The sequence below is a fragment of the Lagopus muta genome, chromosome 5 (assembly GCF_023343835.1).
Source record: "Lagopus muta isolate bLagMut1 chromosome 5, bLagMut1 primary, whole genome shotgun sequence".
NCBI lineage: Eukaryota > Metazoa > Chordata > Aves > Galliformes > Phasianidae > Lagopus > Lagopus muta.
In genome coordinates, this window is record NC_064437.1 from 63875379 (window position 1) to 63947467 (window position 72089).

General features: G+C 42.6%; 2 long non-coding RNA genes across 3 annotated transcripts in view; both read left to right on the forward strand.

Annotated features, from left to right (window-relative positions):
• The first annotated feature begins 1216 nt into the window (after positions 1–1216).
• LOC125693809 (uncharacterized) lies at positions 1217–37061 on the forward strand. Of its 2 annotated transcripts, XR_007377254.1 has the most exons (8): positions 1217–1316; positions 1685–1788; positions 2272–2375; positions 11292–11398; positions 24166–24304; positions 25704–25881; positions 35696–35784; positions 36894–37061. It is a non-coding gene; the product is annotated as an uncharacterized LOC125693809 (long non-coding RNA). The 2 variants fall into 2 exon arrangements; XR_007377255.1 differs by lacking the exons at positions 25704–25881; positions 35696–35784; positions 36894–37061 and adding an exon at positions 25302–25411.
• Positions 37062–58428: 21367 nt separating this feature from the next.
• The window catches only part of LOC125693808 (uncharacterized), a 52656-nt gene continuing 38995 nt past the window's right edge, over positions 58429–72089 (forward strand). Inside the window, exon 1 of the long non-coding RNA XR_007377253.1 lies at positions 58429–58616. This is a non-coding gene — a long non-coding RNA (uncharacterized LOC125693808). The remainder of the gene's footprint in view (positions 58617–72089) is intronic.

Sequence of the window (72089 nt, forward strand, 5' to 3'; positions counted from 1 at the left end):
ACGTCTCTGAGCTGGCTGCTCACAGAGAAGACAACACCCTGAGGAACACTGCCTCTCCTTCGGGTGTTCACCATGGCAGTGTCACAGAGGAGAGTGCTGTTGACCCGAAATGGGGGAGAAATCCACTTTCTGGTGTTTTCACCGGTAGGAGGCAGGGAATGCATTGCAACTTTGGGACAGCTGCTTCTCCCCTGGATTTGTTTGTTGTGGAAGTAAGCAGTGTTGAAAAAGGAAAGTACTTTCTGTCCATTTCTTAATTTCAATATGTATTTCCTTAACTAGCAACTCTCAGAAATGAGGAAAGTGCCGAAAGTTCCGAAAAGGACTCTTTAATTTCAATAGCTTTTGTATCGTGGAAAAAGCATTTCGGTTGAGCTCTGTGTGGCCAACTCCAGTCCTGCCCGTGGTGGGGCTGATTTAGGAGCTGGTGCTGTCATGTGCTGAGTGCTCAGCGTGTTCCCCTACATGCTTCTCTCTGTTCTCCCGCATGCATTTGGTACCACCTCATATCAGATGCAGCCTGGCTCATCCACGCTCAGTTTCAGGATTGAATCATGACCCTACAAATATTAAATCACCACGTTTGGTAAGAGCAACATGAAACGCCGGGCCTCGTCTCCTTCTTGATTGTTTGCAGATGTTGGGGTTGTCCTGAAGAAGCAGACTCATCCTAAAAAATGGTCAACATCTGTGCAAGAGCTTTAAAACGTGATGTATATCAGGTAATTAGCACCACATGCCTCCCCCTTCCCGTTCATATTAATTGATTTATTTATATTTGCTCGCTCTCTAAGATAGCATAAGAATTAGGCTGTTTAGCATCTGAAGCTTTATGCTTTTCCGCCTGTGTAATGCGCTCTGGCTTCTGCCAGTTGTGGGCTTTCTCTGTTGGTGTTGTTTCACCTTTTGTTCCAAGCAGTTGTTTCCCTCACAAAAACGGCTCCGCTGTCTGTGCGTTTTGCCTGTTTGCCGTAATGAAGACAACTGGATTCGTAATAGTCCATTAAATGGTCTATTAAATAATGTAGTTGCTGGAGGGACCCTGGTAACACTGTACGGAGCAGCAGGGTAATAACTCTGTGATTCAGAGGCCGCATGGATTTCCTTTCTGTTACAGCTGTTTGAAAGGTTTTCTTGAGCGTTTTCATAAATCTTTCAGCTGGCCCACAGCCAGGGTGGATCCACTCATTTAGCTGGAACCTGAGTTTCTTGGCAAGTTCCTGACCGCTGGAAGCGTTAGCCCCTTATCAGGCCTGATGGCTGCTGCTGAGGTGCAGAAGTACGCTCCTTGTTCAGGACCCGCCACCTGGCTGAAGGTAAAGCCCCATTGCAGGAGATGCACATCTGGGTTAACTTCAGTGAACAAAGGTGTGTATTTGCTCTCCTGGATGTGGTCACAGGCCTGCTGATCTTGCTCTGGGGTCATCTGCGAGCAGCTCTGTAGTGCAGTCTCAGCCAATGAGAGTTTTCCATGGTTAAGGTGCCTTACAAACCTACCGAGAGACCATCTCAGTGATTAGGAGGTTTTATCCTTGAATACAGAAGCAGTGAGCTGCTTTATGTGGCTGTGATGCACAGAGTGCCAAAGTACTTGCTCGGGACATAGATTGAAGCAGAGCCTGAAAAGTATTGGTTTTGATTCATACTCCAGTGCTTTATGATCAAGATTTAACTTCCCTTTCAGAACTCCGTCCCAAAGGATGCAGATGGTCTTTTCGAGGTGGTGGTGTAGGTGTTTGAACTGAGGACTCACTCACTGCCTTGCCATCTGCAGAGGGGCGTCATTAGGTGCTGTACTTCAAATGTGGATTCTACTACAATTCTTTGAAACCCTTTTTTTAAGTTTCCCCACAAAGAGATTCATTTTCCTTTTTCCTTCTTCTATTCTTCAGTTTTTCTCCCCCAACCGCTGGAATATAGAAATTTACATTCTGATTTATGCATTATTACCCCGAACCTTTATCACGATATAACATCTCATGATGCAGTTTCAGTGCAATGAATGTCTTTGGGACAAGTGTTGGTCTTCATTAGAAGACAGGCCGTCATTCTGACGTGATCTATTCTGAGTGGCTTTAAATCACAGCTCTCCTTCTCTTTCCTGTTCTGCTGAAGTAACTATTGCATGTTAAAAACACTTGAGATGAAACGACAGCAATGTTAGAGGCAACTTTGTGCTTCTGTTGGGAAGAGTTTTTGTTGATGTGACCGTGGTTCATATCACTAACACTTGGCCAGTTATTCTACTCTCTGCCCTTTGAACTCGAACAGGAGGAACAAGGGAGTCATTTCTGCTTTGGTCCATGTAAAGCTCGGTGGGATGCTGCCTTTCTGTCTTGCAGACTTTCTGCTCAGAAGCCCAGTGTATTTTCAGGGTAAGAACTTGTTTCCGTGCAGATTTCAGCATGCTGTAAGCCTCTCTTTTCTCTCTCTTTGGGGAAGGGGGATGATGGGGTATCTGACTTTTTTGGCCTTTCCCACCTTTGGAAGCATCTGACAGCATGATTTCCTTTTGTCATCGGGGTTGATTCTCTGCTGCTGTATTTCAGAGAGGAGTGGGTCCCAGAAGAGATGTGATATTTCTCTTCTTGATGTACACTGCCAATTTTGTGCTATTAGTTCTTGCTTTTGTGGTATCCCTCACCCAGGAAGAATGGTGCTGCTGGCTGGAGGAGCTGACACTCCATGGATGGCCATAATCTGCTCTTTACATTTATTGATGGGACTTTGTCTTCTGTTTGTCATTTTGCTCACGAGCTGCGTCAGTGCATCTTTTCAAGTACTGCATTTCTTTTCTCTCCTTTCTCTTGCCCTAAGAAATTCCTGAGTGTTTCTGCAAGAGTTCCATCTACTAAGATTTTGTTCCTGTTTACGCTTTGTAGTGCTGTTTCAACACTTAACTTGCTTTAGTACTTTCACTTTGGCACCTCAGTATGTTCCTTTTAGTCTGCAGTATCCGTTCTTCTGTGTGCTCAACAATTCTGCTGGACTTAAATCCAAACTGCTGCTGACTCTGGGGACCAGAAATATTCAAAGGCCTCACAGTTCCAGCTTGTCCTGGGAGAGCACTCGTTTGCTAATGGAGTTGTATCTTAAGATAGAAACTCAAAAATGAAAACCTTTGAGTGGTATTTTCAGAATTCCAGGCCAAAGTTTTTTCTTGCTAACCGCATATGAATCCTTCTTCTGCACAGTCTGTGCCTTTTTAGTGATGTGGTTCACACTGGACATTGGTGGTAAGCCTGACGTCGTCCTTCTGGTGGCAATTTAATGGTTACTCATTTTAGGCATGGTGCTCACAAAAATCCAGCGCAGAGAATGCAGTTCCACTTTGGAGCCAGGAAATGATTTTATTCTGTGGTTATCATACGGTGGGATTTAATCCTGAAAAAATGTTGGCTTTGCTTAAATTGGTTACCTGCGATTCAATTTGCAGTACTGTTTCAGTTGGCAACCGCGTTCCCCCGTGTTATCCACCACATGTAGTCATCGTGTGGAGCTGGATGGCAGGTGCTCCAGTTACCTCCTGAACCTCCTGGCTATCTGTGAATGAGTGATTTGGCATCGCTCAGTGCAGCTGGTGCAGCTCTCAGGAAGGGTGGCTTTCCAAGGGCTGCTTCAAGATGGTTGCGATAAATCCCAAAGTTGGAGAGGTTTGGTTTGTTTCCCATAGAAAAGCTATAAAATAGCAGACCGCTCATATGCTGTAAGAGGAATTTCTTTACCCTGCTGAGAGGTGGCAGATGGGAAAACAAGAATCTTACGTTTCATTGATACCCAGCATGTTGTACATGTTAATGTTCTGCTTCCGATCTTCAACAAATCTCTAAGTTTAGAGAGCAAACAGCGCTACATTAAAACCTGTAGCAAGAATCTGTGCCAGTGGTTGTTGCTTCCCATTCTTCTGTATGTGTGCAGACATTACCCAGGCTCAGTGGAGCATTCTTGCTGCCATTTTTGGTGCCAGTTGGACACGAGTGAAGTGTTGGACTTCCAGTTTTGTGTCTCTGAGGCGCTCTGTAGGCAGGCACTGGTGTGGCTTTGAGCTGTAGGTGACCGAACTCCTTCAACATGGTGGCTGAAGGTGTGGAGTGCTTGTCCAGAGACCTTTTGGGAGGCAACGGTTGTTATGTGCCCTACCCTGACAGGGGCAGAAGCTGCTGTTTGTTCCTGGAGGGTTTTCTGCTCTGGACAAGGGCTGTGGACAAGCTGAACGTAATGGACATCCTTGTTGCTTTTGCTGACATTCACAACCTGTCTTCTCTGATGTAACAGATAATTCTTGTATCAGTTAAGGAGATGAGATCCTTATTTCCCTGACTATCTCAAACAGATATGAACGTAACATTTTGCTTTGTCTGATTTATGACTATGTGCTGCCATTGCCAGTAGATTACCTGGACTGATAATGGATTTTTACTTGGCGTCGTGGAGACTTGTTACAGATGTGTGTTTCTTCCTTTTATCTTCATCCAGAAATTTGTTCATCCTGGAAGATGTGGGTTGGGAAGGGAACAGAACAGGCTTACGCTGCCATTTGTGTGAGCCACCAGAGCTGTTTCAGCTTTCCTGGGGGTTGCCACTTGTTTAGGATTTGCTTCCATCCTCCAGTCCCTGGGAGGGAGCTTTTATTGACACTGCAGATCACGAAATTGGATCACTTATTCCCTTACCAGGTTGCCTTACCCGCTCTTCTGGCATTTAGCAGAGCTGTACACACGCCTGAAAGCGCTGTTAGCTTGTTTTTAGCTCACGTTTGGCACCGAGGGCTGGCTGTAGGCATGCTGCACTTTGTTTTATTTATTTCTCCCTGCCAGTCTCTCATCCCAGCAGGTTTTCTGCTGCCCCAAAGCCATCTCAGCAGGTTCACCAGGGGACCCCTGCCGGGGCTCAGCGCTCCCCATCCCCACCCCGCAGCTGGGAATAGGCACTGGTTTGGTGAAGACAACGACTCATGTGGAGGTGATACGAGTCTCACTGCTGAACCCAGCTGCTCCAAGCACTCGGAGTTCACCGGTGTCAGTGTGTGGCTCTCTTGGGGTTGTCACGACATCGCGACAGGGCGGTTGATGGCAGCGCGGCGGCGTGCAGCGCGTCCCCGCGACCACCCGGTGGCAGCACCGCCACACGCCGCGGCTCCTTTCCTTGCTTTTTTTTCCTTTTTTATTTTTTTTTTCTTTTTCGTTTTTCCCCCCTCTTTCCTCCCTCATTTTTCTTTCTTTTTTCTCCCTTTAATTTTCTTTTTTTTTTTTTTTCTTTTCTCCCTGTGATATTGCCTGATGCTTTTGTTTAAATCCCCTGTTAAGACACACACGCAGTAAATAATCCTTAACACTTCAGGCTGATGGGAGAATGCTGCAGCAAGTGCAAACCAGACCTAAGAAATTCTCAGCATGTGGTCAGAAATATCCATTTTCTGAGCGGGTGGAGCGGGGCTTTGGAGTTTTGACTTGAGCCGGCGCAATGAAATTAAGACATGGAAGAGGATAATACAACGTACCATCATTTTGAAGTAATTTAATCACAAAAACTAAAAATTTGGAAGCAAACAGATATTTTACTTAATAGAAACCATCTGCACTGTACAGTAGGCAAATTGTACAAAAATGAATAAAACTGTCTCTGGAGGCAAATGACTCAGGCACCAGCTTATATAATGAAGATGTATATGTGCCTTTTAGCATTTGCATTGTCTATTAGACTAGGTAAATCGCAGCGCTGGTGTAAGCGAAACAGTTACAAATTTTATTACCATCATATGACTGATGACAAACGCGGTGTGAGAAGCAATGGAGGTGAGGCAGGGCTCCTTCCAGCCCCCAAACAGCGCTGCGCTGTGGATGGGGCGCAGCGAGTCCCGTAGCGTCAGGTGCTGCTTTTTGGGTCAGCCGCTGGCCTGGGCTCCAGGTGGGTTCATTTGTGCTGCTGGGACGGTGCCTCGTGTGCTGCTGCTGCCCATGGAGGATTTCCAGCTGGCACTGCTGGGCAGATGCTCCCCAACCCGCTCCTCCTCGCAGCACAGCGTGTTTGTCTGACGCAGGGATGCTTCTCTCCTTCCCTGCTGGCACATCTCTCTTCCCCTCTTGTTGAAGGACGGGTTTCAACACTTTTCAAAATATTTATTCATTGGCGCTCAGCAGCTTGCCTAAATGATGGCAAATAATATGAATTATTCAATTTTGGGGCTGCGATAGCCCGCGTCTGCGCTGCTTTTAAAATGAAGTTTGTAGGAGCCACGTTCGGCTGCTGAGATTTAACACTCGAAGGAAACACGCTCCGTGCTGAAAGCTTTGTGCTGTTTCTTCCGAAGCCACGACAATATCTGTTTAGAAAAGCAAAGTGCAGCAATGTTCTGACACAACATTTCTTACAACAAAGGAAAATCCCACCCTCCCGGTGACATTTGTGCTCGTACTTTCTCAGCTGGCAGTCTGAAGGATGGGTGGATGAGGGAAATCTGTGTGCTGTAAAGGCAGATTTATTCTCGTTTCAGGAAGAGTAAGGAGGTGAAGGCAGAATTGGTTTCCACTTGCATATTAAGCGTATTTGGCAACGAGAACATTTTGCATTAACAAATATGTAAAGTAAAAATATGTCCCAAAAGATTAAGGCTTCTGTGGATTTAAAACAAATTAGATGCAGTTTTCCACCCCGATATTCTCCATTTCCATTCTGCTCGGCGTCGTTGAAGCTCAGAGCAGGGAGGTGGGGAGCCGAGATTTCGGCCCCCGGGGATGCCCAGCTCTGAGGCTGGGTGCTGGGCTGAGCTGCTCCCAGTGCTGGGGCGGGGGTTGGATGTGGCACCACGGAGGCGTTGGGCCCCAGGAAAGTTTGGGTTCTGAGAGCAGAGGGGTGAGCAGGGAGGAGGCAGCACTCACCAAGTGACAGGGAAGAGAGGCCGGTGGGCACCTGCTGACCCACAGGAAGCATTTTGGGCAAAGTGCTGCATGCTTTCCTAAATGTATTTTGCTTTTTTTTCCCCTAAGGTGAGGCACAGAAGGTGGGATCGTGCCCAGGAGGTGGGCAGCAGGTGGACTGCTGTCCACATGGCGCTGCTTCTGTCTGCCCCCGAGACAAGGAGTTGTCTTTTTAGCAGCACCCCCCCCCCCCCACACACACACACTGTGTTTGAATTTGGAATTTCTCTGAGAAAGAAGGAAATACTTGGAATCCAGGGGCCGCTCTTGGCCAGAACGCAGTGGTTTTGTGGTAAGTCAACTACGGGGCCTGGCTGCTTAATAGTGGATCTGTAAGGACAGTGTGTTCTCCTGCCCCTCGGGGCAGCCTGAGGTACCAGAGTGACTTCAGTGGGACTGGATTCAACTCTCCCTGGCACAAAAACACAGATATTTATCCCAGACCTACTGAATAGAGAAGGAATTGGACCATTAAGTTTGGAGATGGATCAGTCCCATGCACGTCAATATCTTGTTAACAGTATTTCATTAATTAATAGCGGTCCCTCTGACAAAAGGAAAGGACTTTTGTGGACTTTGACTGTTCAAACCTGAAGGAGAAAAGGTCCTTCTGCTTCTTTTATATTTTTGTGCATGCATGGGCTGCTTTCACTAAAGAATGGAAATAACAAAGATTTCCTGAAGACGTATGGAATTTAAAGCCTCACAGATATCAGAAGTGTAATTGTTCGTACGTAGCGAAACTGAAGGCACTAATAGCAGTTTATCCTTTTATTTTCTAATCGGAACATGGAACTCTGTGGTGCAAAAGTAGTCCGAAAGCACAAAGGAAATGGCCTCAGAATGAAGGCGTTTATTTTCTTCTTGCTTCCCTGTAACGTGGTTTATTTCGTTTCATGTGATTTGTGCCAGGACAAAGTGTGTTCCATAAACAAAAAAGGGAAAAGGTTAAACTGGTAATGAAGTGTAATGACGATAAAAAATAATGATGGCCATACAGGAAAAAAAAAATAGTAAAAAGGAGTGAGGAGCATTACAAGTGGAGGAAGGGGGACTCAGTGGGACCCCAAAACAGGGCTCATTGGGGAATTAAGGACTGTGTTGTCTGATGGGGGAGGAGCGGGCTTGGGAACAGTTCTTAGTCCCTTAGGCCCAGCAGCTCCCTCAGAAATTGCTGCATTGGTTCTCCCAAATTGCTTTTTGCATTTTGGCAGATTGTGAGTACGCTCTGCTCCGATCCCTTCTGCTCCTTGGGGAGGTTTTGCTGGCACTCACATCCCTTCCTCCACAAGCTGCACGGCCTGGGGATGCCGGGAGGATCCTGGCAAGGGGTTTTGTCACACGTGGGATGACTGATGCTGGGGACCTGAGCTCAGCCTGGCAGTGCCAGGAGGGCTCTCACTGCTGCTCCCACAAACGGGGCTGGGGGTGAGCGCCCGGCCCTGCCAGCCTCCTATCCACACGATGGCACTCTTCAGCTTTCAAACAATTGCATTTAACTGCATTTAATGTGAAAGCTGGTGATTTTTTTTTTTTCCCTTGCCAAAAGCAAAGAAGGAGCTGGGCTGGGGGACGCGGCACGCAACGCGGAGTCCCCTCGGAGGGGACATGTCCTGTGCCGTCCCCAGAGCCCCTCATCCCAGCCTCACAGCTTCACATGGGGACACAGCCCTGGCATGGCTGAGAGGCGACTGGAACGTGAGTTTGGATGCGCTCAAAGAACTGGTAAAAACAAAAACACAAACACCCTTCTGTGTGGCAAAAGGGCCACAAATGCAGCAGCCCCAGAGCTGGCTGCTTTTTGGATGCTTATGGGGGAAAAAGGTCACACTGCCTGTGTCGCAGCTTGTTCTGCACTGCCTAAGCTGTACAAAAGTCAGAGCGTGGGCTGCTTTCTTGCACAGCTTTAGCTATGAAGTGTCTTTTAAAAACAAGAATCCATTGCTATCAATCTGGCAACTTCTCAGAGTGCTAAATTTGCTTCATATTAAAGTGTGTGTGGGAGGGAAGGGAGGTGGAGGGACGGTGGGGGCAGATCCTGTTCTGTGCTGCGCAGTTACCCTGATGGCTATATCACCCTGTCTGGGAGGTATGTGTGTGCCTGTCTGAAAAATCAGCACATCACTGCACACCAGCACAGCCGTGCAAGCAATTTCTGTTCCTTTCCCCCTGCCTGCCAGGTGGGTTTGGGGCTGTGGTCAGGGGCTGGAAGGATTTTCTGGATCTGCAGCCTCACGGTGCTTGCTCAGGGTTTGTGTACAGGTCACCGACCTGCTGCTTTTTCCTGGCAGGGAAAGCATGAGATCTTGCTCCTTTGTTCCATTCTTCACCTGAATGTATCATCTACCAACTGGATGCAGTACTCCAAACTTCTCCAGTAGGTCTTAACTGCCAGCACAGTGCCCCCATTCCTGCTGGGTTAGGCAACCCTGTTTTCAGAGGATGTGGCTTTCACTTTGCCATTTCTCTGATGGAGAAACCCACACTCAGAGGATGGTGAGGCCCTGGCACTTCTCCCAGAGCCATGCTGCCCCATCCATAGAGGTGCCCACAGCCATGGATGGGCCGTGGCCAGCCCGAGTTGGGGGGGCAGCCAGAAGGTGGCAGAGAATGGGGCTGGGTGGGGCTTTGGGTCCCTTCCAACCCAACCATTCAATGTTTCTGTTGTTCTATGTCTCTGTGGTTCTCTGATTCCATGAAATCAGTACCAGACAGGGCAGCAGCTGGACCAAGGGTGAAGCTGAGTGAGCTCTAACCACAGACCTTGTGTCCCCTGTCCCCATGTCAACCTTGTGCTCAGATTTCATCTCACCACGCTGTGTCCAACCCTTTATTAAGACCTACATAGCAATGGGTCACTGCTTCGCCAAATTAAGGGGCTGTGTAGCTGAATGGGAGACAGTGGCCTCTTTTGTGGAGATGTGGCACTGAGGGATGTGGTCAGTGGACACAGTGGGAATGGGTTGGGGTTGGACCTGGGGATCTCAGAGGTCTTTTTCAATCTTAAGGATTCTGCCACTCTGTGAATTTGGATCTTCAAACATCTGTGATTCTGTGAATAATTTGGATCTTCAAATGTCAAAGAGGGCCTGAATTTTGCATGGATGTGGGAGAGTTGTGCGTGTGTTGCCTGCAACCCTGCGTGCCTTGGGTGGCTTAATTCCTAAATTTGTCCATCTAAAGCCAATCAGTTTTTGCAGAAATTTATCCTCGTGCCAAATCAGCGTCTCATTTTTTAGAAGGATCACCCCCAACCTTTTCAAAATACTCTCTGGCATGCCAGAGGTTAAAAATAATTTGCTAGTTGAGTCCTCGGTGCTTAATTAGAAGAGATTATTTGTACAAAACGGGAAAGAACCATTCGGGCAGAGTTCACTCACATGGCATGCTCTGCCTCATTTTTACTAAAGAAATCCTTTTGTTATGATTTTTAAGCATGAGCAGGTCATGTGTTATCCCAAGCTTTTATTATTATCATTATTTTTTATGTGTTATAGTGCATTTAATAGAAGTATGATGGGGAGACCTGTGCTGCTGTGCTGCTGCGGGCAGACGTGATGTGCAAATAGTGGGTTAAGTCCATTCTTCACAAAAGAAGAATGGACTTTTTTTTTTGCCATAGAATAATACCTTGTTATATTTCCTTGTTACCTGGAGTAGGGAACGGTGCTGCTTGGCAAAAACCAGCAGCAGATACGCTTTAACTCATTGCAAAAAGCAATCGACGCTGTGCGCAAGAAGAAGTTAGCGCTGTATCAATACCAAGTTATTTACAGTGCTTTTATTTCCATATTAGTGAGGAAGGGGAATGCGGCAGGGACTCTTCACTGCAATTATGAGATATCTCTTGAGGTCACCTGCATTTTCAGTTACGCGCATTGCAAAGGGAGCATAATTTATTCCAGTTAATTTTGGATTTGAAGAGCAAAGAGGCACAGGCTATTAATCCAGTGAATGTAAGAGGTTTGGCATGGATGTTTGTCTTTGCAGTGCTTTCCTCTGCTCTGAAAGTCTCGGTTGAAGGGGGCAGTTCATCAGTTGGTTTGGGGGGCAGAACTCATCTTTCCTTTAGAAAACGCAGAATGCTCAATGAATGGCAAAAGTGCTTTTAAAAGGGGCTCGTGGAACACTTTGAAAATATTAATTAGTGTGTTGAAGCATTCTGCATAGCATATCATAGTAAAACTGCTCCAGGGGGTTGCTTGGAATGAATTATTAATATGAATCCCTCTCTCCCTTATGCTTCACACCCTGATTTTATGGGACTTGGCGTGGGTTGGGGTGTCTATTAGATTCACTTATTGCCTGTTTAGTGGGAGTACTTTGTAGACTGCATCCAAAGGTCACTATTTTTTCTTTTTTTTTTTTTAACAGAATCCCAAATTTCAATTGGCACGAAGCTGACACGGCCCCACATATGAAAGACGAGCTGTTGAAAAGAAGCAAGCTCACCAGAAAGACGTGATTAAATTTTGCAGAAGGTATGCAGTAGAGAAGGGGAACGTATCCAGGCCCCTCAATCCCCTATGGCACAGGGATGGAGCTCAGTGGGCGTCTCACCACCAGCTTGAGCAGAGCCAGGGCTATAGCACAGCACATGCAAATCTCACCCATGTTCTTGTCCTGATGAGTCCAAGAAGTGCTTTTTCACCACAGCTGTGTTGTAACACATTCACGCTTCTTTCACACGCATTTAGATGCCTTGTACCACAAGTGTCGGAGTCATTAAATTCACAGAGTACAGTTGTTTTTCCCTTCTTGGCTTGCAATATCTCAAAGTTGAACCTGTTAACCTAACACTGAAGGAGAAAAACTGTGCTTAAGAAAAAAATTGTTTTTCAGCTCTGGAGGTCTGTTTTGATGATGTCCCTGGTGTACAAATATAAATAAATCCATAAAGTAATTTGACTTTTAATTCTTACTTGGATTATGGAAATATTTGTATTGCATGGCTGCCAGGCTGAATTACAAAGGGTTTCGAAGGTCCAGTTTTCATTCTTATGAGCAAAAGAAATATAAAAATGATGGTTTACAAAAACATGGCACTTATCAGATGGCGATTTGCTCAGGACTGAGCAATATGCCAAAGCCCTGTTTGCCATCATGGCAGAGCAAGGCTGAGCTTTGGGCCTGGTGAGCTGTGGTTGAGCATTTGGAGCTCCCACTGTCCCCAGTACGGGCAGCAAACGAACAGTTGAGACAGCTGAGAAGGAGGGAAATGTCAAGTTGGGCTTTTTTTTCCCATAATATCTGCAAAGAAGAGGGACACGAATAAGGAAAGAGTTTATTTCTGTATCTGAAAATAGATGCTTAAAAATAGATCTGTGTGTCATATTTGAAAGTCTAAGAAGATGGTGGGTTTAAGTTCTCTCCGAAGGAAGAAAAAGGCCAGAAGAAAGGGAGGGTTCCCCACAAACAGCAAAGACATTCCTGAAGCAGAAAGGGTTAAGTTTATTCATAGTGTTAAATACTTTGGTTTCAGTCATCACGTTACAGAGGAAATCACGCCAAGGAGATTCTTAATATAAGCATTTTTTTTTTAAGAAAGGGAGAAAAAGGTGAAAGACAGCGCCTGGTATCGGAGTCTAATAGACAGCATAAATCTGCATCATCTGCAGAAGTTTGTCATGGAAGGATTTACTCTGTGCTGTACTGTCCAACGGTTCTGCCAACGCAGGCTCTGAGCTGCAAGCTCGTGTAGATGACAGATTGTGGCAATTATGGCAGAAACTCATCATTAGCATCAGCCGTTTCATGCTTTTAAGAAAATGAACAGCTCTTTCATTTGTTTGAAAATAGCAATCTTGAGAATGCGCTCCGCTTTAGGAGTTAAACTGGTGATGGATTTTTTCTGAGGAAAGGATCATCTTGCAGTTTCTCAAGTTGTGAGTGTTACTGGCTCGATGTAATGTGTCTTTTTTTCTTATTATTCCTCTTCTTTTCTTTTTTTTTTTGCCTCTTCCAGAGGAGAAAGGTTGCCAACTGATTAATATTTTAAACATGTAGACAACCTGCAGACCTTGCTCCCAGACTCGGATTTCTCCCTTATCCCTCCCGAAAAAATGGTTTCACTGCTAGAATTTTGTGCTCCCAGGTGAAACACGATTATTTATTCACTTTATTTCCCCAAAATGAAGCACAAATAATAATAGGCAGAGTTCGGCAAACAGTTAGAACAATATCGCATGTAATCTCTGTGGAGTTTGGTTAGGATTTCTGCTTCTCACTTAAAATTTTGTGGGTCAGCCTTATGATGTGGGCAATGAATGGGAAAATACACTGCATTTCAGGAACTGAATTTTATATGTCCTTAAAGAAGAGGCTGGCAACGCTTGGAGCAGCAAAGTGTGAGATGCCAATTTAAGAGGCCCCGCAGAGCAAGCCGTCATGCGCTGTTGTAGGCTCCTCCGGATGATTTATTGGGATTTATTTATATTTATTATTCAGATGAGGATTTAAATATTCCACGTTCTAATTTGAAAGCGTAAGTTGAGAAGCTGAAAGTTGGCTGTGAGATAAGGAAGATGAAGGAGCTGAACGAGGACCTCTTGGAGGCCCCTCGGTCCCAGCCAAGCCCCAGGTCCCAGTGGCAGTGGTGTGGGCAGGCTCTGCTGTGGGGCAGGCCTGGGTTGCCTCCCATGCAGCCTTCCTGCATGTCAAGAGCCCGCTTTAACACCTACTTACTCAACGCAAATCTGGAGCGCTCCATCTGCACCAGAATTGCACCGGCAAAACTGGGACCGTGAAGGTTTAGTGATAAAACATCTCGCTCTGAAAAAGCTGCTCTGTGTTCCTGCTCTCCATTGGGCCCCATTCTTCTCCAATCGTGTATTTTTTATAGTGGGGCTCCTTTTGCTTCATGCCTGCATGACCATTGCAAAAACCTTTGGACCACTTTAAATAAGAGTCAAAAACAACTCTAAATTTTGACCATTCAGTGTTACTTTCCTCCTCTCTCTCATCCCACATACCTTGTGAAATGCAGGATGGACTCTGATCTTGCATCTGTGACACAGGAAATAACACAGAATATGGCAGACATGGCAGATAGGGGCGTCCATTCGTTTCAAAGGCAGCAGAAAATTGAAAATGTGGGTTATTCCGAGTCCTGCCAGGGTGCAAGCAGCACCAGATACACTGCATGTGTGCCTTCAGGCTGGTTTATCCTCTACTGGTGAATGCCAGGTGGGTGTGTGGCACAGAAAAGCAAGCTGAAAGATGCTCTTCTCTGGAAAGAGTTAAACCTAAGCAGACTAGAAGGAGTTTGGTCTACAAAAACACGTTTGTGCAAAACTAGGAGCTTGTTGCTTGTTGAGAATTTCTCCATGGCTTTTGGCTTCTTGTGGCCTTTCCTTCTTGCTCCCCTGTGATACTGAGTTTTCACCTGTCAGCTTCAGTGAGATCAGGAATGTTTTAGAGGCCTTCAACCTGGGCCTACCTGAAACTGTAATCATGCTGTAATCATGCTAGATAAGTGCTCGTTTTACCAGTAAAATCTGCATCTTAAATATTTGCAGAGATGCACGCATCTGTTGTAAAACTGCAGATGTGTGTCTCTGCAGATATATATACTTCAGTGTGATATATTATGTTTTATAATTAAAATTTTATTGAATTTTAATATAAAAACAAATTCATACATTAAAAATTAAGTAGAGAACAAACATGTGTGGTGTCAGGAGGATACAAGCTGCGGTACGGTAGGACAACAACATCTGACCCATAAAAAACACCCTGCTTTAGTTATAAAATACCTTTGTGGCTAGGAGATTAGTGTGATATATTATTGAGATTCCAATATTTGGAGAAATAATACCGTTTTGTTACTTCCATTCGTGAGTAAAGAAGCAACTGTTAACGCCATTAAGCGTTCAAAAGCAAATGGGTTCAGGCAGAGCAGGCATGGTCTCCCCCCCAAAAAAAGTGATGTTATTTATGAGGCACAGTTAGTCCTGGTGAGAAGGCTAAGTACTTTTTTCATAGTACCACAGACTCGTTCATGTTGGAAAAGCTCTCTGAGACCCCCCAACCCCAGCTCACCTACACTGTGCCCACTGCCCACATACCTCAGTGCCACTTGATCATGATTCTGGAACACCTCCAGGGATGGGGAGCCTCCCAGCTCCTGGGCAGCCTGATGCAGTGCTTGATACAACCCTGTCCTTGGGATGCTGGAGTCACGTGAGTAGGTGAGTTTTGAATCTGGGAATAACGAAGCTGTGGCTTGCGATGCCACGAGGGGCTCTCGAGAATGTCAAGGTAGGTGCTGGTGTTGCAGAAAGCAATTTAATTCACTTTAGAACAGGTGACAAGTGTACCCTGAAGTGCTCAGAATTCTTTTCTATTGTGATTTATCGTTCTGGAGACAAATCTATGGTATGGAGAAAATGAACGACCCATCTCTTGGAGACAAGAGTCAGAACCAGATGACTCCTACCCACCAAGTCCAAGTGATTGGCAGCACGTTGCGTTCCCTTTTTTGAAAGGTGTGTAGCCCACTGATAAAAATGTATAGGACGCATGCAAATACAGGAGAGAAAATAGCACTGAGGTATTTGAATGCTGTTACATAAAGGGGTGATGTGCCTTTGCCTTGAACGCTGTCTTCATTTCCATTTCAAAAATGATACAGCTGAAATATAAAAGTTCATAGACAGTTGATGGAAATGATTAGACACAGAGCGAGATTCGTGCATGATGGGAGGCTGTCAGGATCGGAAGATGAGTTATGTGGCTAACAAGAATGAAAACGGTGAAGAGATATCAAATAATGAGTAGCACTCTGGAAATTGTTGAGGATGGCCTTTTTTCTCCCTTTTTGCCGATGCAAGAACACAGGAACGGCCAAAGGAAGTGACAGGGACCATGTCTCAGGCTGATAAAAGGAGAAAGATGCTTTAGGATGGATGTGAGATGCATTGCTACAAGATTTCCAGAAGTTTGGGGGTCAGGGGTTTAAAAGTGAGCCATTAGAGACTTGGCTAGCAATGCTTGCCTTTGATAAGCTAGGAGTGTACAATCTCATCATCCGTGAGCTGCCAGAACTGAGGAAGGTGTTTCCCAGGGTCTTTGCAGGATCACCTGGATCTTCCCCAATGCTATTTCTGTCTGTCTGACTTGGACCTGCCCCACACCACCAGCCCTTCCATCTCCTGCTCTGTCTTCAAAGGAGAAAACAGGTCCATTTCCACTTGAAAGCTACTTGACTTTCATTTATTTCACTTTTGAATCTGTTCCACGATCCTCTCAGCATCATTATTTTCCCTTCTCATCTGAGAAAGTTCTGCGAATAAATAAACAGCAATATTTGGGGTCCTCACAGATCAGCAGAGACGAGCGTGCCTTTACTGCAGAACTGAGGGCAAGAGCCTTTCTGAAGACCTCATGCAAGTACCATTGCTCACACAGATGTCTCTAAGTATAATGTGCACTGCAGGTGATGGGGCCTTCAACTTTTAACACACTTCTCTGCTTAAGCTATTCAGGGCTCACACCTAAAAAGTGATCCATAGCTGCTGCAAATTGATTTATCTCCTGATGACAGTCAGTTGCTGACTGAGTTGCTCGAGAGAAGGAGTTCCTTGGTTCAGGTATTCCTTTCCTTATTACTTTTTCATTTTTACCCTGGCTTTATTTTACTTGTGGCTTATGATTAATGCAAAATTGCAAGTTTAATGTTTATTACAATATGTATGTCACTTCCATTGGGCAAAACCAGTGTTTTTTTTCTTGTTTCCTAAATGGAGAGAAAAAGGACTTTGAAAGGGGATGCTGAGACATCCCAGTACTGTAGACATCTTTTTAGTGGCACCTTGTCATTTGTGCTCTTGCTGAAAAGGTGGTTTTCAGAATGGAAACAGCATATTTACTCAGCCTGTGGAAAGATGATGGCTTCTATCTGATGAGAATGCAGTATTTTCCTCCACTCATGCATTGACTTTGCTAATCTGCAGGCTCACCAATACATCTCCACACGCAGCTGAGCTATGTACCATTTACAGCTTGCATAAAGCGTTGTGGCCCATCCAGCATAAATCTGTGATGAAAGATTGCGTTATACCCAGAGAATCTGTAGCTCTCTCAAATGATCACCTTATGATTGTGTGTACAAAGATCATACTCCTTGCTTGTATTTGGTTTGGAAAAAAAAAATTCGCCTTCAGAAATGATTAATAGTGAGTGTCAGTGATTTGTTTCAGAGAGGGACTGTCTTCATGCTATCGCCTGTCCCCATAACTCAGCAGGAGGATATTGATTACACACACACTTAACTATACTAGCAATTATTTCACTAGAAAGGACAGACAAAAAGAAAGGAAAACCCATGTTTCAGAATCAGATATTTGTAGATATTTAAGAAACCTACAGCCAAAGAATATATAGACAAAGCAGACCAAAAAAAAACCTAATTTTTGTGCTGAATGTGCTTGAGATTGAATACTGTTAACACAGTTTTACCACCAAATTGTGCAAATTAACACAGAAATGTTGTGAACTCATGCAACTCAAGAAGTCTTTGTTCACATTCAGGAGCTTGAAGGCATAGAATGGACACCAAGGCCTGGGACATGACCATGGAGCAGCAGGCAGGGACTGTGTGTTTGCTGCCTCCTCACCATTTCATCCATCCTCTGCAATTTCTCATCTTTTTTTTTTTTTCCCATCTATCTTCCCATTTGGGTATTTATTTCTTTTTTTCTATATCCTGGTTGGACGCCACTATTTGTAGAAGATGCTACCAGCATTTTATTGCATTTTCTAAGTTGATCTAACATTGGGCAAACTGCTTTTTCCCGTGGGAGCTGCCACAGCCAGGGCCAGCTTCTTTGTGTCCTTGTGCTGTCTGACTGGGAATAGGGAAAGGGAAAACGATCGCCTGTGCCGTGCCTGTGCTCCTGCTCTGACCCAGGGGTTCCCTTGGCTTTCAGGAGATCTGCCTCGCTGGCTCGGGCTGAGCTCTGGCTGTCTTAAATCAGGTCTGAGAAAAACCCTGCTGAGCTAGTGAGAGCCCTAAAGAAAAAGAAGATTGTTAATAGAAAATAACAACCTTTATGCAGTGCTGTTATACCAGACTGTAAAATTTAATCGAGGGTTTTATCTTACTGTAGAAATTTTTTTTTTTCAATTGTTTTTTTTTTTATTATTATTTTTTAATACAGATTCCAGGTAAGATTATCATTTATATTCAGTTGGCTTGGTGTGGTTTCTTGTTTGTTTCTTTTAAAACAATGCCTATAGGAATTATCCATACTTTATTTAGATGCGTTAAGGAGTTGCATCTATTGAATGCTACAGGGCTCTTCCCAAGTCATTTTTTTTCTCAAAGGCTTTAGAAACAAAACATGACCCTGTGGGAAGTCGCTTTTCTCACATCTTACCTGACGATGTCTTGGAAAAGATATCCTGGGCCGTGTTTGTGTGTTGTTCCCTTCCTTAGAGATGGGGACCTGCACCCCTACCTGGTGCTTCCTTTGACTGAGCAGGTAGGGTCATCATGTCCATTGGCACTGAGTGCAGGTGATAAAGCTGGCTGTGAGTCCCAGGGGTTGGCCCAAGCACCTGTGTGCTTTGCAACACTTTGAGGCATTTTTGATGATTCTGAGGATGAGTGCAATCAGCTTTTCGACGGAAAATAAATAAAGATGGTGGATTTTGCCTTCCGCACATTTGTTTTCCCCTCTTTCATGAGGGACTGCATCCTGTTTATGATTTTCTCAGGAGTTGGAGCGTTCCTCACGCTTGGTGACAAATTCTCCCCTCTAGGCAGTACAAGAAGGAACAAAAGGAGAAAAGCAAAGATAGTGGGAACCTGGAAATGGGCAGTGAGTCTGCAGGGAAGGGAAAGCCCTCAGGATGCCCAGCGGTTTGGCTTGGTTTCTGACTGTTTATTTACACAATTAGAGCATGTAATTCCATAGCAAAATAAACAGTGGCAGCAAAGGGGAAATCACAGCAAAGCACTGCTGAACAGATTGGTTATTGAGGAAAAGAGGAAAGCCCTGGGAGCTGTCAGGGTTGTGAGGTCAGAATGGCCATTCTTCCCAAGTGGTCTTTAGGGGTATTCTTGAGTAGAGCCAGGCACCAGGGATGGAGGAGACCTGTGCACAGTTTCGAGAACATAATCCAATGATATGCAATACAAGCCATGCTCATTCCCTTTGTTTTAAACTCCATAGTTGCTCAATATTTGATGTCTTGTGCCCTTTCCCACATGGACGGTCTTGTCGTTTCAGTGCTTCAAATGATTCCAAGGGGTCGGTTACAGAAGGATGGGTATTACTGCCATCGGCTTGGAGCTGAGGTGGTAGCATTTGGAGATAGACTTTTGCTTCAGGACAGAAGAGAAAACACTTAGGGCAGCACAAGTGGTGCCTGGAGTATGCAAGAGAGAAAAAGATTACGTAAAAAGCAAAATTCAAGTCAAACAAAAAGTTTCCCTGCATAGCGAAATTAAATGTGAGGTTATTAAGGTCAAAGAAAGGTTTTGTTTCTACAACTATGCAGCTGATTATAGTTGGAAAAAAAAATTGTGTCTTTCTTTCTGAGGCCTCATGAATGCAATCCACCACTCCTGCAGAAGGTCAGTCATCAGGAACTGATCCAGGATGATAGAGGCATGTCCCTGGCACGCTGTACAAATAATTTCAGTAACGTTATATATGACCAGTGGGAATGAGGATGTTCCAGCTTTCTGTCTCTGTGCGTATTTCTATCATGGCCATCAGTGCTGTATCTGGTGTGTGAGATCTAATCAAGTGCATTGCATTAAAGCAAGGAAATAGGGTGAGCAATGGCTTGGTCAGCAGGGCGTACCCAGGCAATCAGAGCATCCGGTCACTCCACACCGGGACTTGATAAACTGCAAGAAGTGGAGAAATGGGATTTTTCCATCCACACTGCCTAGGCAAAGCCTTTGTCTGTGTGTTCAAGGCTACAGAGCGTCATGCAGGTGAAAGGATGATAGGGCTAGATTCTGCAGAAATAAATATCTCAAAAATGATGGAGAAAAATCTCATAGATATGAGTACAGAAAGTAAGCAAAGAGCGAGGTGGAAAAGAAAGTGTGTTTTTCTAGCATTGAATTGCCAGAAATAGATGGAGTACAGGAAACAAGATGACAAGGAGCTGTGGAGGTTTGGACATCTGGTGTTGCTTACAAAAACTATAAATGAGAAAGGATTTAAAGAAAGCAAAACCCACGATTCTCATTGTCATAAATGAAACCAGTTCTAATGAGCTTGGTTCAGGCATTGAGTCCCCCAGTCTGTGGTGAATTAGAGTGGAAGGAGCTGCCCGTGTGACTGGGAGACTGTGGGCAGACACAGGATGGGCTATGGGACTTGTCTGGGTGTGAGACCTGCGCCCCTTTGTTGGGTCTGCAGAGGGCACCTTTCCTAACACTAAGCAGAGGCAATACGTATTTAATGACCTACATTCATTTAAGAAAGAGAACTACTGATTTATATATTCAGGTCAATAGCACTTTCCCCAGGTTTCAATAATCGGATCAATTATCTGAATCCAATAAAATCTTATTAAAGAAATTCAGAATTATCTTTAAAATAGCTGGCCTTGTAGTCCCTGAGTAGGTTACAAAAACTGCTATGAAGAATTACTGTGACCTACTTTCTGGGAGGTACAGCTATCATTATCATATCAGAGGTGCAGCCCGATAAGGCTACATGACTTCCATCTTCTTGAAGGTAGTTTGGGAAAGAATGAGCAAGAAACCTTTAATCTAGGTCCCCAGATTAATTTTATTTTCATAAATATGTGTTAAAATTAGGAAAGTCACAATCTTGTCTGTGCAAAAGAGTTTGTTTTAGGAATTGTACAAGGAATAGCCGAGAGCACGAGATGGGTGTGAGTTCTTGTTGCAGGTCACAAGCATTGTGCAATACATGGGCCCTCATGGAGGGAAATTTCGCACTGTTTGTAAGAGAAGACAGAATACCTTTCAGCTTTGTTTATGGCAGGTGAGATATTTGGTTGTTGGATTGCTTCTGAGAAAACAGCATTGCTAAAATGTGGCTGAAAATGCATCCTGGCATTTGCAAGCTGTTCTCTGTCACTTGCAGTTCATGGCTGAGAAATGAGCCAGGCAGGGCTTCCCAACAGGCACTTGGTGGCTCTGGGAGAACCTGTGCAGAACTCCTCCATGTCTTTGCTACATCTATGGTGCATCAAAGAGCAGTGTTTGCTTAGGGAGCATCCTTTGCTGCTCTGGGACTAAAGGTTGGGGCCAAGATGACCAGTGGGCATTTTGGAGAGGGCATTGGCAGACCCAGACAGCCCTCTCCCACTGGAGGGGGACATCCCAGCTGAGGCGCATCCCACGGGACCCCAGCCCCGCTGCAGGCAGCCAAAAGGGACAGCGCATTTCCATCAGTTAATTAGAAAACCCGTGGCGGTAGGATCCCATACTGCCGGGCTTTGAGAGCGCAAAGAAGCAGCAATCCCAGCTGCTGCGCACCAGCCCCTCTCACGCAGCCCAGACGCAGAGCCAGGCCTCCTCCCTGCCACCCAGCCAGCTTTGATCTCCTGGTATCACACCGGCTCCGGCTCCGCGGGGCGGTGGAGGCAGCGGGTGCGCGTGGTTCGGGGCACGCACCTTCTCCGCCAGCCTACCATCCACGGCAGGGCACCAAGGCAGGGCCGGCCGACCGGCGCTTTAATTAGGAGGCTGGAATTATAATATTATGTTAAAGAACAAAGAGTCTCCGAAGGAAAAAAAAAAAAGAAAAGAAAAGAAAAAAAAAAAAAGCCGCATATCTGACAAAGATAAATTGGATTACTCAAAATATTCCTGATGAAATGTTACATTTTGCAACTAATTATCAATCTGTTTTATCTCCAGACCAGCTGGGCATTTTTGTGCATGCAAGACCTGCCTTACCAATGATCTTAAGATGTCACTGTAGCGTTTACATCTTTTATTTCAAGATTTAAATAACTAGGAAGTAGCTAATGTAATTCACTGCTGAGAAGAAAGGCTAGTTAGCTGAATGCTTTCCAAAGTGATCTCCTCCTAATGAACTTCTTTGGACTGTGAGTAATGAGGCTTTATTCAAATAATCTTTAGGAAAAGAATATAGAATGTAATTTTTAAAGAAAGAACTAGGTTTTCTACGTTGAAAATATCTTTATTAATCCTATACTGCCTCATGGAGTACTAAAGCATTGTGACAATGTGGTACTGGATGCTGCTTTTGAGATTCGTGGGTTCTAACTGCAAAGGAGCTCATAAATGTTCAGTGATAAGTTGCACATTACAGTCAGATGTGATTAAAAGCCTTTCTGCTGTAAAAGCATATATTGTTTAGGTATGTTAAGGTAATACATTATATATTCAGGTTTGTTTGTATCACAGGACACATCTCACTCGATCCCCAGCCAGATAGCATACCTACCTACAGGCAGTGTGTTTTGCCTCCTCCATCACAACTTGCCATTTTGGACAATTATACTAATTAGGTTAATCTACTGGTGCCATGATACTTTCCTGTTTGCTTGATTCTGGATTGGTTTTGAACTGAACAAAGAGAAAATACCAAACAGCTCATTTCCATAGCAGATTCCTGCAATATTTCATACTCTGCCCTGGGGACTCCACGAAGCAAAAAGTTCTACTGGGCCTGATCTGGTGAATATTGCTTCTATGGGACTGAAATAATAGGTTGGTCACAAAACATGAAAATATAAATTCTCAGAGTTGAGTTTTGATTGGCCAGTTGCTAGGAAAGGACAATTCTGAATGTATTTCAACAAACCCCTATGTTTTTTTAATCAACTAAAAAGAGTAATCATTAGGTGTGGAGTGATCTGATGCTTCAAAAAGGTTGATTGCACGGTGTCTGGGAACTTGAGTGATACATGGTATAATTATACATTTCTGAAGCTAGATTTATTTACAGTAGAGGATCAACTGAAAAAGGAGTTGTTTAATTCCAGAACTTTATATTTTTTTGCTCCTATTTCCCAACAGTTACATCTTGAACTCTGTGCTCAGCTTGCCAATTTTCCCAAAAGTAGGAACTGAATAACAAAACAGCAATCAATCTCTTGGGAAGGAATATCTATATGTTTTTTTCTCTGGGTATTTCTTTCTGGTTATTGATTGAGAGGGGAGTCCTGGTAGTCTTACACATGTAAGTAGTCCCTGCCCACACAGCAAGGTAGGTGGTTGAGCAGATCACTGTCCAGGAAGATGGATAAGTTCATGTGGGCTGCTGGGCTGTGTTTTGGGTTTGTGTCATCCAGGATGTGAGCTGCTGCTTCCCACTGACCTGGGCTGGAACACAGATGGTTTCCTGCAGCCAGGTCAAAAACATCGAGCGTTATGCCCATGGCACATGGAATAAAACAACACCAATACACTCAATATATCATAGAATAGAATCTGAATCATAGAATTGCTCAGGTTGGAAAAGACCTTCAAGATAATCAAGTCCAACCACAACCTAACCGTGCAACCCCACCAACCCACCACTGAATCATGTCCCTAAGCATCCTTTCTTGCAGAACAAACTGTGTCCTAACCAACCACATTAACTATTCAGAACACCTTCCATTCCATTATATAAACAAATGCTTTCTGCCCTTTCAATCAGCATCCCCCTGAAGCTGCTTCTTATGCCCTCCATCTTCCCATGTGCTATGGAGGCCTGATGCTGCTACGGACCACGCACCTTTTGGGGTGCTTGGCACTGAAACACCCATGGTTGGTAGACAGCAGGATCTAACCCTTGCTTTGCACAAAAATCTCTCTGCTTGAATGTTTCATAATGTATGTTTAAATAGTCACAGCTAGCAAAGAACTTTGATGAGGCAAAGGGGTAATTGGATTTTCTTGTTCTATAATTAAAAAGGTATATATTACATCCACATTAATACCAAAAGAGTTCATCATGATCAATGTTATTACAACGAATACCAAAGGATTTAACAGTGATTGGCCACTTAGTTTAAAAGGTACCTGAAATCATTAAATTGTTTGCTGGAGGGCTTATGAAGGCCTATCGGATCACTTGTGACTACATTTTTTACTACTGGCCTGCAATGTAAGGTTTACTCTTTCAAAGTAGGAGCAACAGGATGATCATTTCCCTTTATTATTCCCTTATTGACTTCCAGTTAATTTTAATCTTTGCATTAACTGACCTCTATTAAGCATGCCATGTATCTGATTACTGTGTCAAGGTTGGGACCGGAAAATGACCTATAGTACCGTGTCAATTGTCCTTTGCAGAAGCCCTTACTGTTAATCAAGAGAGGGAGATTAGAAGAGATGAGAACCACCAGCCTGAAGAGCACTTTGCATTTGACTACACCTTTCTACCAGCCTGTGTGTTTCTCTTCTGATATCTCTGCAGGGAGAAGTTCTCCAGGTAAGGTTACGTCTGAATCTTACGTTCGAGATTTGCCACAGTATCAGTTCTAAATAGGTATAAATTAATTATCTCTCCGTATCTTGCTCACCTGAGCTGGAGCCAGCAACTCAGGCAGTAATGGGCTCTGAGCAGGACCAGGGGCTGTTGAATTCTTTGTGTTAAAGCAAAGGCACTCATTTTTATCCCAATGTGCATTCAAAACAGGGCTTTAGCAGGCTGCCTTCCTGCATAAGTGAGACTCGGAGCATAAGAATGATTTATGCATCCAGAATGTGTGATCCTTAAATACGTGAACTTGTTGAAATAAAAGCCAGTTTTTATCACAGTGTTCAGTAACACATTGCGAGGCTGAATGTTATTTTTTTTTCTGCTGTTTTTCACCTTACTACTTCCGGATATGCAGAGCTAGAACAATTCCAGAGAACTGTTTTTACTGTCATGATGAAAATGTAGAATAAAAGCAAATGAGAACAACATAATGCTACCTCCGCTTATTGAGATCACTCTCACTTTAATAACTGGAAGTGAAACTTAACACTGATGTTTGCAAATGCCTCATTTTAGAACAACACTCTGCTTCCCTGCAGACAATTACAGTCTTCTATTTCTTGGCTTGCTTTGCTGTGAGACCACATCCAAAAAAAAAAAAAAATTCTTTGCAATTGCAGAATGATTTTCCTGAAGAAATGATCAGATGCGGCTAGGAAAATAGATTGAAGGAGTATTGGTGTCTAACCATAAGCCTGACTCTAACCCCAACCACAAGGAAATGGGCACCTAAAGAAAATGGGGTTCTCTTGGTCCTAGAACCTCCTTGTGAGTCACGGTACTGAAAAGCTGTCAGGTCCTCAGCAGTCAATAATCAGAATACCTTCTGTTGGTGGTGTGTTGGAGAATTGCTTCCTTCTATTTGAGTGTAGCACTGGCTTTGTAGGCATGTTGTCACTGACAGCTGTTTTATTGATTTAGAGTTTTTCTTTCGAGGGCATTTTAGGGAACTTCTTCAGCTTATACAAATAAACTCCGTGGTCGCTCTTCTGAAAGGTCCTTGCATTCTTCATGATCATGTTCATTACTCTTCAACTCTTTGGAAACGCTTCTGGGATCACAAGGCACAGGTTGGTGGTGCCTCTGTTGCAGGTGAATGCATTGGTATTTTCCTTGGTAGAAATGGGAAATGTTCCTGAGTGCTGCAGCCCAGAGGGATGATAAACAGAGTCAGTTTTTAACACTAACCAAAAGCATTTCAGACCTGTCTGAACTAATAGTGTAATTTTACTAGTAATTAGTGAAATTAAATGTTTTTACCAGTCGTGGTTTGATTTTGGGGTAACATGCTTTACAAATATCAAATGTTAAAATAATTAAAAATTTTGCATTTGTGTTTAATCTCTAGTGAATCTATGAAAAGGAGCCTCTACGCTGTATCAGATTCTTATATTAATTGACTGATAGATATTAAGACCTACTATTATGGTCATCCAGTCTGGCCTTCTGCATGAACAGACATGGAATTCCAGCACAGTAATTCATGCTTTTTCAGAAGAAATTCATACAAACTACAAAATTTACAGGTAACTTTACAGTTTTAAAAAACCTTATTAAATAGAAAATCTATAGAAATACAGAAGCTCCAGTAGAGCATGGAAAAATAAATTTTGCACAAGTACATTTGGAACAGAGTTATTGCCTGAACATTTGCAGTTTTGGTGACCTTTAGTGCTGTTAAAGGGGTGGGCATTAGATTGCTGGGTTTTTTTTCTGTTAGAGACAAGATAAAGTTTCTTGTGAAATTCAGACAACATTATGAAGAAGTAACAAATATATTGTACAGTTTGTTTGGCTTTCCTGGGAGCTTGTTGGGTTTATTTTCAGTGTAGGGGATCCCAAGAGCATTTGGCTTTTATAATCAATTCTGCATGTACTAGCTAATTCTTAATATAAAAATGATTGTTGGCACATAATAATGTCAGTTTATTGGAATTCAGGTCAATAGCAGTATTTGCTTTCTGGATAGGAGAGTCACCTCCAAAATACTATGTCATCCATTACAATTTGATCATTGTACTTTATGCATCCAAACTTAACAGAGTAAGATTAACAGAGCTCAGAAATGGCTCTGTTCTATGGTTGAATTCTCTTTGGAAAAATAGCTTTGTCATATAAAGGCCGCCATCTACTTCGACAAGGCAAATAAGTTGCATCATTTTCCAGATATTTAAGGGAAACAGAAGGATTAAAAAAAAAACCCACATATTTGTGAATCTTGATGACTTGAGTCACAGCTTATATATTTATATCTTTTAATACACAGGCCATACGCTCTTCCTCTTCTAAAACATAACGATGTATGCCTTCCTTCTCCATAAGATATGCCTTATTTTTACAAGTCTAACAGATGCACTGTGGCCAATTACAGGGCATCTTTCAGGCAGCCAGCTCTGCTTGTTCTAATCAACTTGCTGTATGAACGGGAGCACCAAGGGATTGGCAAGAGTCGGGAACAGCGTTTAGCACTTTGCTGACCTTGAGTCCACCTTTTCGAAACTCCTTCTGGAACTAAGATTTTTTCCAGCCATTTTCAAGTGATTTCTTCCACTTTCTCCTGAGACTAAGACACTTGATTGACCCATGATGTTAAGCGAAATTCTTTCACTGGAAAAGAAAAAATTGTGGATACTCCTAGACATGAAAATACTTGTGAACTCCATTTTGGTGGCTAGAGTTAATACCTTCAAAAAGGTTTCAAGGTATCTAACCTCAGTCTAGACAACCTAACAAGTATTTCCAAAATTTTTCATTGTGAAGTAAGACACAGAGGCAAAAGCACAAACGTACATATAAATACCTAGATACTGAATTCTAAATGTATATTTTTTAGCTCTGTTTCAGCCTTGTAGATACTGTAATTGTGTATGTGTGTGTGATAACATTTTGTCTCATTTGAGTGTTGCTAATAACTGCCAAATGGCTGCCAAGAATTTCTGAGATTACACCAAGTAGAAGATCAAGGGGAGGGAGAAGATTTAAAAAACCTAAATAATAATAATAATTTAAAAAGCTTGATAGCTGAGATTATTAAAAATGATTCCTTCATGTTCTTCTGAAAGAAAAATGAAACTGATGTTTGTAGCTGTGATACTAGATAAATCTCTGGCTAAGAGTACCTACGTGCAAACATGATACCCCAAGGAGTTGTGGTGACCGTGTGCTAGGTATGTGAATGTGGGGAAAGTTTGCATTTGTCTTATAGAAGTCACAGTTAGGGCCCATATTTTTGCTTAAACCTGGCACATCTTGTGTGGCGTTGCACCACAAAGCAATGATCTCTGCTTTAAATTCCTGAATAACCCCAAATGGCAGAAATGACTCCCACGATTGATCTGGTTTCCAAAGGTGACATGAGAATTATTAGTGTCAATAAAGGAGAAGCAAGCACAAAAAAAAAAAAAAAAAAAAAAAAAACAAAAACCAAAAAACCAGATTTTTCATATTCAAAGCTTAAAATAATTTTGATGCATGTACATATTAATTATTTGTTAAAGGACATAATCAATCAGTGCAGAAGTACACCAAAGACAACATTCTGTAGCAGTACCTTTGTTAGTAGCTGTTCCACAGGCAATGGCAGTCTTTATCACCCTGCCAATTTACTCCCTCAGCCCGTTGGAAAGGAAGGTTTTACTTTTGAAACATACCAAACTAGAATTTCCAAAGCTGTGCCTCAATCACATGGAAGCACAATTTTCAATTGCATTTTCTGTATTCTGGATATTCAAAGGTTAAGCATTCTCTGTACATTTACTCTCCTTGCTCTTTACAAATAGTCCCCTGGCACAGAAGCAGCTTTTCCTTGTTTTTCTGTGCACAAGAATGTAGAAATGGACCAAACAATGAACGAATCTAACTTCAAGAGGAGCACTCACAAGGAGGACGCTTAGCATTTCACTTCTATTCACAGTTGTGTTTGAGATTCTGTATTTGTTTACTCTGAGTAATTATCTTGGCTTGATGGAGCTTTCCTTGTCAGGTATCCATCCCCCAGGCTTGCTTGCCCTCTGGGTACCAGTGAACTGTGGTGTTAATTTTATTGGTCATAGGGATTTCCTCCGTCTGGTCACTTTTCCATCGAAATAAACAACGTAACACCTAGGACCCTGTTCAACCCTCAGCTGCACAGACAAGATCTCTTCTGCAGCACATAAAATGCACTATGGCGTGTACAGTATGTGTAATTTACTTTTACAGGCTGAACTGTTATTCTCTAATCCCCACGCTCTGCCATGTCAGAAAGCAGGACTTGATGGTCTGTCTGGGTTTCCACGTTACAGAGGTGAGACAGAGGGTCAGTAAAACAAACAGATGAAAAGAAGCAGGCTGGAAAGTTGGAGAGCAGTTACATGCTATGGGCAGGTTCATGCTACCTGAGAGGAGGATGAATTTTATAGCTTAGGAAGCTATCCTGTATGCATTCCAGCAATGGAGTAGCATTGCAGTTTTGTGGCCACGTGGTACAAAAATCTGTAGCCTTTGGTATGTTGTTTAATCTGCTTGCTTGTCTATAAACTGTGAATATTGATTCCTATCTCACACCATCTCCTGTGAGGTTTAAAAGTTTATATAAAGCACCTATAGATCAGTGTACTCTGCTGAGGTGCTTTAGAAGTGCAAAGTACTTTTAAATGGTGCAGATGCATTCTGTGAAGGTTTGTATAGTGGGGTTAATTCACCCAGAGATTCACTACATTTTATGGGAGGGGTGCTTGGGGTCTTGCAACACTGCCTTGCAATGGAGCCAGCAGTTTTTACTTGAAAACAGAGCTGGAAAAGTCAATTCAGCTGTTGCTCAGGTTAAGGTGAATGTTGCATTGTTATACTTCTAGTCTCAATTCTGAGGAGCACTCCAGTTGAATACAGACCATATTAATGTGCATCAGTTATACATACACAGAGTCAGTCAATGACTGCATTGATCCAGTCCTGTGTTTTCTTTCAGAGGATTCTACAATGAGGCAATAGAAATCATTAAGACTTGTGATATTGAAATCCTCTTGGTGCAGGCAGACGTGCAGCTCACATTTCACATGGTGGTACAGCATCACTGTGCAGCCATGCTTAGAATTTAAAGATTTTATTCATACTTCTGTTGAGTAAGACTTTTTGTCCTTCTTTCACTGAGCTTGTGTGTACAGAATTCAAGAGATCTCACAATGTTTCCCCCAGCTGTCTAACAATCTAATACTTAGTGCTTGTCACATCACTTTCCAAAAGGGGGTCAGTACGTAGCATCTCATCCATTTTCTCATGTGTTGAATGTGATACTGAGTATAATATAAAACAAGTTTCTTGCTTTTGAAGCTCTATTTTTACTTACTGGAACCCATCGAGAAGGGTCCTAAAGATCCTTACATTTCCCTTGCAGGTTGAGTGTTTGGATAAGGATTACTACTTGATTAGGATACATAAGTTTGAACATGTGTAAGGAGAACAACAAAAAGCTGCCTCTGAAGCATGGCAGAATACTTCCCAAGAGCTTAGAGCCTCAGAGCTATGTGGTTTTCCCTTCTTGAGGACTCAGAAGTCCTCAAGAAGACCTTCTCAGAAGTCATTACAAGCATTTTTGACTTAAAATTTTGAAACCTCACTATTTTGAAGAAGGTTTTGTTAATGGAAGAGTCTGGGCTTGCAGTATTGGTATCTTGTTCATTATGAACATTGTTAGTAACTATTTGATTTTCACAAAAAGTGTTTATGAGTACTTCTGTAGAAGGCAGCATGGAGGCACAGAATCAAAATCAGCTCTTGCTCCAATCTTAGCACAAAGAGGTTTGTTACGAGTAGAAAATAGAGAGAAATGATGTGACACTTACTGGTTAACTTAATACAGACGTTTCAGCAGTCTGCAGACTCGTTATTGTCAAGTTCTTTAGTTCACTTCATAAAGGGAGATGGTGAATAATGATCTAGAAATGAAGAGCAGGAAGAACTCCGTTATAAAAGCTGCAGGCTTGATTTGGAGAGCAGGGCTAAGTAAGAAATGGTAGAAAACAGAGAGCAGATCTGAAGTAGAGGACTCTTGCTTACTCATGCAATAATGCTGCACGAAACACACTGAGTAACATATGCTAATAAATCTGTGTGCAGGATGCAGGGCTGTCAACAGATCACTCCAATTTGCAAATGCAGTTTGTCCTTGCAGGTTTTCTTCGCACCTCTCCTGGTGGCTGCGGGATTAAAACTCTAAAAAGAAATAAATTGAGAAATACCAACCCTCTTCCACCTTTACATTCCCTTTTGCAACACACCAAAAAAATTCTCATAAGAAGAATGTTGCTGACTTGAGGGGTGGAAGAACTGGGGTGTAGGTGCTTTAGGAAATGTGTTGGGCTATGGGTAGATTATGAGGCTGATACAGCTAATCTGGATATATTAGGTGCCAGTCTCTGAGGCCTACCCCACCTGAAAATGGCAAACACTGCTTTCATTTCCTGCAGTGGCCCTGAAGAAGTGTTAGAAAGCTATTTTCCCTAGAAGGCCCTGAGATAAACAGAAATTTCACATGAAAAGTTGTCCTTCACAGTATCTCTGCTTCAGAACTGCAAAGCCAATGACTTTTGGGTAAAGTCTTGTTAGCACTCTGTGAAGGAGAATATGTTATTGAGGACACTGTCATTGAGGTGAAACACTACCCCCAAATCTTGACTGTTTGTTGCTATTAAAGACCCCTTGGCACTTTTTGTGAGAGCAGAGGTGTGAGCCCTGGTGTCCTGGCCAAAATCCAGCTAGGGTAATTAAATTCTGCCTCCCTACAATCCCCCCTGTAGTTCCAGCCGAGTACAGCATTCTTCATTTCCTCTCCAGAACTGCCGCGCAGAATTGCTTTGCGCTGGTAAACAGCTGCCACATCTCACCCCAGAGGAACGGCCGCGTTGCGGCGCCGAATCCCCCCTTTCTGTCTCTCTGCTGAGAGACACATAGGCACAGCTCTGCCCCGAAATGCCCTCCTGGCCTTGGGGTCAGGGGAACGGTGTGGACAGCAGTCCCCCCCAACCTGCTGTGATATCAGTAATCCATGCTCGGCTTTAGGAATTCAGACTGAAAATACCTTGCTGTTCCTAAAGAGCTCAGGAGCTGAAGTGCTGTTGGTGTGGCTAGCCTTGATTCCTAGATATTGGTCATACCTGGTAAATGGTTTCATTTTCTTTGCTGAGGAAGAAATCTTGAGTCCACTTCTACTGGGGCTTGTTAAGCTGTTGCCTTGGGGGCCAGTTGATCAGTTGTTAAGTAGTAAGCAGCTTTGGCAGTCAACAGGCATAGGATCCCCTGCAGCTACTCCAGCCTGCCTGCCCTATCGTTCTTTGTAGAGGTAGCACGGTATTGTCTTAGAAGTGCAATAATGGTAAAAATAAGAGCAGAGAGTGCTCAGTCCATTTTGCATGCCCTGGTATTTTAGGAAAGCGTGTGGCATCTGTATGGGCATATATAACTGCATTTACGTGTCGGTAGTGGCAATGGAAGCCCCGCAGAGTAATTTTTAAGAGGGTTTTTTTGTTTGTTTTTGCTGTTATTTCAGAGACTCTTTAAGTGAGAAGACAGGGGAGTGAGAATGGTGCGAGCTGTACCTGAGGGCTCCTCAGCTGTTTGTCCTGGCTCCTATCGGCTCGCTTCAAGTCAGCATGAAAAATTAGGAGAAAATGTGGCGGGGATTAAGAAGTTTTTGTTGGCAATCCAGCAAAAATCACAGTCAGGCCACAGAGAGCCATGCTTAATGCAGGGCAAACCTGTCACGCTTTTATCTGACAGCAAGGAAGTGCTCCAGCTTCAGTGTCTGTTCCGAATTGTTGTGTCAAATAGCGAATTCTTATTTACTCCCTAAAGTGCTGTGACATCCGTGCATGAAAGAAGTGATATGTTCTATGTATTTTGGGGAAAATAAAACCAGCTTTGACTTTTCTCTAACTAGAAAATATTTCAGTACTTACAGAAATACTGATTTTGTAATCCACGCACACATGAAGAAATTTTGTCCATCTGACTTTCACTTAGCTGGGTACACCAGGAATGATTCAAAGCAAGCTCGACAGATTTCCACTTTTCAGAAGCCAGTAGGGTTTTTTAAAATGTATTTTATGCTGGGGTTATTTTGTTTGGGTTTTTTTTTGGTTGAATGAATTACCTATATTCCTTGAAATGGTGTTTAGTAATTCTCAGCGACTGCGGAGATGCCTACTGGGAAGTGGTCAACTGATCACAACAAACCCCACGGACTCCGGGCTCTCCTACTGCTTTAACTCAATTGCACTTTCTTATCCAAAGCCACATCTCTTAGGAAAATCCCAAAAATGCTGTTTACCGTGAAGCATGGTTTTAATATTATCACAGCTATTTGAAAAGACAAAAGATTTGAAAGACTGGTAGTGAAGGAAGAAACAGTTTCAAGGGATGGATTTACAGAAACAAGACTCACGTTTGCTGTTAATATTTACTCCATACTCTGTCCTCAGCTAAAAACACTTCCCCTTTGATGCTAAGAGCAACTACCATGTATATGAATGTGGACGTGCATTCTCCATCTGTGTCCTGATCTCCTACTGCCTATAAATAAGTATCAGCAAAATGAAAGCCTGGGAAATTGTTTCTTTTTTTTTTTTGTATTGACGATGAATTGCTGGGAATCAAACACTGTTGAAAAACAGGAGGGAGGAGTTCAAGCCTGATAATTAAAAGACAGATTTTAAACAAAGCAGGATGAAAAAGTAAAAACCCATAGAGCTGATGTGCAGCAAAAGAATTGTTTGCACCCTCAGGAATGACTATGAACCCAGCTATGATTTTGCAGGAAAAGAAACAATTGAAGTAGGCCATTTAGTTTGAACAGCTGATATTTGTCACATTTCATGACATGTGGTGGCAAATATATTGTACTTGACAAGAGAGACCAGAAAAGATTTCCAGAAATGGCTAGTAATGATAGCACTTCAGTTTCTGCCTGTCCAACTTGAAGTCCACAGGAGTGTTGGGCTAAGCCTGGATCAGGCCCCTGGGAAAAGATGGGGTTTAATGGCAAGTGCCGCCTCCTGCAGAGTGGTTGTGCTCCTGAGGCTCTGCACACTGATGCACACTTGCTGTTGGTTCCTCCAAAAACGACCTCTTCTCTTCCTCTTTGACCAGCTTCTCTACAGAAGTGCTCCTATAGGGTGTAAAGGAAGGAGCTGCAGGTAGATTGTGGAAATATTTTAGCAAGAGTCATTTTGAATCCAAGCGTGGCAGCTTATAGGCACAGCTCTTAATTTTGAAATTAAGATCGTTCCTTGTAGCTTTCTGCCTTCCTTTACAGTGGCTTTCTTCTGGAGATGGCTTTTGATGAAAACATCAGGAAGTTTGCTGCTTGCTCTGCAGAAGACCTGCAGCAGATCTATTAGTACTCTGCAGCCAGATCATTCAAGATGTCCTGTCTCAGGGCAACTTCTTTGTTTCTCCATTTGAGGGGAGGACTTTCCCTTTAGAGTTTAACACAAAAATAAGCAAAAAATATTCTCTGTTTCTGTGACGTTAGCCCTACTGATGGCAGGAATCATAGTCATGAATGCAGCATCACTCTGCATGTTGGATCTTCAGTATGTCAAACAACAGTGTTGGCATTGTTTTGAGAGGGTTAACTAAGATTAATGAGAAAAGAAACATGAAGCTGTGGAGGATCAACATAACAAATCAATGACTGAATAAATTTAATGTGTATTCCAGCTGTACTTTACCTGGCATCAGCCTGATTCTTAAGACTGTATCTTTTGCGCTTCTGAGTAGCCTGCTAAGACATGAACCCTGCTTCCAGTTTAATAACGCTTTATTTAGGGTTTATACAATAGCCGTCAATGTATTGATTTAGGAGGAATTTGCAGAATGAAAAGGAATGTTTAATAAGATTCAAATAAACTCCTCCAGCATTCTCCAGTCCCCATCCTTAGTGCTTGCAAACTGTCTTCAGTGTATTAATTCAGGACAGCAAAGTCACTAGAAAATAAAATGGGACTTGCTTGTAGTCAGCGTGAATCTGAACCTTGGACGCTGCATGAAGGAACTTCGCAGGGAGGTGAACTCTCTCAGGTGCGTAAGGCTTTCTCTGTCATCACTGAGAAACTTTTGAAAGCGCCCTTTGTCGCAGCAGATGAAAAGGGGATGCTGATTTCATTTGTTTATATCTAATTATCGCTTAGAGCTTGGGAATGCGACCTGTGTCTTTGCGAATTAGATCCAGCGTGGGTAAACGGGGCAGTGGAGGTAATTTCCTCTCCTTTTTTAAGGAAAACGCTATTACCCGTGAATTGCCTCTTAAAGCTGCCATTTGTCTGTCTGGCAAATCTGACGACTTTGCTTACCTCCCGATAACGGCGCGTACAAAGCCTGCGACAAAAGCAGAGCTTTTACATGTATGAACGGTTTCGCAGCCCAGCCTCATAATCAGATTCCAGAAATTGAACTTGCAGAAAGTTTGTGCTAGCCTTGTGGATTTTCATTTCAGATGTTGTCAACTCAAGGGCATTTGGACCAATCAATATCTGTCTGTCTTCTCGCACAGAGAAAGTTGGCTATTAGAAAAGAGAGGCTTACAGCAGGCTCAGCCAATACCATTAGCCCTAGCCTAAGGGCAGTTGTGTCCATGTGCCGGGGTAGGCACCTGCCCCCTCCCCTCCCCCACCATTAAGAAGGCCACTGGGGATGTCATTTGGACATAGCGGGCAAAGAGCACTTCTTTATTCTTTCTCTTTTTTACACCCAGACTTCACCAAAAATCAATAAATCTGTTCTTTGCTTATTTTCAGAACTTTACTTCAATATAAGCAAGGACTTTCCTTCCAGCTACAAACTCCAGTAGCACCAAGTCAGGGATTTTTTTTTTATATTTTTGTGTGTGTGTGTGTGCGTTTTATTTTCCTTTCCCTGTTCCAATTTGAGAAATAATTGGAAATAATATCCACTGTTTCTTCTTTTCCCTGCTAAAGATTTTTCAGAAGAAAGACCTTGATCTGCTGACTCTTTTCATGATTCAGCACTTGATTTTTCTTTCCTTGCTGTCCTTTTACTGCTAACGATGTTGTAGGATCAGGTAAATAAAATGTATTTTTCTTTCTTTTCCCATCGACAAACTTTTTCTCCGTATCGAATTAGCTATTGCTATTTTCTACATCAATGCACTGTTAGTGATAGTGCTGTTGATAATTCTTTACATTAGGAAACCATCACAATTCAGTTTTAGGTACCATAGCATTTCTATATTGGAGAATCAAGTACACATTCTGGAAGAGCACATTCTTAAACCTTGTGAGGTTCAAGAACCTTTTTTGAAGGAAACATCATTTTTTTAATCTTGTCCTTCTCTGGAAAATGCAGGTAAATGAAGAGCTGCTTCAACTCAGTGGCACAATGACCAAACCATTTGGCAGTGGGCACAAAGATGGAATCTGAACAGTAAGAAACTGGTAAGAAATGCAGGTAAATAATGCAGAGCACCATTATTGTCTCAGGAGTGTTATTTACCGAAAAATGGTGATGGAGGACAAAAGGAGGACAGAGGCAGAAACTGAGATGATATAGGCAGAGACAAAAGCACTGTAGAGGTGGATTGGATCCACTGAAAAAGGAGAAACAGGATGGAAAGAAAAAATTAGGAGTAAGTCTTAAGATGGAAGGTTGATCATCAAAATGAGTGAACGGATGTAATGGTGATGGTTTCATTTAGTTGATTGTTAACAAAGGTCATCTACAGTGAGATTTAATACACGCACCAAATCTCATCCTTCTGGCTGTGAGAGTGTAATCCAAATGGAAAGAATCCCTGAAAACAGGAGTATCGCATTGTCTGACCAAAAAGCGTGGTCTCCAAAACAGTCTGTAGAAAGTCTAAGCTCTGGCAGTCTCAGGTAAGGTGATATTTAACATTTTGACCCTAAAGAAAGGAAAGGAATACTGACAGGCAGATACATCTTCTCTACAGTGATTATCTTGTCCTCAAGTAAGTCAGGAACACTGAATAAGAGGCCTTTTGTACATATGATTTGGTGAAGCTCTGTTCAAGTCAGCAGAGCTGACATGCAGCAGATGTGGACTGAAACTATCAGCCAGAGAGGAGTTCTCAAGACTGACAGAGTTCCTGTAAATATATTCAGATTCTTAGGAAATACCACATTAGGAAGACTCTTTTTCTGTGCTGAGCTCGGAATTGAGCTGCACAGATCTAAAGACCCACCATTACTGAAAAGAAAGGAGAGAATCCATGAAGCCAAGGAATTAAAAGTGTTAATTGGGTTGTGTTTCACAGAGAAAATCGGGCATTTTTTCAGATCTTTCATTCTAGTAGCAAACAAAGAGACTTGCTATTAAATATTATTCAAATAAGCTCTGAGAACTTCTTAAGGCTGAAAACATTTCACCACCCAGTGAGCTCACAGACAAGCTTAATATAAGGAGATGTGCTGTAAATGCAGCCGAGCACCTCTTGAAGTAAATGGCAGAACCCCTTTCCTGCAAATCTACAGCTAGTTGTGCTGTTTTGCATTTGAATGGCTTAACTGAAGCCTTATTTTTTCAGACCATCAGCAAGATGCTCCAAGCAGGAGTGTTGGGACCGGGGAACTTTCTCACCGCACCAGGGCTGACGTGGATGATGGATGTGATTCCAGAAGGGAAGCGCATGGGAAGGTCCTTGCAGTGAGATTCCCCAGGAGGTGGCAGGAAGGCAGTTAGGATGCAGAGAGCAGAGAGGATAGTAGTAAGTAGAAGGGTTTGATTCCTTAGGAAGGGATTTCCTTATATCTATGTATATGAGGCAGTCTTTATTATGTTAACACAGGTTAATTACTGAAGTAGTTTAAAGTAGCACTTTTTTATTTATATTATCTTGTTGGGTTTTTTTTTTTTTCCTCTCTAAAATGCTCAATTTTTTGGTTCCTCTCACAAGCTGGCAAGACTCCTGTATTTTCAAATGCTCACATAGCTGCTCTTGCTGCTTCACTGAAAATAATAGTACTGTGCTAAACAGCATCATCGTGGGATCACTTATGGGATTTAGTTGTGTTTAAGGGGTGAAGGCAAGGATACTGCAAAGTGAAATCCTCCAGTGCAAAGAAAATAAGGTACACTTCCTATAAACCCCTGGAATAGCTGCATTTCATGTAAGTGGTTGAAATGTTTGTGGAAAAAAAAAATGTACTAGAAGATTTTTATTTACTCCCTAGGTTATAATGACTCGGTAGGATTTGTCAGGATTGATGGATAAAGGGGCAGACTTCGTGGCTACTTAATCTCCAGAGCTGAAAATATTTCTTCATTTGAATGAGGGAACTTGCTATGCTGCTGGGTGGTTATTCATTGTATGGATTATTGTTTCGAGCTAGAATGTGGTCTTTTATTTTTGATATTTAAATGGAAAGAAAAAATAAATAGCATGTCCTTTTCAAAGCAAACATTTCAAAATGACTAGTCAATACTGACTATTAAAAAAAAAAAGAAAAGATAGGTCCCTTAGCTGGGCTCCCGCATCATTGAACTCCAAGGAAGTTTTGTTGTAGACATGTCAGAGCGAGATCCTACCCTTATACACCTGTCACAGCAAGAAATTGCAGGAAACCTATGACTTCTAAAGCCGCCAGCTAAATGTCATGATCAGCCAATCATATGTTGGGGCTTTTTTGGTAACAGTAACGATTGGGCTTGTTTACATTTTTCTCTTTGCTTTAGCAGGGGCATTTTGAATTAATTAGATTTTGAAATTAATATCTTTGATATGGGAAAATGTAGCAGGGTCCCAGGTAAACCCAAAGTGCTTGAGGAGATTTACTCATCTATGGGCTGCTATGAGTGCTCTCATGCTCAACTGGCCTAGAACCAAAGAGACATAGAGAAAGAGAAATGCTGAAAGACAAATGACAAATGATTCGACAACATCTGTTTCTTACCTGAACGTTAGTTAATATTTCAGATCAACCAATAATTGTTGCTGCAGAGTCCCAGACCCTTGTTTGTCCAAAGGTACAGGATGTTGAACAAAATATGAACCAAATTAATAGCACATAACAAAACTGCAAAGTTTGCCAAAGGAACAAGTCATCATGGAACTGTTCTAAATCTGTTATTCGAAATTTTCTTTTGGAGAAATGTTTTGCCAGAATGTTTCACTAAAGCGCATAGACAGAAATTTTTAAAAACATTTTAAAACTGGTCCTAGTATGTGGTGTTTATCACTGTAAGGGTGGGAATTGATCGAGATTCTGCCATTGGAAGAAAAAAGGCATCTGCAAGTTTTCTGGTGGCTTCCTCTTAACACGAAACGTGCCCCAAACTAAAAATCTATGACAAAGAGGGTAGAGTTGCTTGCGAGTATCAGAAAAAATCATTCTGAAAATAAGGTCTACCCCTTCAGCTGAAGCAGCCCTCTGTGTTTCTGGGTGCCCAATTTTACATGAGCAGCTGACATCTTAGGACTGAACTGAGCTGGAGTAAAACACATGCTTAAATATGTATTGTTGTGTAAAAATTGCTCAGAGGATGCGCACCCTTTTGAAATGCTCTCTACGACTGCCTGAAGGGAGGCTGTGGTGGGTTCTGCGTCGGCCTCTTCTCCCATGTAACAGACAATAGAACAAGAGGAAATGGCCTCAAGTTGGGCCAGGGGAGATTCAGGCTGGATCTCAGGAAGTGCTTCTTCTCCAAAAGAGCATTCAGGTGCTGGAATGGGCTGCCCAGGCAGCGGTGGAGTCACCGACCTTGGAGGTGTTCAAGGAACAGGTCCGCTTAGATGTTGTCGTGGTTTAGTGGGAAAGATTGGTGGATGGTTGAACTGGATGATCTTGGAGATCTTTTCCAACCTTGGTGATTCTATGATTCTGTGGTTCTATGAAACAGACCGTGCAGCTCTTTGCTTCATTTTAAGTTGGGAATCTCATTTTCTTCTCTCTACAGCACCTGAATCTAGCCTCCGCCTCACTGAGAACAAGGCTGGCTTGTTCAGCAACATTTCTGTACCATTCCTTAGCTCAGGTGGCTGTCTTCAGCTTGTGTTGCACCACTTGCAGCAACAGTGTCTTAGATTGGATGCAGTCTCAATGGTTGTTGGAATTTAGAGAGCCCACTGAAGCTGCTCCTGAGCTCAAGTCCCTAGAAAACACGTTGTCATGAGTCTGCCATGCATAATCCACTCACAGGCTCGTATTGTATACAAAAAGCATGGTCTTAGCTGAAGGAGGAACAAATTCAAGCTACAGCAGGCAATGCATTGTGAAAGCACATCTCAGAATATACATTAGAAATATTGTGGGTTATTTTTTTGCTGGGATGTTTGGAAAATCCAGCACTAACCAGAGAGGAGGATGGCTGCGAGCTCTCTTGCTCTGTTTTGCCAAGTGGGCTCACTTCTCAGCCGTGCATGCAGCTGCAGCTATGAACACCTTTTTCTGCGGGTTCCCTGCTGTCAACAGTTGAGCATATTAGTGGCTGCAGCATCCCTGGCATAGGTGTCTGTCTAGTGGACAGTGTGGGAGCCAGCAGACGGCAAACCCCCGAGCTGGAGCCCATCAGCAGCCAGTGTCCAATCTGTCAACTCCTGCTTCCTCGCAGAAAATGTCTCCAGCATCACTGCTCCCAGTGAGTGTGCATGCCAGCTGCAGTGCCTGCTTCACTAATTTCAGGTATTTTTGCATCAGCATACTGGTAACAGCCAAAAGCCTAATTTATTTATTTATTTATTTATTTATTTTTGCTAATGGTAGTTGTAAATATTCCTCATCTTTGACCAAATCCTGACTTCTCCGTTCTCACAGAAGTAAAACTCTGGTTGAAAATCCTTATTGGAACAAAGAATGCTGGATTCACCCGTGTTGCATATTAACACTGCAAAAAAAAAAAAAATTAGATCTGTGAGGATTTTCTTAATAATCTGACCCATCATATGTCTCTAAGGAACAAGAGGAATCCATGTCTTAGAATTTTTAAAGACCTAATAAATAATTTGCCATAACCACGGGGTACCATGGCATCATGGAGCTAAGGTAATATTTAATTTGCTTATTTACAGCATTAAGTAAATATTATGCTTCTTTTTTTTTTCTTTCTCCCTTTTTTTTTAGCAGTATTTATTCTGATCAATACTTGAAATCTCACTGCTCTGTTCTCTACAGACCTTGTTGGTGTGTTTTGGAGCCTCGCACGGTTAAAATTATTCCATTACGCTATTAAAGCATAGAATGTGCAACACGCCGTACACCTCAAGGCATTTCTCAGCTCATTTTTATCTTTTTGAATACCTGTAGCTTCCTGTCTGCACTAACATTTTACTGCGAGCGTTCTCCTGTATCTGCCAGTTAACTTCCCCTTGAAGCCCAGTGGCCTGCTCGGCTCTGGTGGTCACTCATCTCGCCCCTCTCAGATCTCAGAAGGGGGTGGCAAGCAACACAGTGAATGAAATATCAAGCAAATTCACATCAAATAGTAGTGTGACCCCCAGGTAATAAACAGGCTCCAGGTGCGGGAGCACTCTGCTCCGCCACATCTCACTCTCCTTGGGTTTGTGCATGCCCCTCGTGCTGACGATGGTGCTGAGATGCCCGCTTTGCCCATGTGCATGCTTAAACCTCAATAATTTGGAGCAGCTCTGTGCTGTTCATTACTGGATCGCTGATGTTATGGCTTGTAATTAGAGATGCAACGCAAAGTAGGCAGTGGTCGAGGGAATGAGGAGTGGAAAAGCGAATGGCAGTAGTAACTGTTTTGTTGATGCCTGTAGTCTCGGCTAAAATACAGCTCCTGCTGCATTTCTTCCAGCAGCACAGGCTGAATCTTTTCCCTCATTTGATACAGTGACCTCTCAAGTGCATCATTGCCCTGAGGGCTGAGGGCAGTCCAGCAACTGTTAAACCCCTTGGGTTGATAATCTTCTCCCACATTTGCCCTTAACACCAGACATACCACCATTAGCTACAGCTCCACTGGTGCTCATTAGAGCCGATCAATATAGACTAACATAAAGAATGCTGCTGCGCCTTCTGTTATTTTTCAGTTACTGCAGATTTACAGACTTTCACCTACGATGCAGGGCTTTGCTGCTGTACTATGTAAAAACAAGGATTTTAGACCAAAACCAAACCAAACCAGACAATTTTTTAGTAGACATATGACTGCTATTAATCTTGTCATTCAAAACACCTTATCACCAGGAAGTGCACAGAAGATCCGCACAAAATTTCCTCTGGATTCAGTTAGCTCAAAATTGCAACTTTCATAAATGACAGCAGATGCACGGATAAACGAAACAGGTGCATTTTAATACGAAAAAAAATGCTTGAGCCTGTAAACCCCGTGTAAATGCTTTCGTGAGCTGGGCATCATCATTTCGAGCGCACTCACGGTGCCTGTGCTCTTTGCGGTTGGATAGCAATTGTGATGCCATTTGAAGGTCTATACGTTGAAGGTGTTCATGTAGAGTGACTACAGCACTGCTTGCTGCCACCAGCAGGTGTTGCCAAAGATCACAGCAAGAGAGGCGACAACAATTAGCAAATACATCATTATTTTTCCACATTTTATCCCAAAGAGCCTTTCAAAGGTTCACGTGCCACAGCTAACGTACTTAATAAATGAAGAGGTATAAATGGCACATAGCATCTATTAGGCATTTTGTCAGCAATCAGACACGAATGCTCAATTCTCTGGGAGGAATAAGTTTTGTTACTTTTGATTTGCGTTTGGAGAAAAGCCAGGGGGAAAAACTTCATGGGATTTAACAAAGGGCAATGGGATGCAGACACCGAGGTCAAAGTTTCCTGCGCTTTGGTTAGTTTGCTCATTCAAACTTTATAATAAATAAAATGGAAGATTTGAAGAGATAGATAGAAAACAAGTATCTCGTTTCCTATTAAAACAGATATCACTTATCACTGGATAAAGCCAGCCAACATAAGAAATATGGCTATATGAAGCATTAAAAATACTGGGTACATGTTGAATTCCAGTGAATCAAGAGTCAAGGAAGCCGTGCCTTTTCATATCGCTGGGACTTTGAGTTGCCCTGCACTTTATTCAAAATGGTGGCTTAAAGAGTTCAATGTCAATTGCTGAATGAAAGGGAATTAAGAATGTCTTTGAGCTAACAAAGTAGTATATGGTAAATTTTATCTGTTTTCATTAGAAACATCATTCAACAGTTTAACTTTTTAATAGTTCTCCAGTGCGCTAGGTGATTAAATACTTCTGTTGAACAGCTTATTTATTCAAGGCCTTTCTGAAGAGCTGAAAGGGTATGAGAATTTCAGGTTTGAAGCTAAGAATATTGCAAAGTTCATTAAAGTACCTTTATTCCAGAATGGCACAACTTCTCCAGATGCGTCCTTTGCTTTAGTGGATCTATTTGCATCTTAGGTATTACTTAGTATGAGTAATGTGGTAGGACTTAGCCATTGATGATAGGCTGATTAATGAAATCCGTTCTGCTGGGTGAACATAATGGAAAATGTGATTCTGTTGGCTTCTAAAGTCTGAAATTCATCTCCATGCAAACGACACACATTTTATGTATGTCATAAGCCTTCTACTACCCTTCTGCATAGATGCAGATTTCATCCAGTGAATGGAAGGCTGCTTGTTTCGCTGATCCACTAGCATCATTGAAATATACCCAGTAAACATTTTGCATATGACATTGCCTCAAGTTTGAATCTTCTGCTCAAGAAGAACTTGGATAAGCTTGAGGGAAAACAAGCAGTAAATCAATTTCTGAAAAATGGACAAGTATGAAAAAAAGCAATTTTAAGAAAATAATTTGATTCTAAGACACTTCGTGGAAGAGCACTGACAAAATCATTTGGTATATAACTTTCGGAGCTGAAAACGACGTCTAATTTCTAGTTTTCACCTTCCTCTCCCAGCTTGCTCTTGTCAGTTGTCCTTATTCATAGTCTGCTAAATTAATGAGCTGCATAATCTGAGCTCCCCTGTTTGTATCCACGCAACTGTGAATCTTACCCTTAATCTTCTGGTCAATTGGCTACGAGTTCCTTAGTTCTCCCACGATGCCGACAGAAAAGAGGCATATTTTCCAGATCACGCTGCATTCCTGTCGTTCGTTTCTGAATTCCCTCGAACTTTTCCAGCATTCACATTTTGAAGTGTAGGATCCAGTAGGGAGAACATATCTCAGCAATGGGTTCACAAATCTTGCTGACAGCAGCAATAATTCCTCACCACGCCCCCTTGATAGTCCATAATTTTCAATAATATCACAATATGGAACTAACACTGACTGTCCAGTTGAGAGCAATATATCACTGTATGTTTTGATCAACAGGGAAAGGATTTTAGAAACTTTTTCTTGTCAGAGCTGGATATATATTCAAGGGCCTAATTATTGACCAAGTTGGCACTTCATGCAACAGTGTCTGTGGTTGTAAATTAGCTGGTTTTAATGGTCTGCAGCAACGCTTTCAATATCCTCTTTAGTGCCAAGTTTGAATGATGGAACTTGCTATAGATGCTGACAATTTTTGTTCTTAAACACCTAATGTGCAGTATGTTCCCGTGAGTTTTAAAGGGTAAGATAAAATGTCAAAATTGTTCGAAAGTATCATGTATATATTTTACTCAGAAAGTTACATACTCAAAACTCTAATCAGTCCACCCGGATTTATGAAATCCCTTGTTATCGTAGCAGTGTGAAAACTGGACTACAGATAAAGAAAAGGGTATTTTTATAGAGCGGTCCTTTGAGATGGGACTGCTCCTCTGTTGTCAGTGTAGGCCAAAGTGCCAATGGGAAGTGCAGTACATGACCTTAGTCAATTAGCAGGGTCTCCTTAATCTCACGGGATTACTTTGATCTGCAATATCAAGTCTAACACCTTAATGAAATTTTACAGATAGTCAAGGAAGACATCCATGTAGCAAAAAAAAAAACAATTTTATTTTATACCTAAACTCCTAACACATACTTAATAAATCCCCAAAAGGGAAATAATAACTATAACCATATTCAACATAAATTTCTGAGGTTTTTTTTTTTCACACTATGTTTATGGCTGAGAAAAGTGTGATTATAATGGATGTGACTTTGCTTCTGAAGACTGGGAACAGATCATGCTGTTCATTCACATTTTCCTTGTGGAAAACATATAATTTGTGGCTGCTCCATTTTAAATCTCCTGAAATCAGGGCGTAGCACCAAATCTCCTGATTGTATTTGTTGTGTGTGTTGTGTGACTATATTGCAGATATATGAAATTTCCATGGCATCCTGATTTGTGTATTCAACCCTGCTCTTTTTTTTTTCTTCCTTTTTTTTCTTTTTAAATTTATGCTAAGCCAAATCTCGTTTGTCATTCTGGTATGAGCAGTTTCAATGCAGTTAATTGGACAATGCAGGCGTAGCAACCTGGCCCGTTTCTGATGTAATTACTGAATAACTGCGTGACAAAAAAATTTGATCCCGTGTTGGCTTTCCTATTGTTATCTTCTCTGCTTAATGAGAGTATTTCACCTGAAGGTAGAGTGGGGCCTGTGTAGCAGAAATGCAGAAAGACTTGAACGGGAATTTTTTTCTGGGAAAATTCCGTGGGTTTCCCTGCACAGATGTAAAAGCTGCACAGATTCACACTGTCTTGAGAAGAAGGGAGGGAATGAAGGTTTAATTAGGCCACAGCTTTATTAACTCTGGGAATTACACAGTGATAATTCATACTGTGTCCATTTCGTTCCTTGCTAGCAATGCATGATGCTGCTTGTCCCCTGCTTCTGGGGCCTCCTGGGAGTGAGCAGTGTCTTAAGGTTTGGGATTGCTTCTTCTTACCTCCTCCAGCCTCATTAGCCATGAGCAGAGTTCCCCTTTGTTGTGCCCCAACAGTTTGTCAGAGCATCCTGTGCTCACACCTTTGGAGAAGCTCCCGCCTCTGCCCTGATCTCCAAATCCCCAGTTCCCAGATGGGAGTTAAATGTTCATTTTGGATGTCTGACTGATTCAGCTGTGATTCGGAGAGGTAGCCAGTGATGCTGCACGGTGGTGGTGGCCGTAGTAAAGGTGTTAATGGTGGTGTGATAGTGGTGCCAGTGGTGTTCATGGTGCTGGTGGTAGTGGTGGTGATGGCAGTGGTGGGCTCCTGCCCTTTGCAGAGCCGAACAGCACAGGGAAGAGCTCAGATGGAAGGGAATGGATGTTTGCATGCCTTGCAGGTGAGCAGGGGCAGTGGTCCCATTGATGAGGGGATGGCTCCTATCAGAAAAATAAAGTGGATAGGATCACTTCTACTGCAGCCACTAAACACCACATGAAAAATACCTCATTTTATTCTCTGCTGCTCTCTAGCAGGGCAATCCCTCTGCTTATCCATCACATTTCAGTAAGATCTCTGTTTCTCAGGGCCTGACCTGCCTTCCTGAGGCAGGACACAGACTGCTTTCAAGGGGAAGTTACCCAACTGAGGGCTTTAGCATCGCGCCTTGAGGAGCTGCAACGTGTTCTCCTGATGCTCTATGTACAGAACCTATCCTTAATTAGAAGAGATTAGAGGAACTGGAGATGTTCAAGAGCTCTCTTTCATAAATTGCTTTTTGCAGTCAAATTAAGGTTTATTGTGTAGTGTCTTGTGGTTTAGGCTGACTCTGCTTTGCACAGTTTTATACCATTGTTTTGCTTGTTGTACTCATATGGCTATATAGCAAAACTAAATCAGCTCTCCCTGTAGGCCCAACAAGTGAGCTTTCCAGTGTGTGGAATTCAATGGACAATCCCCTTAACATTTTCTGTTTTTTAATGCATTCAGTAACTGTAAAAACCTCTTAAAACTGAACAAGGTTATAAAACTTGGCTCTATACAGATTCCCCTAATTAACATATGACAGATAGATGCAGTCATTTCACTGTGCTCTCCGCCGGTAACTGCTCAACATAGCTACAAAGCAGCTTCCACAAGGTAGCGCGGGCATCAGCTTTCTCTTTGCACACATCTGTTGCATTTTTAAAGGAAAAAAAAAATCAAGTTTTAATTTTTAAAGTCTCAATTTTAATATTGCATGAGAAAAAAAAGAAAAAAAAAAAGGAAAATTCTGCTTTATTTTCGCGCAGGTCTCATCTCGCATCTCTTTCAGCATTGCCAAATGGCTCCCATTAACTCCAGCCAATGCTGCTGGTGTGCTTCTAGTGACCGTGGTGGGGGGCAGCTCCAGGTGGCTCCAGGCACACACACATCACTCACAGGATACATCTGATGGTCAGAGGAGGATGTGCTGTAGCTCTAAATATCTGAGCCGTTTGGCAAAATTCACAACCGTCATTTAACAGCAAAAGGAACACCGCAAAACACAAATCAAAACGGAACATCAAAGCTGGGGAAGTCTCAATGTATCTGAATGAATCAGGTGAGTGAGGATTGTCAGAATCCACTTTTTTTTTGTCCTAAGTGAACAACCCTTTCATTAACTACCTGTGCCATGCTTGGCTTTCAGCCATTGGTTTTCAGCTATTGACTCGTATCTCAGATGCAGTAGTTAAAGAACTTTCACACTTGTTCATAGGACTTTCTAAACGAATTCTTAACCTTTTTGCTCTTTGTTGTCAGGAAACATTTTGAGGAGGAATCCTCTTCGAAACAGACATTCGAAAGGAGTATTCAACAATATCTCAAAACATAAACTCTGAAAATCTAAATAAGAATTTTGCCTTTTTTTTTTGGCAAATTTTGCTGTTTCCATCTGAACTGTTGTAATCAGTTTGTTTCTTTTTTAGTCAGGTGTATCACAAAATCTATCTCACTAACATTAATCACTTTCTATCTCTAGACTTCCTGTCAGTATTGGGCCAAGTTGGAGGACTCAGAAACATAGAGATCGTGGAGGTGATTCCCCCTGTCTTTTGCATTTCAGCAGAAAAAGGGAGAGAGCAAGGAAATATCACCTCCTGCCTGGCTGAGGAGAGTCAAGAGGTTTCAAGACAGAGTAATTTTCACTAAAAAACAGATAACTCACATTTCTGTGTCCCTGTTCATTATTTAGACCTTAAAATCTCAACACCTCTCAGATCAAAACTGCCTCAGATTCACAGGTGTTTCCAAATGCCTGTGCGCTGGTATGTTTTGGTTGCACAGGTGAGTCTCATATGCATTCTTAATTTAAAACAGTCTCATAGAATAATAGGAGAGTTCTCAGATCTAAATATGTGAAATCTCTATATGTAGGATTAAAAAATCTATATTCATTGTGGGGGGGGGAAAAAAAAAAGGAATACAAAAGACCAAAAGCTCAAGGGTTCAAGCTAATTTTTCATCATTTCCATGGGGAAAAACACTGGTAAATGTTAAGAAACACTCTTCAAGAACCTTTAATTTGTTTTTCACTCTCCCAGATATAGATTTTCTCCTCTCTGTTTAAGAAAAAATTTCCTGCGGGTTTGTAGAATCATTTGAGGAAATATATATTTGTATAATATTACATTTCTTCTTACAGATCTTTGATTAGGCTGGCAGGTCAACCTCGTCAGATTTTGGCTTGTCCCAAATTCCACCAATTTTCCTCATCTTCTCAGGAGGAATTTGTTACAGGATCAGGGGATTGCCCTTACATTTGGACTTTGTTACAGTCAGTGGTCACCCAGCATGGGCCAGGAGGTGAGTGGGAGCAACACTGGGTCATTTTGGGTTTGTTGTTGCAGGTGGCGTTGAAGGTCCAGAGCTGGTTTCAGTGCTGATCAACCATTGCTTTTGAGTGATCATGAGGGAATTCAGCCCCATTTGTCAGCAAATACTAATCAAGAATTAGAAGTAGAACTTCCACCTATGTTTTAGTGTAGACCTAGGTTAATGGAGATTGGAAAATGTTTTTGTGGACACGTGCACACACATGCATATATGAAAACACTGACAAACATGTGTGTACCTGTATCTGAATGCATAAACACCCTGGGAGGAAGCATATTATTGACACTATGTGGGATTTAAATGGATAACATTTAGCTTTTTCTAAAACCATCACTGTATATTAATAAATAAGTGAGCATTGATAGCACTCTTTGAGTATGATATTACACCTTCCATTCTACAGATGAGAAAACTGAGGCAAATTGACAAAAGAGGCTGATGACAGTGGGAAATGGCCAGAGTCAGAGAACAGAAATTGCCTGTGGAACCAGCAATGGTGAAGTGGGGATTCTGATTCTACCGCACTCATCCATCACTGTTCCATGCTGGTATTATTTCGAAGTCCTCCACCATGACAGGCTGTGTTTTCGTTCAGACAGGAGTTGCCATTCTTGGAAAATTCAGCTGTTGTCACAGCCAGTGTGAAATTGTGTACGTTTGCAATAGGCTTAGGTAACAGCATCATGGGCCTCCAGCAGAGTTACAAATGCATACGAGGAGAGGCATATTTGTCCCTGCAAATCGCTGTCACCCGCTCTCTGTACAGTGATGCATGCAGAATGCTCTGGAGATTAAAATGGCGCCTATTTCAATACCTAAGATCAAAACTCGTTAGAAGAACTTCCTACAGCTTTTATCAAAGCAGGTCAGAACGGGGTTTACTGCAGAGCATGGTAGCCAATGACCTCCAAGCTTAATTTCTTAATATTCGTTTATCTTGTGCCTGTTATGCACAGTGCAACCTCTTTTCAGCTGTTCATGTCTTAAACACATGTGAAATGAAAATAAAACTTTATTTCCATTAAATGAGGTGCTTGTCTTTCAATTTACATACCATTGGCAAAGTCTCGGCCTCCACATTAACGAGTTCCACTTGGTTATTTGGAAGCTGCCTTTAACTTGGCTTTATTCTCCAGAACTTATCCGTAGAAGTACTTGCAGGTGTGTGAAAAAATAAGCTTTACACTTAATGACTCGTAGGCTGCATTTATTATTTTCATCTGTCCATGTCCATGTCTGGAAAGTCATTTACCCCATTAATTCCATTGTGGCTGCGATACAGAGTGGGGATTGCACTGCATGTTGACTACTGTGTTCCTAAGAAAATGCCACCAAGAGTCACTTTGGTCACGTCAGAGAACAGTGTGGGGCACCGATAGTCTTCTATAAACATTTGAGGCATGTGTTGATATCTTGTGTGATTGCTTGTGTTGGCTGGAGCTAGTTATGAAGGCAGAACATACTTTAATTTTTAGTAGTATAATCGTACAGAGTGACTGTTAATGTCACACATTGTGTGATAGATATCACAGTCTGGTATCTATGGCCTCGAGATGCACCAGGGGAGGTTCAGGTTGGGCATCAGTAAAAATTTCTTCTCTGAGAGCGCAGTCAGATGCTGGAAAGGACTGCCCAGGGAGTGATGGAGTCACTGACTCTGGAGGTGTTCAAGGAACATTTAGATGTTGTACTGAGGGACATGGTTTAGTGGGAAATACTGGAAGTAGGTGGATGGTTGGACTGACTGATCCTGGAAGTCTTTCCAACCTTGGTGATTCTCTGATTGTCAGTAATATCTAAAATCACCAAAATGGAGCTATGTATTGCAGTAATTAAGAAGACAGTTTAAAAAAAGATGTGCAATATGTTTAAACCAAAATGATGAAGTCAGGGTCGAATAAGTTTTCTGTTCAGTTTCTTTGATACGTTGCTTTTTGATAGTTATTTTGATAGTGTATCGGGAATACCATTTATGTGAATGTTCATTATAGCTTTTTTATAGAGATTTTTTATTTATTTATTTATTTATTTATTTGGAAGGGCTTTAAAAATGCAGCCAGAAGAAGAAAATAAACCATAAACAAGAACTTGGTTTCCAAGTCTGAAATTCTGACATCACAGAAGTCAGTGGCATAACTATGGACTTTGAATTCTGTAGGATTTGGCCTCTGGACTTTGGAGCTGTGTTGCCAAGAAAAAATACATAAATCTTGAAAAGTGATGTATGAACTTCATAATCTGAGTCTCACTTCTTAGACAAGCTCTACAATAAGATATCCTAAAAGTCTCATACTGCCTTTCTCTGTGGAGCGGATCTGTAGTCAGGCCAGTTCAGTACATGCTGTTAAACACGCTCAGTAAGCTGAGAAGTAGAAAACTATCAGCAGCATGTGTTTTAAGGGCTTGGTCCAAAACTTCCCAGTGTTACAGTGCATTGGATCTAACCCTAATTAGGTTTCTTCCAAATGTGACCTGGCACGGTCTTTGCTGTTATGCTAAGTATCACCTTCTCAAGCTCGGGTGTTTCTGAACTAGTTGGTGACAGTCTGAATGCATATGAAGAAGTGTGAGTCCTGCCCCTCAACACCCCACAGCCAGCCTTAGAAGAAAGGCTCAGGCCATTTCCCCTCATAAGATAGAAACATCATGGAAAACCAGCATATATTTATAGGACGTACTCACTTCTTGAAGACAGGTGGATGGCATATGTGCTCGTGGGCTGTTCCTGTTTTACAGCTCCATATTTATGTGAGAAATCTGAGGATATGTTACCTTCTTCCTCATCCGTATTCAGTGTGTAACTCAGCCAGACAGCACGAGAAGGACAAGGAAGTAAATACAGTAATATGACATATTTATTTTTATACGGTTTATGTGTTTGCGATACTGCAATGTTTTATGTACTTTTCTATACCTGTTTTCTATTTTTCCCAGCGTTTCACAGCAAGTTTGATCGATTTGGAAAATCATATATCTTTCTGGAGTTAGAAAATGACTGTTTTCTTCTTACCGGAGATGTTTTCTTCATGCTGTAATGCTTCTAGTTGCTGTGTTAGCAGTGTTACCCTTCCATCATATTATTTTTGAGCAATTTGATATGTTTTTTCTTATTTTATCCCCTAATGCACTTTTATTTTCTCTCCTACCAGACTTTAGCTTATACCCATATTCCATTGTCCTTCTTTCCCCATTGCATTGATTTTCTATCCATTCTTTGTGCAGTTTTGATGCTGTTCATACCAGGCAAGCCACCCAGCACCAGCAACTGTGTGCAGGGCAGCATCTCCTCCAGAGGTGATGCACAGCGGGCAGCTGCTGGGCCAGGGGTGCAGATGCCTTGCAGAAGATGCTGAGTATGAGGGCAGTGAGCCTGCAACGTCACAGTGTGACAACAGGAGAAAGTTTCCTTGGTGCTGTTCTTTTCCATTGGGTTCAGTGCTTTTTTATAGAGCTTTCCCCAGCAGCATAGCTGGCCTCTGGACAAATCCAGAGCAGGGTACAATTACAAAGCTAGGAACGTTAAAAGGAGCAAAAGGAAAGACAAATTGCTTGAATTGCTTACAGGGAACAATGATAGGTTTTGTTTTGTTTCGTTTTTCTTGATTTACTTCTGTTTTGTTTTGTTTTGCTATGTGAAAGCAAAGCTCTCTGTGCTGTAAGGGATTCTTGGTATAGGAGCAAGCACTGGAAGTGTTGTCAGAAATAATGCAGGGAGAAAAAATAAGAACGGTAACAATAAAAACCCACGGTGCTAATTGTAAATGCTGCATCCCCAAAAGGTGGCAGAAAGGCTTCCAAAGTTCACTGACTTACCAACCCCGGCAGTGATTCTCCTGATAATGGCACAGCAGGTCCACAGTGGCAAAGCCTAATTGACAAAGATCAAAATCTAATTTGGATAACACCAGGAGCCGAGGGGGTCATGCTCCAAATAGTGCTTGAGCCACCACCAGCCCTGTTTGTCATTTCACGGTAAAAATGCAAAAAAGATCGTTCCAGGTCCCCAAATGAGGAAGATGCCAATAATATTGAAAAGCAGACACAGGAAGAAGGCTTGCTCCTGAGGGTACAATTACTGCAGCTGTGATGTGAAATGATAAAAAAAAATATTAAGTAGGTTTTAATGTTGTAACAAAAGGTGGCCCCGTACAGGGCATGAATAGAAATCGAAGATCCTTTGGGCACCAATATGAAAAATAATACAAGTGCAGCTATTAGCAGAGCCTTCGATGCTGGGATCCTCCAGCGCGTCACTGTGATGAGTATTTCCCTACCTGGAATATAGGTCATGCTTCCTCATAAGAAGCAGGCACTTTATTGATGTTATACCCTATTAATTTGTTGAAGGGAACTCTTCCAACCTGACCTCTGGCTTGAAACTGGAAGAAATATGCAGAGTGTCTTTGTTCCATCGTTTGACCCCGCTTTCTGGGGTGGCCGTGTGCCCTGCCTCTGGCCCGCCTGAGCTGCGTTAGGGTAACTCAGGGGATGAAAGGTCTTTTGTGCATGTTTCCAGGGCTTTCCCAAACAGAAAAAGGTTGAAGCAGGATAAAAGAAAATCCTATAGGAATCTATCTTTTACTCAGTTCATTTGCTGGCAATAAAAATAATTTTTGAGTAAATCTTGCTGCCTTCTACGCTTCCTAAGAGAAGAATGCTGAATTTGACTTGCCTGTCTACTCTCCCCTAGTCAGCCTTTTCTCATTCTCCTTTTATAATTTGCACGTCATATTGGAAGATAGAGAATTTGAAGGCTTTCCTCAGTGCTGGGACTAAATTCCCATCTGCGGTGCACCTCAGCTAAGGGACCAGGCAGACCGGCCACCGGTGCTGTGTTAGACATTATTGCAAAGTATATGCTAAGAAGCTTTTACAGAGCAGATTTCCTAGAAGAAAGGACAATTATTTCATAATGGACAGCAAGGAAGGCACTCGGAGAGCTGGGGCTGAGCCGGGGGGTGAGCAGGGCTGCTGGTGGTGATCCATTTGTCTTCCATTAGGAGCTTATGGGAGGATTTAGGGAGACCTCCAAAGCTCTTGAGTGACCCAGGAGTGCACTCCATTGGCTGAGGTCTACAAGCACACAGATGTGTTCAAGGCAAAGCCCTCAGTGCATCTGTGCTCGTGAGCAACTTAGGTGCTGCAGAAAACACCACCATTAATAGAAAAAATAAATACTAACAGCATAAATTAAAGCAAAGAGATCCATGTGCCTACTTTGGCAGCGCGTGACTGTTTGGAGAACGAATAAAAGGTTCATAATGAAACGATTCACGCCGCTGGCCGGCACTCTCATTTCTGGTAACACTTCAGTTTTGCAGTGATTTGGCAAACCTCTTGTAAACGGTCCAACAGCACTTCAGCGAGGCCTTTGGAGAACAGCAATCTGTGTCACACATTAATTTGGCACGTCGAGCCGCCCAGGTCTATGTGAACGCAGAGGTGGCATAAAGACCTCCTATACGTACTGCTCACGGTCAGAGGCTAAAGCCATTGACAGGCAGCACTGAAAAGATTGCAGCGCAGCTGCCCGTGCACCACCTGATCCCAACACCAACACCAATATTAAAAGCAGAAGGGAAAACACGGGTTTAGCTGTGCGCTTTTGTGATCTACATGGTTTTATTTTCTTCGTGCTGGTTTCTTATGAATTGGCGATGATCTGGATAGAACAGGTTAGGGAGAGGCGGGAGGTGGATTCTCCCTGTGACCCACCATTCGTCGTGCTTGTCAGGGTACCGCGGAGATTTAAGGTTCTTTTCATGACAAAAAAATGAATGATTTTTATATTCTCAGAGGTGAAATCAAACCAATCCCATTAATTTCAATTAAAATGTTACCTGTCTCAAGCTATCTCTTTTTTTTTTTTTTTTTTTTCGTCCTCAAAGACTGTTTAGGGATGGGAAAAATGAAATATTAATGCATTCTATAAATAATATGTGCGAGGTCTGTGGGGACACAGAACCCCCACATCATTAGTTAAATTGATCTTCCTCTTAGATTTTGCAGGAAATCAGGCGGTTGTGTGGCTTAGATTTCAGGAAAAGCAGTCAGACCTGGGCCTGAAAGGCTGCACATTAGCTGTGGAGCTGAGGTTCCTCCTTCTACTCATTAGTTATGGCCACTCTGTGCACTGTGTCACGGCAGAAGAAGAGGGAAAAGACCTCTGAGATCCCCCAGCCCAACCCCAGGCATTCCCCCCATGCCCACCGCTCACGTCCTTCAGTGCCACATCCCTGCAGGTCTGGACATCTCCAGGGATGGGGAATCTCCCACCTCCTGGGCAGCTGTGCCAACACCTGACTGCTCTTTCCGAGAAGAAATTTCTCTTGATATCCAACTTTACTTCAGCAGGACCTTCAGATCTCTCCCAGAAATCAAGTCTCTTCATCCTTCCCCCAAATGCTGTTAAATCCAGCAATCTACTTTCCTTTCCTCCCTTTTCTCCCTTCCTCCCTTCGTTCCATTCCTTCCTTTCCTTCCTTTCTTTCTTCTTTCCTTCATTCCTTTCCTTCTTTCCTTCTTTTTTTTTCCCCTTTCTTTTCCTATTGTGATAACATAAAGTCACTGCATGAACAACCAGTGGTGTTTATTAATAGAGATCTCCAATTTTGGAGCCTTTGGTAAACTGAGAACGTACTGAGAAAGGATCTTATCACTCAAATCGTAGGAAATCCATTTCCAAGTTTTCTGTTTTTCATCAAATTAAAATTAGTTTCATGGGAATATCAGAAGGTTTTTATAATTAGATAATGGAAATTTGCCTAGGTTATCTTCCACTTATTTGGATGTAACATAAATAACAAGAATGTCACATCATGCCAGTATTTACTCATCTAACTCAGCACAAGCCTTGGGTTAAGTAAAAAAAGATTCAAAAACATTTCAGTGCTCGTTGCTTGGAGACAACTTTTAACCAGCAGAAGGGCTGCACTCTGGTCTGTGTTTGCACAGCACAAAATCCAAAAAGCGTGAATACTTGCTGAGCTCTGTTAAAGATGTTGCTAAGGTAAAATGCTCGCAGTGGTTTGTAGAGCATTTAGCCAAAAGGGAGTGATGTCGCTTCTCCAGGCAGCACGTAACTGCACAGCTGACAACTTGACTGTGAAAGGGAATGCAGGTATGGAGGTAAGGAACCAAAACACTGCTTTCAAGCAATTTTGTTTTTCATCTGTGTGTCTCTGTGCCACCCAAGCACCCTGGCTGCCTCCTGCCCACCTCACTACAGTGGATGTCCATTGCATGTGAAGTGCTACATCCACTTATTGTTATTTTTTGATAGGACAAGGGGGAATGGTCTTAAACTGAGACAGTGGAGGTTTAGGTTGGATCTGAGGAGGAAGTTTTTCCCCCAGAGGGTGGTGAGGCACTGGCACAGGTTGCCCAAGGAGGCTGTGGATGCCCCATCCCTGCAGGCATTCAAGGCCAGGCTGGATGTGGCTCTGGGCAGCCTGGGCTGCTGGTTGGTGACCTGCACACAGCAGGGGGTTGGAGCTGGATGAGCACTGCGGTCCTTTTCAACCCAGGCCTATGGTTCAACTTACAATTCTATGATTCTATGATTATTTTTAATCAGTGCCACAGTTAAAGTAGGAATGGTGCTTTTAAATTATTATTATTATTATTATTTCCTTATTTTTCTTTTACCCCTAGGTAACCGAGCCAGGCAACAATCACTGTGGGTCTTCTGGCTCCATGTCCAGTGCTATCCCAGCAGGCACATCTTTTGATGGGTCTGAAATTCCTGTCTCCATTTCCCTGCAGAACAGTGTCTTTAATAACCTCTTCATTTGAATATAAATGGAGTCTAATCCATGCTGGAGTTAATATCATCTGGAGCAGGATGGCAGGAGCCTCCCAGCCTCCATCAATAGCTCTGGAGATCAGGGCAAGGGGATTACCCCAGCTATGTTATTGGAATTCAGATGTTTATTAAACAGGGCAAAGATGAAGGAACCTTGGGTGAACCTCCAACCAAGCCATAATTATTGTCACAAGGTAGACTGAGAAGGGAGAAGCTGAGAGTTTTGTGGCCACTTCGGTCTAAGGAAACATATTTGGCCCTGTGCTCTTCTTTCCACAGAATAAACTGCAGTTCAGGCAGTCACAGGAGCAGCCCATGGGCTGCCGGCAGTACTAAGGCATAGTAAGGACGGAGTGTGACATTGTATCCCTTCTGGACATCTACAAGTAATCTCACAACTGGCACAAATATTTTCCTCCCCAATAACTACAAAGTATCCTTCACAGCAATCCCATTTCTCTGTTCGGTGAAGTTGAGGATCACTACCAAACCGATTCCCAGCTGGGTGCAATACCAGGAGGCTGTTTGCCCATGTTGCTCTCAGACGTTCATCCTCAGATGGCATTTTTCTGTGCAGGTGGAACAGGTTAATTGCCTGAAGAATAGAAAATTCTCCAGCAACCTCCTACAGGAGTGATGTGGGATGACTTTGCTCTTGAGGAATGGCCAGAAGTCATGGGAGAACCTTGCAGGTCTCAACTAAGCGACTCAGCACAGTGAGTGTGTTTGCAGGAAGTCTGCATTTGTGACTGCAAAGACATTAAAATGAAGTAAGCCCTGGAGAAAAGCATGTCCTGCATCATCATTTTCATTCATAATCTGAAGGAAACGTTTATATAGAATCATAGAATTCATATTAGAATCATAGAATGGCCAGGGTTAAAAAGGACCACAATGCTCATCCAGTTCCAACCCCCTGCTATGTGCAGGGTCACCAACCACCAGACCAGGCTGCCCAGAGCCACAGCTTCAGTTGCCAGACTTCAGTTCCTACTCACCACCTGCCTATTCAGACTGGAGAGGTTCAGGATCACTCTCATAGGTTTTGCATACCAGGGGCTGCCTTTTCTTATCTCTCTATAGGCTGCCATGCACTCATATATTAACACCTTCCATTCAGAAATGCACTATCTGAAACTCATGATCTCACTGCACACTGTGGCTCCTTGACAAGATAGCACAGACACAGAGAATGGACTCACAAACTTACTGATGAGCATTGCTGTGCTGTTAGAAGCAGCCAGGGTACAGCCTTCTCATTTCTCCCTTTGCAAAGCTCAAGAGTTGATACTTCCTATATCCTTGCCCCTTTCCCCCTATGCTCTATTTATTCTTTTTTTTTTTTTTCACCCTTGCCATAAATTCTGTGCATCCACCCCCAGGACACAGGATCAGTAAGAGCAGTTTGAAATGAGTGCCTAGAGGAGGAATTTCCCATCCCACACCAGTGCTGTGCTCCTGATGCTCCCCAACCACACACCCAGCACCAGAGCAGAGCAGAAAGCGGGTGGCAGTCACAGAATTGTGCCTGACATCTAATTATGCCCTGGTCCTTGGCAACAGCTTGAAAAGAACTGACCTCTTGCCAATCATCCTGGAAAACTGCTGCTCTTCTCCTTGATGCCTTCGGAGGCTTCTGTAGCACTACACTCCCTTTACATGCTTTCAGTGCCAGGTACACGGTAGATCTGTGGCCATCTTGGAGAAAAGCCCCTTTTGGGCCTTGGGAACGTGCATATGTTCCACTTGTATGCCTGTTTTATGGCTTACCAAGTGTTCTCCAGGAGAGAACAAGGAGAAAGGGAGAATGGTTTGCAGCAACTGCAGAAGGTAGCATTTCAAGCCTTACAACACAGCTATCATCTCTCAAGCAAATACAATTACCTGCTTCCTAATTAGGACAAGTTTGGCTGAGACTATATGAGTCACTGGGAAGTTATATTTTAGCATTTATCCCAGAATAGCTCTATCATTTCATCAGCATTTCCCCTGCAGGATAAACCTTCAATCTACGTGGAAGGTCACACAACTGCTGCTGCTGGGGAAGGCATGAAGGAGGAGGGCAAAGGGTGGAGGCTTCCTTGGGGCCACCAAAGCACCCTGCAAATAACCATGTAAAAGGGGAATGCATGTAGAACAAAGAACTATACGAGGTGTAACAACCTCATTACCCAAAGAAAAAGATGTTTGCAACTTTATCTGGAGTTTTAGCAGCGAGGCCAGAAGTTTAGATAGTCAAATTTTCACCAACAACATTAACCCATTCATCATGTCGGCCTAACATTTTAACACATTAAAGAAAACAAGGAAGCAAAGCAAGAAAATCAAGGTTTTGAGGTGATCAAAACCATGTTATTAGGAAAATACTGTGGGTTGAGAGTAAATTTTATTACCATCAGACTTTAACACAACTTCTAAGTCCAGGATTTTTGCACACACTAGAAGGCCAGGGTTGCAATTAGCACTTCCTAAACATGAGCATAACGACATGAGATGTGCTGGTTTAGCTGTGAGAAGCCCATTTACCCACTAGGCCTGTAGCTGTGCTGTGTATGTTTGAGTTTGAGATGATTGTTCTTGATCTGCTAATCTAATGCATGCTGCCAGTGCTCCATTATGAAATGAGACAGAACTGACAGTCCTGCAACAGCGCTGCTGTTGTATCCATCATCCAAGCAGAGGGGTAGGATCTGCTCAGTGATGTGATTGGCTAGGAATGCCTAGGAGAGCAAACTAGCAGGTGCCTTAATTAAGGGCAAAAAGTTAATTAGAGGCCAAACCCACCTGTGGAAATGGAGGAAGAGAGATGGATGTTTGAGGTTGTGATTGTGCTGTATACAAGGTAAGGATGTTGTTACTTTTATTTCTTTTCCATTCCTTTTTCTGATTTGTGAGGAAAATACATGATTTTTTTTGCAGGAAAATTTTATATATATATATATATGTATGTATGTATATATATGCTTTTCTCTCTTAAAATCTGAGTCTTAATTTGTGGCTTTAAGTTAAGGGAGACAATGTTGAGGTCAGCTTTTTGTTTCCTCGGGGATCAAAAGAATTCTTACGTTGTGTGCTGGTTTTTGAGTCTGTTTAAGTGGACTCATGTTTTCTGTTGAAGTTATTTTAAGCACTTCATAACATGTTGGGGAAAACCCAGTAAAAACTCTTTTGGATCCTCCCTTTTCTTGTATTTTTCTTATATTTATAATCAAGGCATGATGAAGTCATAATTTTCTCTATATAGTCTTAAAGTTGCTTTGGTTAGCTTTTCTGCTAGAAGTCAAAGTTATTCCTTTGTGTGCTCTGAAAGAAAATCTAGAATAGTTTCCTGACTGGAGAGAGGGAGAAACTCACTGAGGAGCTGGTGGAGGGGAAAGCAACAGGGACTGTGTGAACACCTCTAGAGAAACTCCTTGCTAGGCTCAGCTTGGTTCTTTTGCTTTGAGTCAAAGCCATTCCCCATTAAAACCTTAAACTGAGGTTTAAAAAAAAACCAACCCTCTGAAGACACGCAGCTGATACAGGAATAAGGTTTGTGTGAACCCCTGGCTATTGCAACAGTGCCAACTGCTGTGTGGATGAGTGTCTTTGTGATTTTTGGCTGCTGAGGTTGTGGGAGCTCTTGCCACCAAATGGCGTCTGACTGTGGGCGCTGTGTTTTCCATCACCTCCCCAAAGCTTCCCATGAATTAGATGTTCTAAGAAGGGCTGCACTGAGGAGAGCTCGTGTTTTTCATGGGTGCTGCTATGTGTTTTTTGAAGACAGAGTTTTTCCTTCCGCTCATTTCATCTTGTAAGAATTGTTTGTGAATGGTGAGCTTGACCTGGAAAAGGGTAATGAGGGTTATGAAAAGTTTGTTTTAGCTCATGTATTTGGTTTGATGAAAAAATGAAAGGCTGGTGTGAATTTCCCTTATGTGGCTGGCAGAGAGGGAAACAAAGTCAAAAATTATACAAAGAGTAGAGGAGAAGCATGTATTATTTAGTGGCTGTTGAAGATCATTGCTGTGTTACTCTGCAGAGCATATTTTATCACTCTGGAGCTATAGAGGAAGAGACAGTTTAAGAAATGAAACTCACGAAGAAAAGGAAATAGCACATAGCACGTATCAGAAAAATTGACACAACACATCTGAGCCATTCCTATTTCTGTTTCTGATCTGTCATTCACCAGCTGAAGAAAACAGCTAAAGGTACTGAAAATTAGGCACCATTTGGATAGTTGTAATTGTCAATAAATAAATGTGTTGTAATTAAAATGTGTCACGCCGTTTTGAGGTTATTATACTAAACGAGCATGAAAATATCTGAATGCTGAAGTCAGTAATAATTAAGAGTTTCTCAACTCTTAAATTTAAGTGCTTGATAATTATCTGCATACTAAACCTCAATTCATTTATTTTTTTCCTATGGTTGTTGAATGTTTTTCTGTGCTGCCCACGTTCCTGGACTACTCAGTTTTGTCTTGTTTTCACCATACACAATTTGCTCCAAGCATTGCTGTGTTCTTTTAAGCAAGTCCAAGATGCTGTGTGCCGTGTTCACTGAGCAGAGAGGTCGTGAAGTCCTAAAGCCTTCATCAGATATGTCTGGGCTGGGACCTCTGCCTCTTGGCCTGAGTTGGGTTGAGGAGGCCAGCTCTAGGAGGGGCAGCTATGCATCACCTGGGCTGTTTCCATATACCACAAGAACTCTTGGCTGCAAGAATACAATTTTCATACTTGGTAATGGAAGGTCTTAGAGATATACATATGTGTATATGCATGTTGTCAACTCAGAAATTGTTTACCTTCATTTTTGTGGCTTGGCAATTCATCCTCTTATGTTTGAAGATGAATGAATGAATTTGGTTATGATCGTTTCTGAAGAGGTTAGGTCTCTGTGGGTAGATTCCCTGTTTCTGCCCTCTCTGCTGATAGCCAGGGGAAACATAGCAGCTTAAGACCTAGACTTGCTGTAAGAGTACTGAAGTTCCTAGCTCACACAATTATCAGCAGGCAAATAACTTCTAGGTACTTCTATCCTTGGCTATAATTTAAATTTCTGGCCTTTCTCACTTCTAGCTGCAATCCAGAACCCACACCCAGTGCTAAAAGGACAGAAGGATCTTCATTAGGGTTGGTGCTGTAACTAGAGATAATAAACTATGTAGGGGTAAATCCTCAAGTGATAAGGATGAGTCTTAGATGATGAAAGATAGAACGTGAGGAAATGCCTTCATTTTGCAGCATGGGAGATTTAGATTGGATTTCTTTATAGAAAAGGTGGCACTGGAACGGGCTGCTTGGGAATGTGGTGGAGTCCCCATTCTCAGAGATACTGAAAAGATGTGTGAACGCAGTGCTTAAGGACATGATGTAACGGTGGGAATTTGTAAGTCAGGATGATGGATGCACTCGATGGTCTTAAGGGTCTTTTCTACGATAAATGATTCTATTCCACGATTCTAAGTCGAAGACCTTTTAGTTCAGAGCCACTGTTTCTGTGTTACTCTCTGAATGACGGTGAACAAAGGAGCCAAAGGACAAACAACAGGAGTTCTGCATGAAGCAGGGTGGCTTATTGCTCTGAGGTGGGCAGCTCTGATCTCTGCTCCCAGCCTCAGGTTGTGCTTTTCAAGTTTTCTCCTAAAAGCCTCCTTTGCCTAACAATGAGGAGACCAATGCAATCAGTAAAAGGGGTTTCCAAAAATACTCATCCATTTGCATTTTGAATGGGGTCACCAGACTGGCTCAGCACAAATTGACTTGAAAATAAAGGCACTTGCTAAAAATGCTTTCTGTGCTTGCTACAGAGAAGCAGAGCAAAGGGGTTGCAGAGGCTTTGAGGTCAATGGCAGGGCTGCACGTTGCTGGTGCAGGACCATGTGAATTCGTGAGCAGCAAGAGCATCCTGAGAAATGCATTGAAGCCTCTGCAGTGTTGGAGTAGATAAACTCAGCAACAGAATCTTAAGCAAGACCTCAGTTCAATGCGAAAGAACAGGATTTGGAAAGTAGTCCTTAACAAAAAACGTTTATGAAACCACTTCTCTGCAGACATACCTTTTCTCACGTGCTCTCCCCTATGCTTTGCAAAACGTCTTGGTGAGCTTCACCCATCCTGGTTTTGGGTGGGCTCCTGGAGGGGACCCAGGAGGCAGTGGATTCCAGTCCCAGACCCACGCTGAGGTTAGGGTTAGGGTAACTGCATCCAACTGTGCCACTCTGCGTGCTGTCACTGCATCTTGCAAACCGATGTGGGCAGGGGTATTTGGGTGTGTATAAATACAGAAATGGATGTGGAACAAAATCAGGGGAAGGGGCAAGGTAGTATGATAATGCTGTTTGAGAAGTCAGCTCTACGTGTGGAATTGAACAATCTTGGTGTCTAGTCCCAGAGTTGCTGGGGATAGAAACAATCCAGTGGTATCAGTGTACAGATAAACCTCAGCATAAGCAGGTGGCTGTGACTGCTGCACAGCACAGCCCTCGCCTCAGCTTTCTGCTGTCTGTACTAAAACTCTTGGGTAAAGACTGTCAGCATTTGAAGTTGTCTGAGGAATGAACTAGCTTTATTTCCCCACCTATCGATCATTTCAGATGAATTGTGCTTTTCAAATCAAATTCTGTATTGGGCTATGCTTTTGGTGACTTGTTGGGCTGTTTGGTGACTTCTTAGCTCCAGCTCAGGGTGGTTTAATCCTCATAATCCACAGAAAGTAATGTTGAGGTGCAGTGCCTCCAGTGCGGATTTGGGTGGTTGGTGATGAGATGTGAATCCAGCTGCTCACTGACCCCACTTCCAAAGCCAGTGGGGATGGGGAAGAAGAAGGTGAAGGTGGAGGGCTCTGCTTCCTACAGTTCCAGGCAGGTCTCTGTGAAAGCCTCTGCTCTGTCCCTTCCTCTCCCCAATGACACTGAAAGTCACACCACAAGCAGTGCAGACCCTGTATGCAGAAGAGACAAGGGAATGTAAATGCCTCATTTCTGGCACTTGAGGACAACCTTTTTGGCCAAACAATGTTAACTTTGGCATTTTCTTTTTTTGAATTTATTTTATTTTTTTAGCCAGAAACAATCTATTAAAATTATTAAGGAAAGAAGAAAAAGGTTTTGTTTCTTTCTGCTTGAATCCAGCTTTGTAGCTGGAACACATTTTTAAGAATTTTGCAGCTATGAGGACTGGTGACTCTTCTCACTTAGCTGAAGGAAAGTTCTGACTCATTTAATCACTAGTTCCTTCAAATTTCTAGTTGAGAAAGTAGATGCTTTAAGGAAATATCTCTGGCTGCTGTCAGGTTTGCTGTAACTCTATGAAAATTGCAACCATTTAAAATATTTGCAAATAGTTTTCTTGCCAGTTTTTTTTTTTTTCCCCCCCAGTTCTGCTTGCAGGCAGCAGTAAGGGAGCTTTGAGGTGTTCTTATTCTTTGCTCAAATCTTCCTGAGCCCCTTGGTGCCTGCAAACACCATTGATGTACTTCAGCAATAAGGGGAAAAAGTCACACGGAACAGTGGCTGAAGCACTGATTAGATTATGGTTAGTTTGATGTCATTTCTGATTGACTGGTGAAAACATGACTGTTCCTATATGCAGGCAATCTATTTAATGCTCAAAATATTTATCACATTGCCCAAAAATCTCAGCTTTTTTTTTTTTCCTCACCATGGAGCCCTTTCCTGTTGAATGAGTGTTTGTGCATGGGTTGTGAGCTGGGATATTGGTGGGAACAAGGAGGAGAAGAAGGAACAGGGGGTGATTAAACATGCACAGTCCTCCCAGATATGCTTAAATAAAGGGATACATAATAGCTAATGTGGCATTGGAGCAGTTGTTACAAGTAATTTTTTGTGTTTTCCTCTTGCGCTTGCCTCCTGCATCCATCACATTGCCACTTGGATACAAGGGAAAGGGAATAGTGGACAATCACCAGTTTCCACCATCCCTGCACCTGTACTGACCTCAGCTTAGGAAAACCACTGTGGTGTACCAAGTGTGAGGCTTTGGTGGTGGCTTACAATGGGCCGGACTGAGGCTAAGCACAAACTTGGCCAGCCGTCCCTCTGGAATTGAGATTCAGCATCTGGGGAAGAAGGGTTGGAAAGTGTCTTTTAGTGCTTCATTGAAGAAGTGTTGGTGTAAAAATGAAGGGCAGGTTTCTTGTTGAGTGTGGTTGGTGGGTTGGAGTATGGGTGTTTCTGTTTGTGAGTGAATTCAGTAAAACAAAGCACAGCTGGAGTCAAATGAGCGATGCTGTAAAAATAAGGGATTTGGGCTAGCTCTTTATTTCTGTTCATAAAGAGAAACCTATAGCAAGTCAGGAGATGTGTAGTATCTTCCCCTCAAAGAATCAAGGATGCTGAACACACGTGGAAGATGGGAAGTATATCTTCCCTTTCCAACTACTTCACCAACCACAGAGATTTTAAATTAAAAACGGAAAGAACCCTTGAATTAGACAGATTAGAGAATGTAAATTTGTGGCATGAGAAAAGGGGATCATAAAAAAGCATCCTGATTGTTTGAAGGGGGAAGGATGGCTCACTGAATTAATATTTCTTCTGAATAAGAATGTTACTGCATTTTATTACTTCTTGAAACAGGAGCATTACCAGTGTTGGGTGTTGTCCACTGTCTGGGCCAGTGATGCCTTGGTAGGTTTATGGCAGTGTTGTCTGTCCGTCCTTGTCCACATATCTTGCTCAGTAGTGCTCTTTGGGGCCAGGTAGGCAGCTCTCTGTGTTAACGGGGACGTAGACCCAGGAACGTGGTCTGGAAGTCACTTTTCCACCTGTTTCCATCTGTTCCACCTCCCCTTTCTCCCTGGAGATTTACAGTATTAAATTTTCTGTTTTGTCTAAAGGCTCTGAACAAAGGGAGATTTGTAGAAGATTTGTATGAGGAAAGGTCTCATATTTGGACTATATTTCAGAGACGAAAATAAAATGCTGCACCTAGTATGGATAAACCGCCTTGGGAGTTGTCCTGAGTGCTGGGGCATATTTCTTTCTTGATCTTTCAGGAGGTGAAGGGTGAGGCTAGAGCTATATGAGAACAATTTGTTTGCTCTTAATAGAGGCAGAGGCAGATGAAGGCAGCAAGCATGGCATCCATCCCTCAGCCCACTGCTCCTCTCCACTTCCTGTCCTGCTTTGCTCCAATCTTTCCCACTGCAGGATGCCCCATGTTTTCTGTGCTCGCCTCATTACATCACTGGAGCTTCCTTCAGAGCAACTGCACTGGTGTTGTTCAATGATAGATACATTATGAACACAAATCCTTCATGATTACATGCTCTTCACTTGCAGATACATAGAAAGAACGGGATAAATTAATTAGACTGGACAAACAGCCTTTAAAATGCTTGTTACTGAAAGCAATTAACTCGTATCATTGTTCTGCCTCGTAATTCTTCTTTATCCATGCATCCTATGAAAGGTTGAACAACTGTCTCAGTTGATACTGACTTATTTTTCTCTCTTTTTCTTTTTTTTTTTAAAGTGTACATCACAATAAAGAGGAATCTCATGAGTGAAGGAGAGAGTCTTTCCATATTTCTCTTGGGGATTATACAGGAAGGCTCTGTTGTCCCCCATCCCCCCCCCCCGTTTCCCCCCCCCCCCCGCCCCAAAAAAAAAAGGCAATGTTATTTTAGCTACTGTCTCTGTACCTCACTCTTTACCATGAGCTATATTTAAAGGTTGGCATGGCAGCATGGCTGGCTCACCTTTTCTTGCTCAATGCAGAGGCTCCTTCTTGGCAGAAGCTGCTGGGGAGCAGGGATGCTTTGGTTAGCTGGGGAGACTGAGGTTTCTCCCCATTCTGCCTGCAGCCATTACACTGCACAACCTCCCCTATTTCTCTGATATGCTTGCAGGAGAAGAAGCAGTGCAGGTTTTGAAGGCTTGCAGACAGGCAGTAGGAGTCATGCTATTGAAGGATATATGCCAAAGCATCTCTCTGTGAGCACAGGTCCTGGAGGGGAGCTGTGGTGTCACACATGAGCAGCGCTGGGCAGGAGCTGGGGTAATGGGCTGAAGGAGGTGGCTTCCCACTGTGTCACTACTAGTTTTCTCCAAACCAGGCAAAAGTATTTGAATACTGGGGAAGAGGGAGAAAAAATCATGTTAATTGATTAGCATTCACTAGCTGTAATATTATCCTTTAGAATCGCCACCTAGAAATACAGTAGCTTTGGCCCAATGCCATGATAAGTATGGCTGCTGTCTTTCATGTGCCTCTGCATCCATTTGGAGTTCTGACACTGATGATCAGCTTTTAAACGTTTAATTGCTGACGATGTTTTACTGAAGGAGTTTTATAGCCTTACTTAGCCAGCTAATATCACACAGCAGTCACAATTGATCACAATGATTTAAGAATATTTTTTCTTTTTTTTTTTATTTAAAATTTGGACTGCTGTTTTTTGTGTTATGTACGACTCATCTGTAATGAAAGGGCTTAGTAGGAGCAGAACCGTCAGCACCATACAAGCATCCATATCAGTAATCAAATATGCTCTGCATTTTGCCAAGTATCCTGGGCTGTTGCATCTGCCATCGCCACCTGTGATAATTTTCCTCCCTTTTTGCTCTAAATAATCAATTATAAGATTCTGGTTTTCCATCCACATGTGCTCCTTTATTCTAGCCAGTTCAGGTGAGGGATTCTGGTGATGCCAGTGAGGGTGTGTGGGTCGTTCTGTGGAGGGCAGGCCTTGAGCCCAGCGGTGGGCAGTGTGCTTTCCACCAACTGAATGTGTCTGGCTGCTCTCCATCACATGCACTGTCAACTACAAACCACCTTATATTTATGGATGAGAAGTCATCAGGTGACTGCAAGTGACATTTCTTACTGAAGGACCAGGTGTGGCGAGTGCAGCTATAGCATTGTTACCAGCGGTGATGGGTAAGGCTGAGCTGCCTGTCCCAAAGTTTTGAGGCTGGCAAATGGGAAAAGCCAATGGAAAGCTCGGATTTGGTAGCAGCTGATTTGGAATCCCTGAAAAGGAATCATAAAATCATAGTATTGCTTAGGTTGGAAAAGACCTTAAAGATAATCAAATCCAACTCTAACAACCCTCCACTAAATCATGTCCCAGAGCACAGCATCCAAATGGTTTTTAAGCACGTTCAAGGATGGTGACTCAACCACCTCCCTGGGGAGCCTGTTCCAGTGCTTAACAATGCTTTCTGTGAAGAATTCTTTCCTGATATCCAACCTAAACTTACCCAGGCAGAACTTGAGGATGTATCCCCTCATCTAGTCACAAGTGAGAATGAACAGAGAAGGTCACAATGCAAGTTTCCTTACATCTGTTTTAGAACATAAATTACATTGCTTTTTTCTGAAAGTAGATCTGTTATTCTTATTATCTTAAGAAAACTCTGAGTAACAAGTTGTCATGCCTATGTGATATGCCTGCATAACCTGGGCTGACAGCCGCTGCCACAAAGCAGGTCCCTCCTCAATGCATCCCTTCAGGTTTCTAAGACATGAGGCAGGGAGGCAGCAGAGGGTTTTCCCAGAGCCCCCGTGGTGTGTTTGTGCTGGCACTGATGTGGGGAGATGTTAAAGCACCCTTTCTCCCCAGGAGAAAAGAGAAAATCTCAACATTGGGGGGCTTCTGAAGGCGAGAGCGGAGCAGAAAGGGCAGGGATGGGAGCAGAGCAGACACTTGCACTCCTGGGGTTTGGCACAGCCTGATCATAGACCTCTCTTACATGAATATTTTAAAAATAGTCTTCCCTTTTATATGCCATTAGTTAAGAGGCACTACTGGAAATGTGCTCGGAGATAAAAGGGCAGCTCCAGTCCAGCCTGCTTGTGTGGAGGCTTTTCTTCTTGGTTTGCGGGGAATTTACCCCTACTGCACTGTGGAAATTCAGTTTCCAAAATGCATTTTGCTCCTTTGCTGTCACACAGCTGTGGTGGCACTCTGGAAAAAAACGCTCTAAATAACAAAGGTAATATTTGCTGTGCCATTTAGGAGCTGCTGCATCTCAGCAATCTGAAGCTGAGCTTGACACCTGGGGGTGAGATGCTTTTCCCTGTGGGGTGGAGGAACCAGTTGCATCTGTGTTGCCTTATAGAACAAAAAGTACTTATTTAAATAGCTCTGATAGGTGGTTTTGTGTTGGTTTGTTTTTGACTGCTACCTGCTGAGAACTGGGGCAGCGTTCAGGAATCTGATGAAAAATAATCCATTTACTGCTTCACCACCTTTCTGTGGTGGTCTGCTTCAGTGATGCTGAGATGGCTCTTTACTATAAAAGGAATTTCAGCATTGTTCTTGGATCCCCAGGATTCCTAAAAGTGTCTGTGTGTTTGCCTCATGTTTAACATTAGTTGTGTAAAACCCAAGTGCTGGGGTAGATTCTTCTACATAGAAAACAGAAAACCCTGCAGGAATTTGTTCTAAAGAGTGCAAACCTTAAAAATAACAAGTTCAAAATACATCTTGGTTGAGCTTTCTAAGACGTGATGCATTCCCTAAACATGTCACATTTATTTTTGTAATGTTCTAAATAAAAACTGGAGTGAGAAAACAATCTATTTGCTGTAGTTGGGAGCACAGCCTCTGTAAATAGCAGAGGTCAGAACTGCTTGGGATCGCTCTGCTGCCTGCCTGACATGAATGGGTCTGCTCTTATGTGTATTCTGTAACTTATGCATAAGTATTCCTCTGTGCATCATAAATTCTTTTGACTGTGATATGCAAAAAAAAAAATATATATATTTTTAAACAAAATCTGTGTATGTTTATGGCTGTTGCATTTCCACACTGCTGTATCTCTATAAGTGCTTGAAGGTTAACTCTTTTTGCTTGGGATTGTTTGGACAAGTGCTTTGTTGGATTGAAACTCTGCCGTTTATTGAGGAGGATTTCTCAAGAAAAAGGTCAGTTCTGATAAATCTTCTCACTTATGAAGAAAGTTTGAGTTGTCCAAAGGTTTTTTTTTCCTCTTTTGTTTTAATGTAATTCTGGTTTCAAAACAACTTTATCCTAAAAATACTTAAAAACTGGGAAAAAATGAGGGAGGCAGTAATGCTGGAGAGAAAGAGCAAGAGCCTGCCAAGAGAAAAGTATTGTGACATCAGGAAACTATCAGAATGGCACAAGAAGCAGTACTACAGGAGCAGGGCACTGCTTCTGGGCACCTGTGCATCCTTTGCACTGAATTGCACTCAGTACAACAAAGTTAATTAAAATGTGTTTGAACAGCATGTACTCTTGGTCACTGATGATTTTTTTTTATTATTATTATTTTTTAAACAAAATTCTCGCTGTTAAGTTTCATGCTGTACATGCTGCTACTGAAGATTACATTTCACACAGGGGGTGCTAATAAGGTGCACTGAGATGATAAGAAATGAAACCCAGTAATCATAGAATCATAGAACGGCCTGAGTTGAAAAGGACAACTATGATAACTTAGTTCCAACCCCCCCTGCCATGGGCAAGGTCACCAACTGCTAGACCAGGCTGCCCAGAGCCACATCCAGCTTGGCCTTGAATGCATTCATGAACGGGGCAATGGTTTGCACATAGCACATTCAGTCTTAAGCAGATCTCACTCATCTTACAGGCAAATCCCAAGCACATCCTGTGCATCTCCCATGTGCTGGAATAGGCTGAGATGGACTTTGGTGCGAAACATCCCGTCTCAATTTGCAGGAGAGCAACACCATTTCAGGCATTTGAAGAGCTGGTGTTGTAGAAGCAGGGACCACGGTGGGCTCTGCTGCTGTGCTTTGCTTTTTCTGGGCTGACTGCATCTACATTTTTTTCCTTCCAGAGATGTTTTACATTCTGGCAAAGTTGGTGGTGTTTACAAAACAGAAGTGTTTGTTCTGAAATTCGTGTTTCTTTGTGCAAAGGGATTTGTAAGGTGGGTTGTTTTTTTGTTTGTTTGTTTTCTTGCATTACAGTGGTGTGGTTGAGGTTGGGTTTGAATGCTGACACTGCAGTAGGAGGAGTGGAAACGAAATGCTCTGAGAAGGGGAGGGATGGAAACAAGAGCATCCTTTCAGGCTCTCCTTTGTAGTTTCTATTTTTTTGCCCCGTTCTAAAAAATTAATTCTAATTTATGCACCTTTGGGGTCAGCCCATGATTGGCTGGGCTTTGCTGTGGGACTGATGGTGAGTGGAGATTATCCTGGTTGGTTCAGGGGATCGTGATGGGCACCTACCTCCGCTCCCTATGTGAAGGCAGGGACAGATGCTCTTTTCCCACTGAGTTCTTGTGGTTCTGTTTTAATTTCTCTACTCCACCGGGAGACATGCTCCAATATATGTATGACACAAGCCTCTTTGTGTTCTTAGATTAGAGCAATATCATAGAAACAAGAGGGGATCGATGCTTTCATGAGCAGGCACTGCATCTTACCGAGGTGCAAAGGTGAGGCCAAACAGTTTTAGCATAAACAGCTTTTTGCTCTCCTGAGATGCTGGGCATGGCTGTGAGGGAGGCAGTTATTGCATGTCTTGTGAAGACAGGCATTTTAAAAAGCAGCTTAGAAAATCCTGGGTGAAGGTGTGAAGGTGGGAGCAGAAGAGCATGAAGGTGCCTGCTTACACCCAGCCTGCCTGCCATGTTTGTAATTAATTAATTAATTGTAACTATTTAGTCTTTCTCACTTTTGATGTAGCCCAATCAAACCCAGGCCTGGCTTCATGCATTTGAGTTTCCATTGGAATAAATCCATGCCTTCTCAGAGACTCTAAACCTTTGCTGTTTCCAAGACATCCTTAGTGTCATTAGGAAATTTAATATTGATAGTGATTAGTCACAAGAAATCAGCCTCTGGTTGCTTCTGTATGCTGATTGGGAGACGTGAGAGTATCTCCTTTATAGAGCCTTTGGAGAGGCTGAGAGTTCATTTTACCCCTCTCCTGTATGCTTCCTAAGTATGCCAGATAGTCTTTCTGGACCCTTTGGGAGAGACTGGATGCAGCACAGGGCTGGAGCACCTCTCCTATGAAGAAAGGTTGAGGAAACTGAGCTTGTTCAGCTTGGAGAAGAGAAGGCTCCGGGAAGACTTCACTGTGGCCTTCCAATACTTAAAGACAGTGTAAAAACAGGAGGGGAAATGGCTGTTCACTAGGGTGGATGGTGATAGGACAAGGGGGAATGGTTTTAAACTGAGACAGGGGAGGTTGAGGTTGGATCTGAGGAGGAAGTTTTTCATCAGAGGGTGGTGAGGCACTGGCACAGGTTGCCCAAGGAGGCTGTGGATGCCCCATCCCTGCAGGCATTCAAGGCCAGGCTGGATGTGGCTCTGGGCAGCCTGGGCTGCTGGTTGGTGACCTGCACACAGCAGGGGGTTGGAACTGGATGAGCAATGTGCTCCTTTGCAACCCAGGCCATTTCATGATCATTTGGAATGTTCATAAATTTGTCATCTATGTTCAGTAGCAATGTACACCTGGAATATGAGTACTAACCCGGCATTGACTTTGTTCTGACAGTTAAATCACAGTTATTTAAGGCCTTCACTTCACCTCTTTTTCTCATTTTCTGTATATCTAACCTTAAAATGAGTCCGTGTGCTGCTGGCCCCAGAGCTAGGCATGGCACACTCATCGCTGCTGGTTAGCTTGGATGGCACATGTGATTTGAAAACATATGTCAATAGGTTTTTAAGTAAGCAGATTCTGTTGTGATTAATTAATCATACATTTTCTCGACTTCAAATGAGCTTTTTAATGAAAAGTATTCATTATTTTTTTTCAGCTGTTTGTTTTTATACATCTGCATACTGCTTAGTTTGAGCATATTAATTATAATAAATAAAAAATAAGGAAAGCAGCAGGTGTTCTCTTATGTATTCTACAAAGTATCTTATTCCTTAAATTTTACCAGATTATTTTATTCCTGCTGTTTCACGCCACGGGTTCCCCAACATAAATATTTTTTTATTTGCATGAGATGTATTTTTTGATGGTGATTTAAAGTCTGTCATGGTCTGTGGAGAGGAAAACATGCTTGCAATGTCTCTGTGCTGCTCCATGGCTGTTTTTACATGGACGTAAGAGTGAGATTTTTAAAAAGTGGATTACTCCATGATATTCTGGGTTCCCAGTTTCACTGGTGGATGTTGTGTTGGGGAATGGCTGTTTTCAGCAGGTGTGGTTTTCTGGAGGTGAAGGAGTGAGGAGGTTCCTTATGACAGTTTTCACAATGTTTCTAATTCTCTGTTCAGAGAAGAAAGGAATTATGTTTCAGGTTGGACGCTGGGAAAATTTTCACCTCCAAAAGAGTGGTCATGTGCTGGAATGGGCTGCCCAGGGAGTAGTGGGTCACTGACTCTGGAGGTATTCAAGAAACGTT